This window comes from Onychostoma macrolepis, chromosome 03 (assembly GCF_012432095.1).
Source record: "Onychostoma macrolepis isolate SWU-2019 chromosome 03, ASM1243209v1, whole genome shotgun sequence".
Taxonomy (NCBI): domain Eukaryota; kingdom Metazoa; phylum Chordata; class Actinopteri; order Cypriniformes; family Cyprinidae; genus Onychostoma; species Onychostoma macrolepis.
The window spans coordinates 1,593,810-1,665,898 of record NC_081157.1 but is presented as its reverse complement, the minus strand read 5'-3'; the positions used below and the strand labels follow the sequence as shown (position 1 = coordinate 1,665,898).

At 38.6% G+C, this 72,089-nt stretch overlaps 2 protein-coding genes across 3 annotated transcripts; both read right to left on the bottom strand.

Moving 5' to 3' along the window:
- Positions 1-40,941: 40,941 nt before the first annotated feature.
- On the bottom strand, positions 40,942-43,830 carry LOC131537386 (uncharacterized). 2 transcript variants are annotated; one of them, XM_058770759.1, is made up of 4 exons: positions 43,415-43,830; positions 42,924-43,229; positions 42,128-42,529; positions 40,942-41,998 (listed from the first exon to the last, which is right to left on the bottom strand). In XM_058770759.1, exons 1-4 carry the CDS (start codon positions 43,455-43,457, stop codon positions 41,838-41,840), a joined length of 912 nt encoding a protein of 303 aa, XP_058626742.1. In that variant the 5' UTR covers positions 43,458-43,830; the 3' UTR covers positions 40,942-41,837. The 2 variants fall into 2 exon arrangements, with proteins under 2 accessions (XP_058626742.1, XP_058626741.1); XM_058770758.1 differs by lacking the exon at positions 43,415-43,830 and having other exon boundaries at positions 42,924-43,351.
- A 19,663-nt stretch (positions 43,831-63,493) lies between these two features.
- On the bottom strand, positions 63,494-65,573 carry LOC131537637 (uncharacterized). Its single transcript, XM_058771207.1, has 4 exons — positions 65,215-65,573; positions 64,880-65,137; positions 64,060-64,721; positions 63,494-63,682 (listed from the first exon to the last, which is right to left on the bottom strand). The coding sequence occupies exons 1-4, from the start codon at positions 65,343-65,345 to the stop codon at positions 63,630-63,632; spliced, it is 1,104 nt and encodes a 367-aa protein (XP_058627190.1). The 5' UTR covers positions 65,346-65,573; the 3' UTR covers positions 63,494-63,629.
- Between the last annotated feature and the right edge of the window lie 6,516 nt (positions 65,574-72,089).

Sequence of the window (72,089 nt, the reverse complement as noted above, 5' to 3'; positions counted from 1 at the left end):
TCGATTTTGTAGTCTGTGTTAACTTCAGAGCTGTGAAATATTTTCTGGGACCTGGTATAAATCAAAGCCAGCGTTTTGAATAGTTTTGTATTTAATTCTCGCATTACTTTCACTTTCCTCTTCTTCTGGGGGTTTTACTGGTTTAACAGCTGAACAGGTTCACCACCTGCTGCACTGGAGTGTGGAGAAAATCAAGTCTATATACTTTACTTTTCTAAATCGATTTTAACCTAACAACTTTCAACACTGTATTTATCATTTATACATCTGGACTATTTTTTTAAGATATGCATAGATATTGTAATTGCCTGACATCCTGGGTGTTGTATTTCTTTCCTACAGTCAATCTTTTTGGTTTAATATTTACTGTACATTTTACTCTTGCCAAATTGTAAGAAATAAATCATATTTTATTTCATAAAAATATTACGAAATATTTTACAACTGCCTATTTAAGATTTCCTCTTCCCTTAAAGTGAATGAAACACACTTCTAAACTTTGAATAAAATATATCCTGAATGGTCATTTCTGTTGCTCTTCTGAAGATTACAGATATGAAGAACAAATGTGACCCTGGACCACAAAACCAGTCTTAAGTCGCTGGGGTATATTTGCAGCAATAGCCAAAAATACATCGTATGGGTCAAAATTATAGATTTTTCTTTTATGCCAAAAATCATTAGGATATTAAGTTAATATCATATTCCATGAAGATATTTTGTACATTTACAACTGTAAATATATCAAAATGTCGTTTTTGATTAGTAATATGCATTGCTAAGAACTTCATTTGGACAACTTTAAAGGTGATTTTCTCAATATTTCGATTTTTTTGCACCCTCAGATTCCAGATTTTCAAACAGTTGTATCTCAGACAAATATTGTCCGATCATAACAAACCATACATCAATGGAAAGCTTATTTATTCATGAATCTCAGTTTCGAAAAATTGACACTTAAGACTGGTTTTGTCGTCCAGGGTCACATATATTTTTATTGTGGTATAATCAAAGTTGTTGCCGTGTTTGTTTCATGTGATTAATAACATTACAATACATTTACATTTAGTAATTTAGCAGACACTTTTATCCAAAGCAACTTACAAAGTAGAAGCAATCAAACCAACGGGAGAGCAACAATATACAAGTGCTGTGACGAGTCTCAGTTAGTCTAGCACAGTGCACATAGCAAGGTGGTTTTTTTTATTATTTTTTTTTTATAAATTAGACCATTTTATATATATATATTATAATATAATATTGGCCAAATATTTACACAGAAATGTGCATTCCTTATATGCCCCCTCTTTTCATTATATTCAGAAATGAATTAAAACATTTCTCAGAAGCCCTTCAAACTTTGATCTCCTTGTAACAATTCACTGTATTAACCTTAAATCAAATTGTATCCATGCCTCTTTTTTTTTTTTTTTTTTTTTGCAGAAAAACATGTTTGCTCACATCATTTGGAATTTTGCTTCATTTTTAGGCTAACAATTTTCATACATTGTGCACAATATAAATAAGTGTTCTAAATATCTAGTTTTAGACTCACTGGGACATGGGTTCAAATACGGCCTGGATCAAGACCCAGTCTCATACTTTCCTGTCCATGCTCCGCTTTATACTCCTTTAAATTAAAGACCGAAAAGCCAAAAAAAAATTAAGGTCCTGGTTTCATATGTTTTGCAATAATACATGCTGTTACAAAAAAAAAAAAGTTATTTATTTTTTAAACACTGCTGCCCTGACAGTCATGATGGCCCACAGGGATCCTCTCTGTGAGGTTATTTCCTGTTTGTTTTTATCATCATCTGCATGGCTGCTCATTCAGATGTAACTTCTACAGCTTTAAACATTTACATTTATGCTATACTTTTTTTTTTTTTTTAATCAGCATGTGTGTTCCCTGGGAATTGAACCCACGACCTTTTGCGCTGCTAACGCAATGCTCTACCGCTGAGACACAGGAACATTAAACAGGAGAATCTCTGTATCTGCTGTCTAGTGAACTAACCTTTCAAACTAAATAAAATGATCTCTAAAAGTTCTTAATTGTTTATTTATAATATGTCAATACATATTTGCAATACAATAGCAAAATAGAAGATTATAAACAACAAATCATTAAACAGACCATCTGGACTAGTGTAAGCAAAAGCAAGAACTTCAGACGAGGAGGATGATGGTTACATTAAATGCTGTTAACTGGTAAATACTGAGATGAAAAGATGAGTTAGGCTGCATTTACACTAGTGTTTTAAGTTTTTAATGTTTTAAAATACATAAGTTCTGCTACGATTATGCCTGGCGTCCACACTACTCTGGCGTCTTTGACCTGCGAAAACGGAGTGTTTTGAAAATGCTGAAGACCCCATTTTAGTTTGAAACCCCGTTTTTTTAGTTTCTCAAAACCAAGTGTGCAAAGTTCGGACTTGCGTGTTAATGTGTTTAGGCAATACATGCCTAATCTGATTATCGTCAATGTATATTTATAATAAAATGAAATATGATGTAAAATAACTGCCTCTTTTCGTTTTCAGTTTAATTTTTGGACGTTGTGATACTAAACTTAAAAACATCAGACAAAGGAAAATTTAATCAAAATGGAACAGGTAACGATTGCCATTGCAGTTGGTTTACTTTACCAAGAGGCTGAAGGGGAGGCCACCCAAATAAGGAGTCAAATCTGCCAAAGAAGAGCCAGGATGCGGTGGAGGATGAAAGTGCAATTTCTTTCACCTGGAATGTCAACTATTGCTGGGATGTTGAATGAGTTATCTCATTAGATGTATCTGGATGTGCCAAATACACTGACAAGTACAAGGGAGGTCTGACAGTTAGTTAAATGTTGAAATCAATTAGCCCACATTACACACATACCTTTTATTGCTCAAACATCAAGAGGTTGATACTCAGTTGGAAAGGCTTTGTACAGTTAGGTGCACAAACATCACTTTAATGCATTAACACGAAAGGACATTTCATGTCTATGACTCAGTAATCATATAGGCTACAATAACTTTTTGACTACAATGCATACAAATAAAAACAGAAACAAGTACCTCACCAAACAGATCAAATGTTAGAAGATTTTTTATTTGTTTTATTCTGGCAGACTTCAATTAATTTCAGACAACATGATTAGAATACAGCTGAGTAAATATTAAATAGTAGTGCTGTCAATCGATTAAAAAATGTAATCTCGTTAATCACAGTCATGGACTGTGATTAATCGCAAATTTAAAATACTAGGATTTACCTGTAAATGTGTTGAAAAAGAAATGCATGACAAACTAGTTTAAGGAAACAGAACCTTTCACACTTCCGCCAGGTATGAGACATAATCCTTATTATTCTTTTGTTTTTATTTCTGCCTTTAAACTGGCAATAAAACGTTTACCAAGCCACATCGCTTCAATCCCAGTATACATTTACCCAACTATTATCAAAAGTATTTCTAAATAAATACAACAAAACATTTCTTTCATTAGAACAGGTTCATCTCGAAGACGAGTTTCGTTTGGCTGACTCGATTTCCTTCTCATACATTCCCGTAGCGTCAGTGTATTTCTCTGTTGAAGCCGAGCGCCTATTGACTTCAATGGGGCTGCTTTGAACAGTTTTTTTCAGTGCTTCGAAACTAGACAGTCATTGGATAAATGCTGTGATTATGTCCCGCCCCCGGACGCTCAGCGTCTCTGGGGGTGAATGGAGGAGTGGCCTGGACTCCGGGCTTTTGCGTGATGATTGGAGGGTCTGTCGAAAGACTGCATCTCCTTTTGATTGACAGCGATTTTGTACTATGAAAAGTCGCTGACGCTGAAGCGGCTTTGCACTTATGGTTCTTATAATGTTATGTTTTAATATACATGCTGCTAACTCGGAAATTTCAAGATATGCGAGCAAAAAATGCTCCTGACACTTACACTGCAATACACACGAGCAAGAGCGCTGTTTTTGTTTCATTTGTGTTCGAATCCAAATCCGCGTTGATTTGGGAGAATCACTGATTCACTGAGCCGTTCATAAAAACAGTCATTTGATTCGCTCCTGAAGGATTCAGCCGTTTTGAAAGAATCGTTTGAATGACTCAGTGATTCAATCACGAACTGCTCGATTTTGTCCTGCTGGCCGTTTTTAAGTTTCCCGTCTAAAAGTGAGACACCCCTCGCTGCAGACTGTAGCGCGGTGACGTCAGGTATCTACGCAAAGTCACGTATGGTATGTCTATGGCCGTTTCTCAAACGGAAGGCTGCATCCTCCTGAGGTCGCATTTGTAGGCTGCATACGTCATAAAGAAGATCTTATTTTAGAATATTAACATTTATAAATTTGACCATTATTCTTAGTTAAGTGTAAATTGTTGTAATATGCTTTTGACTCACGAATGTAATGCTCAGTTAACTGAAATAAACCAGGCTTGATGACGTATGCAGCCTGCAAATGCGACCTCCGGAGGATGCAGCCTGCCGTTTGAGAAACGGCCTATGATACACATGCGCATTGCGTGTGTAATTTGCATTACGTGGTGACGGTAGTTTTCGCGTCGTGCGTGACGTAACACGTCATAAAAAAGCATGCGCATACTTAACAGAATACTCTAATAAAATGTAAAAGTATTAAGAATGCTAAGGTGGAAAAAAATGTAATACAGCACATATCCATGATTTTAACCATGTCTCATCTCAGGTAAAATGATATGGAATTACAGAGTTTATTCTGTATAACATTCTGTTGCACTTTACTTCACTGTGTATATTGTAATATTACCCTTTAACGGCGCCTTATATATTTCTTATTAGGCTAGTCAACATTACAAAAGATAACTTCAGTCGTCAGCTCTAGTGGCGCAGATGGTAAAACGTGTGGATTTCACATTTTGACGCGATCGACACAGGCTCGAATCCGCCTTTTAGCAAAGTTTTTTCTCCCTTTTCAAATTTCAAATCACATCAAAAAAGCATTTATTTTCAATAAAAATTAAGAAAATAATCAAAAAGTTGTGAGGGAGGGCTTTATTGTCCCAATAAGGTGATATCCATTTAATAATTTGAATTAAAATTATAATTTACACTCAATAAGTTATTATTGCATACTGTTTTATAATGTACTACAATACTGAGGTACAGGTAATTACCACTGTTTGCAATAAGTAGTTTAAATAGCAGAAAATCCTGCAATCACTTAGTGCAAATAGCTGCTGCCTTTCTTATTTTAATCTGTCCTCTGTCATGGTTCTTGTTTATTTATTTATTTAGTATAATTTTGGACATTTTTCTTTTGCTTTGGCAATTCTGCATGTGAAATATTTAAGCCAATAAAGTAGTTTTAAATTCAATTTACTACATACAGTATATTTTCAGTGTCTGCATCCTATTTTATGCATGGTGCCTCCAAAAACCAAACTGATAACAGTGATCTTTTTAAATTATTATTTCAAAGAACAAAACAGAAAATATAATTGTATATACAAATATAGATTAAGACTATAGACTATAAACATGACACATGAGAAAGAAAAAAAAATTGCATTACTCATTCTGAAATTCACCTCCATCACTGATAAAACAATCAACCGAGCAGTAGCCCTCAGATTCTTTGAATGAATAAAACCCATGTAGGACTCCCCTCCTGTCATTCCTGACATACCTAGGTGTGCAGTCTTTAAATACAGTATCTCACTGCACCGTAGGCACTGGGTCTGTGAATACGGCACCCGGCACTCCTGTCTGTATTGTGCAGAACATGCACTCCAGTTCACGACACCTAATTTACATAAAAGAACAAACAATATTAAATCATTTTGAGGAAAGGCAAAAGAGCCATACAAGGAAAATATATTAAATGTATTTTTAAATATTATAGGATGGTGTTAGAAAAAGAGTGTTGTTTGCTTTGTCTGTAAAGTACCTAAGAGATTTAATTTATAATCAGCATTAACCAACTAAATAAAAAATTTAAGGTTGGCTTGGCTTGAGAAAGCATAGCCTGAAACAATTTGAAAGTTTTACAGTTGAGGGCAATACAGTCTATCAGGAAAAACAAAAACCAGATAGTTGAGATGAGAGACAGACACTCGAATACTTTTTACAGTATTCACTACATGTTAAGGAGTTACTATCTGTCTAGACACATGAAGTGGGCCTCTTCTCTGAATTTCGTCTCACTGACAATGTCCCTAAAAAGTCATATGAACATGAAGGTAAATTTAAGAGGTAACACTTTACAATAAGGTGTCATTGGTTAACACTAGTTAATGTATTAATTAACATGAACTAACAATGAACAATACATTTGTTACAGTATCTATACATTTTTGATAATGTTAATGAAAAAGATGACAAATATACATATGTATGTATTTATTTATTTTTTGCAATGCATGCAATTCATTACTTTATTAATATAAGTATTTCTGCTCTATCTTAATACATCTTTAAAGGCTAATTTTAGGCGAAATAAGACTTTTAAAGACCAGAATCCCTGTCACGTCGAATACTAACACATATCATAAAGCATGTCATAAATGTTTGAAATCGCACACATTTGCAATGACACTCTCTATGATTAAGACCAAAGCATCCTTACAATTAAAAGTCAACACAAACGCACATTTTTAAGAAAACAAAAGTAAGTAAATGTACCGGAAGTGAATGATCCATTATTGAACCTGCGTATTTACGGTAAATACATAGGTAACGTGAGTGCGTGGCGTCACCGCGCTACTGCGCATGCGTTTTATAGACATACCATACGTCACTTTGCGCATGCGCGGGTAAAACATACCTGACGTCACCGCGCTACAGTCTGCAGCGAGGAGTACTTGCTAAAAGTAGGCATATTACATTATTTTCCAACATATTTCTATATTCAGAATTTAGTATTTAAAACATTAATCTCATAACATTATTTATGAAATTATAAATACGGTCTAAATGAATAAATGCCACATCTAAATGTCACTTCATGCAGCTTCTGTGCAGTGCTAAGATGAGTTTTGTTTAGATCATTTCATGGATAACAATAGCCAGTCATTCATTCACATTAAGTATTCAGAGAATAATATTGTCTGTTTTCACTTACATCTATTTATTTATTAAATTTTGATTCATTTTGTAGAATTGAATTATAAATTAAGCTGGTATAGTATCGTAAGACATTTTTATGGTATCATGACAACCCTATTATACACCACATTCCTTGTTTCAGTTTAACCTAATTCCCACATTTCCTCCGTCGAGTTTAATATCTTTTTGTTTTAGATTGTTTGTTTGTTTGTTCATTCATTCATACATACATACAGTAGGCTAGGCTAGCGTCACTGGAAAAGACGCCTAGTTGGTACGACAGTGTCACAGAGCATTTTCTTGAAAAGGAACGTAGGGCAGAATTTACGTATAAATAAATGGACAATTTTTATGATGTAGGCCGAAAATGAGCTTCCCCTCTTTGAAAGACCAGCAGTCGCCACTGATTTACATCTATATCTGCTTCAAAATTTTTGAGCATTTCATAAATTAAGTAAAATCTTATTTATATTTCCTTGTAATAAACTTCAGTTTATTTTAATTTATAGAAGTCAGTCATGGTTATTTTTTACCCTTTATGGTAAAAGGGTTGATGAATGCAGTCAAAACTACTCACTGCTGCGTGTGTGCACTTGGATGGGTTATATCAGTGTTTCGCAACCCTGTTCCTGGAGGCACACCAACAGTGCACATTTTGAATGTCTCTCTTATCTGACCAATATATTTCTGGTCCTGGAATCTCTACTAACGAGCTGATTAGTTGATTCAGCAGTGTTTGATTAGGAAAAGTTGGAAAATGTGTAGTGTTGGGAACCATTGGGTTATATGCAGAGCACAAATACATGTATGGCACACATATCATGTTCACTTTCACTACAGTTTTGTGTAAAAGCTGAGATTGGATTGAGATCCAGTGGGTCAGTGCTAATGCTAAAATGGTTCATTTGAATTGTTTTCATTCATTTAAAATAAGGATTTGTGCCTGTATTGTTTTAAAAATAACAACTGATCAACATGCCTAACTCATGAAAAGTTCCAGGGACATATAATTGTTTATTAAAATGTCATCAAAATTCACTGTACTATTGTGTTGGAATTGTCTATGTTCTGGTGTTATATTTGAGTTAACTTTGTCATTTCCCTTTAATTTTAATGGATGATATACAGAAAATAAAATCCCCCATGAGTGGTGTGAAGCACAGATGGATAAAAATAAAATTTTCTTATTTTAGACTTAATGGGACAGTTCGAGGAGAAAAATCATCATGTCAAAACTGGAGAAAAGTAATTTAGGAGAGCCAAAAGTTCTTGCCCTCAGAGCACTTGAGCAGAGTTTTCCAGGGAGCTTTGCAGGTAGGTTTCTTGAAGCATCTTGAGACGTTCTCCACAGTTCTTCTGGATTTAGTCTGTCTCAGTTTGTTATGTTTCTTCATGTTATTCCAGACAGACTGGATGATGATCAGATCAGATATCTGTGTGAAGCAAACAATAATCTCACTGGATTATTACAATTAATGTTTGGAAATGTAAACTGATATTTTCTACTGACACACTACAGCAAAAGAATGAATGAATGAGGCATTTATATAATGCTTTACACTATACACCCAGAGCGCTTTACAATCATGTGGGGGTCTCTCCTCAACCACCACCAGTGTGCAGCATCCACTTGGATGATGCGACGGCAGCCACAGGACAACGGCGCCAGAGCGCTCACCACACACCAGCTACAGGTGGAGAGGAGAGAGAGATAGAGCCAATCAAGTGGATGGGGATTATTAGGAGGCCATGATAGAGAAGGGCCAGTGGAGGGAATTTGGCCAGGACACCGGGGTTACACCCCTACTCTTTACGGGAAGTGCCATGGAATTTTTAATGACCACAGAGAGTCAGGACCTCGGTTTAACGTCTCATGCGAAGGACGGTGCTTTTTGACAGTATAGTGTCCCCATTGGGGTACTATATTGTCTACACTGAGGCGTTAGGACCCACACAGACCACAGGGTGAGCACCCCCTGCTGGTCTCACTAACACCTTTTCCAACAGCAACCTAGTTTTCCCAGGAGGTCTCCCATCCAGGTTCTAACCAAGCTCAACCCTGCTTAGCTTCTGTGGGCAACCAGTCTTGGGCTGCAGGGTGATATGGCGTGAAGCCCGCCAGAATGGGCGGAGCCATCTGGCTATATAAGCAGCCGTTTCGCCATAGGATCCTCAGATTTTTTCTCCTTCAGCGACAAAGACTTCAGAGTGACGAAGAGCTGGCCGATGACAGCATGTCATTGGCAGCTTCGGACGCAGAGGAGCTGTCGGGCTCAGTAGCTGACCCCACCTCCCTGCCTTCGTCCGCACCCAGCGCTGCCAAAGTTGGGATGGATGCCAAACTTCTCCGTGCCCTCTCGAAAGCGGTTGAAGAGCTGGGATTACCACCAGAGGAGCCCTCTCGCAGCCGTCTGGATGAGTGGTTCCTGCCGGGGTGCCTGAAGTCCACAACAAGCTCACGGCATGCCCCCTACTCCGCTCGCCTCCATACTTATGCTTCATCCACCCTCACTACGGTTGACGGCGCTGAAGAAAAGGGGTACGAGAAGATGCCTCCTCTAGACAAGTCAGTGGCTGCGCATCTCTGCCCGCCGACCGGCTATCGGCTGGAAGGCAAAGGCTGCCCATCCATCCAAGCCATGTAGGACCACTTAAGCACTCGCTGGACGCTTCAGCTGGACAGGCGGCTTCGGCGCTCCATTTTATGACGGTTCTCCAAGTCTTTCAAGCCAAACTCCTCTCTTCTATGGACGAGTCTGAACCTGATCCTGCGACTCTCAGGGAGCTGAGAAGTGCAATAGACCTGGCTCTGCGCGCCACCAAGACCACCGCTCAGGCGATAGGAAGGTCCATGGCCAGCCTGGTGGTGCTCGAGCGCAACCTGTGGCTCATGCTGATGGAAATCAAGGATGTAGACAAGGTCCCCTCCCTTGATGCCCCGATTTCCCCCAACGGCCTCTTTGGACCGGTGGTTGAAGGGTTTGCTGAACGCTTCATGGAGGCACAGAAGTCGTCCCAGGCTATGCGACACTTCCTGCCAAAGCGCTCCAGCTCCGCAGCTGCTTCTAGTCGCCCTAAGTCTACGCCAACTCAGCAGCCCCCACCCCCACCCCTCAGCCTGCCAAGACTCAGAAGACACGAAGGCATTCCCACTCAGCCAGACGCCACCCCTTTCCTAAACGCCAGGGCCCCCGACCTAAGATAGCGTTGGACCCGGCGCCTCCGGCGTCTTCCTGATCTGCAGGACAGGAAGAGGAGGGGGCCAAGTCCTGCCACGGCTGGACCACCCCCCAAACAGCCTCTCTTAAACCTCCTATCACCCCGGGTGCAGAGGGAAATGTGTTTGTTGCGAATACGGGGCCCGTACATGCGCCCAAGCAACCGCCCTCTGTTATAGTGGGAAAAATAAACCACAAACATTTTCAAAAAGAGAGCAACTTTCCTCTTCCATTTCTCATGAGTGCCCTGCTCCTGTGCAGTTGGTCACTCGAGTTTATCCAACCCCTTGACATGCGGGCCGAGGCCTGGCAGGCCATCCCCGGAGAGTCAGAGTGGGTTATGGGGATAATAAAGCGAGGTTATTCACTCCAATTCGCTCGAAGACCCCCGTGCTTCAGTGGCGTGGTCTCCACCTCGGTGCAATGCAAGAGCGTCCACGTTCTGTGCTCAGAGGTGATGAATCTGCTGGAAAAAGGAGCTATATAAAGGGTTCCTTCAGCTCAGAGCGAGTCAGGCTTCTACAGCCATTACTTCCTCATCCCCAAAAAGGATGGCGGCCTGCAGCCCATCCTTGATCTCAGACACCTGAAATCGCACCCTCATGAAAAGGTCGTTCAGGATGATCACACTGAAGCAGTGTACTGCTTCACAGGGGACTGGTTCTTTTCTCTGGACCTGAAAGACACATACTTTCACATCCAGATAGCCCCTCATCGCAGACAATTCTTGAGATTCGCCTTCGAGGGAGTGGCTTATCAGTACACGGTCCTTCCCTTTGGACTGTCTCTGGCACTTTTACGACGTGCATGGACGCGGCTCTTTCCCCTCTAAGACAGATGGGAATCTGTATTCTCAACTACCTCGACGACTGGCTCATTCTGGCCCAGTCAGATGTGGAGCTATTATCACACAGAACCCTCCTCCTCAGCCACCTGGAGTGCCTGGAACTCAGGGTCAATTTTGCCAAGATTTCGTTCCTGGGAACAGTTCTCGACTCAGCTCAGATGAGAGCCGTAGAACATGTGAAAACTCGCGGCCTCCTTCGAGATTGGTGCCACGCACCCTCTCAAAACGTTTCATGCTTCGCATGCAGCCCCTTCAGCGCTGGTTGAAACTACGGGTTCCATACATATCAGGGTGAGCCAGGCCTGTGTAACAGCCTTAGCCCCCTGGAAGAACCCTCGCTGGATGTAACAGGGAGTGGCCATGGGAATGGTTTGCAGGAGAAAGGTTGTCACGACAGATGCCTCCAACACAGGTTGGGGGGCACTGTGCGAAGGCAAACTGACTTTCGACCATTGGTTGAAAGTGGAGAAAGAGTTCCACATCAACTGCTTGGAAATGCTAGCAGTATGTCGAGCCTGCCAGTTCTTCCTGCCAGACCTAAAAGGACACCATGTGCTAATCCACTCGGACAGCATGTCTGTGGTGTTCTACATAGATCACCAAGGAGGCCTCTCCTCGAAGCGGCTCTTCATTCTGGTAGAGCACCTTCTGGAATGGGCTCAACTCAACCTGCGCTCGGTAAGAGCAGCACATATACCGGGCAAGTTGAACCTCTGTCCCCTCTGAATGGATGCTCCATCCGCAGACGGTTCAGAGGATTTGGGAGATCTTTGGAAAGGCCGAGGTAGACCTCTTCGCCTCAGAAGACAACTCTCACTGCCCAACTTATTATTCGAAGGTCAGAGATGCGTTGGCCCACGACTGGCCCAACCTCCTCCTTTATGCGTTCCCCTCCGATCGACCTGATCCCGCAGGTCATGAGGCGAATCAGGGAACAAGGACACAAGGTTCTCTTGGTGACACCCCTTTGGAAGAACCAACTCTGGTTGTCAGAGCTAACTCAGCTGCTTGTAACAGCCCCCTGGCCCATTCCCCTGAGACGGGATCTCCTCTCTCAAGCAAAAGGGACAATATGGCACCATCGGCCCGAGCTGTGGGCTCTTCGCCTTTGGCCGCTCAATGGGAGCCTGCGAGCCTCCCAGAGCGCATGTTAAACACCATTTCTGAGGCCAGCGCCCGTCTACAAGACGCCTCTACGCCCTTAAGTCATCCGTTTTCTCCACTTGGTGCCTAGACCGCGGTAAAGCCCGTCTACCTCTGACTTATCGGTGGTTCTGGCCTTCCTGCAAGAGCTGCTGGATAAGGGATGTTCCCCGTCCACACTCAAGGTGTACTTAGCAGCTATAGCGGCCTCCCATTCCCCTATAGCAGGCCAATCGGTGGGCAGGAACAACTCAGTTGTCCGCTTTTTAACTGAATACACCTAAATTCGTTTATATCTGCACAAATAATTTTACTCCAGACTGCTTTCTGAACGAGGGACAATTCAAGGCAAGTTTTGTTAAAAAGTTAAAACTCAAGGATAGATCAGTACCCATTGTTCGTGATCCAACTGCACCTCCAGAAGTAGTAAGTCTGACACTTTATATTTTTTGATTATTTGCAAATCGCCTTTGATCTTCCACAGAAGAGAGGGGCGGATGAGCAGAGCTCATTAGCATTTAAAAGGTACATGCCCCAAAATGAGACACTGTGAACAGAGCAAAGTAAAAAGGGTGTCGTTTTACATGACCACTGAGGAATTTTAACCAAAAAATGTTGCAGACCGTTTATGAAGACCTTAAAGAATCATACCAACCTGTGGAAGATCAATGTCCCCTTTGAAGCACAGCCACCACAAAATCAGACTTACTTTGAGATCATTCTGAGGTTAAATACATATTTAAAGTCATAACAAGAAATATTTTATTAGCCATGATACTGTTTTTTAAATCAAATCTGTGCATAGCTATGACAGGAAACACTGGAATCTAACAATGTCTTCGAAAAAACAGAATCTTAAAAAAAAAAAAGAAAAAAAAAGAAGCATAGCTATATATAAACCCATATAGGAAATAATAAGCATGTTCTAAACTCCTGAAACATTGGGGTTTCATATTTTAGAACAGTCACTGCAATTTATGAAAGAAATCAATTAAATCTGTATGTGGGAGTGTGTGTGAAAAAATCATATGTAACCCCATTTGTAATTCTTAACATTTTCATAAGTAACTAATTTAATTACAAATTTTTTCTCAGTAACTGTAACTGATTACAGTTACTTTTATTTTGTAATTAAATTACATAATTCCGTTGCATGTAACTAGTCATTCCCCAACACTGTGCAAATGTTATGGGAATGTGTAGAGACCACTAGGGACCGTCCTATAATAATGGTCCCCTAAATGTCCTGAATATTCTGTGAAGGTCTGCCAAATAACGTCTGCCAAGCCTTGAAAGAGCTCCACATCATGACTGTCTCGGAACGTCCTGGGAATGTTACTAGATGACGTCCTTGACTCCAGCGTGGATGTTCTGGGAACGTAAAATTTCTAGCGGGGTAGATGTTTTGAGTGGTAAGAGAACTATATAATACATTTTGAGTAACATGACAATAACAAATGATAATGTAGGAAGCCGCAGACAAATGGACGTAATCAGCATGAATGTACCAAAGCCATCATAACTTGTTCAACAGAATGAGAAACTGCTTTTATGATGTGCACGTTGAACAAGTAGTTTTGAGAATTTCATTTCTGATGTGAGAAATGAGCCAAAGCCACTGGGAAAAACTATATATAACTTTACCTGTGGCCTAAGTATAGACCTATTCTAAAGCCATTAGGTGTTAAGTAAAGCAAAAAGTGTTGCACATGTTGGAGTGAGGCGCTGGTGAATTACTGTGGCATTTTGATTGGTTGTGTTTGAAAGGAAATCAAAACACTTCCTGATAGATTTTTGTGTGTTACAGAGAATTGTGTGTTGTGTTTTGCAAAAATAAACTGTGATAGTCCATCCACATTGAGAATGTAATTGTAATAATTAATCTATGACATATCTAAAATACCAAATTTATATTGACAATAAGTTTTTTTTTTTTTTTTTTTTTTTTTTACAGATTTTTGAAAACAGTATTGTTTAGGTATTACCATCCAGTTCACCAAAAGACATTTGACAATACTAAAATCAGCTTAACTGGATCACAAATCTTCAAACAAGGTATTCAGCACTCAGTCCTCTATTTGTGTTTGATTTTCTTTGTTTTTGTTCTTCTTTTGAACCCTTCTTTTTGTGTCAGAAATGCAGATTTTCTTTGGAAAAGGACTGAAAAACAGCATCAGCGTTTTGCATTGTGTGAGAATAGTGGCCATATCTTCTGTGAAGGGTCATCGGTAAAGTGCCTTTTTGACAAAAGACTTCTATCTTCTTGTTGCACATTAATGTAGAGAGAATTTATTTGCCGCCTGATGTAAAGTGGTTCAAAAACTTTTGACTGGTAGTGTATATTCATTACAAATATTTGAGATTAACAATTTGATTAAATCATTTGAATAAAGGAAACTGTTCGAAGTATTTGATATATATTAATATATGTAAATGATCTAACACATCGACTTTTCTTTTCATTACATAAAAAAATCTTGCTACGTGTACTGTGTTAGGCTAACCGAGACTTCATAGCACTTGCATATTATTGCTCTTTTGCTCATTCTGATTGCTTCTGTTGTCCTCATTTGTAAGTCACTTTGGATACAAGCGTCTGCTAAATGACTAAATGTAAATGTATATTCATGAGAAATATTTGTAATGAACAATATTTACACTGCCCTTCAAAAGTTTGTGGGCAGTAAGATTGTTTTTAAAATAAGTTTCTTCTGCTCATTAAGGCTGCATTTATTTGATCAAAATGCAGAAAAAAACAGTAATATTGTGAAATATTTTTGCTATTTGAAATACCAGTTTTCTATTTCAATATTCTTTCAAATGTAATTGATTGCTGTGATCAAAGTTGAATTTTCAGCATCACTTGATCCTTCAGAAATCATTCTCGTTCTCTGGAACAGTCTGCCATCTTTTGACTATTTCAAGTACCTCTTCTAGTTTCTGAAAGTCTGAACTGCTGTCTTGTTGCATGAAATCCAAATCAGCAGTGTCAGTTTGATCGACAGAACAGCACCTTTTTTCATTAATGGTCACGCCAAACAGCTGTTGTGCTAAAATAAGACAGGGACAAATATTATGTTATGAGAATGTGCAGCAGCAGGTACAAGAAAAGGTTTGAATCTTGAATGGACATTGTGTATATTTCTGATGATTCTCTTGCAATGTGGTTAGACCAACCTTTTCCCATCATTCCTGTTGCTTTGTTAAATGTTTCCTCCAACTTCATGGCAACAGAGTTTGGCATTCTTCCAGCTGACTGCAAGTGTTTTATCACCTGAAAGTAAGTCTCTGTGTTGCAAAGGAGGACATCAAGTCAGTCATCCAATTGTCGATTTCTTATCCCAGAGAAGAATTGCTATTTCAGTCAATGGAAAATTTTGAATAAAAGAAAAAGAATGATAGTATTAAAGCAAATGTATAATTATGTGGGAAAAGAGACAATAGCTGGGTTTCCATCCAAAGTTGCAATTTAACTTGTGCGCAATATTTAAATAAATCGCATAAAACATTTGCAAATGAGAAAAATTACTTGCGCCTCAGAGCGAGCAAACTAAACACAATAAATGCTGTCATTGCTTTCGGAGGTGGATGCTGCTGTTTGGGAACACAGTCGTGTGAGACAATTATACAGAAATACTTTGATGACAGACTTTACTCAAGCACTTCAGTACGACCATAACAACATTTCAGATGCTGTGGAACGAGATCAGTCTGCTGCTAGTCAAGTTATCCCGTCTCATAGCGTAAAGTCACATGACTTTTTTGATGTGTTTGGAGGAATTTATTTAGCAAAATGCGTTTCCATCTCCCATTATTCACATTAGCCCTTTTTCCCACAAGTCAAAAACAAGCTCAAGTGAGCGTAAAAACGTTTTTGCAAATTAAGGGATTTTTATTCGAAATTTGCCATTTCAATCACTTGTTTCTCATGCGATACTTCAAATTGCGCATTAAAACAGGGTGATGGAAACCCAGCTAATGACTGGATGGTTATAGAGGCTGTCAGTGTGGTGTCCTTTTGCATTATATGGTTTTATTTGTTAACATCAAAGCAATTTCTATGCAATATGTTCCATGTTTATGTGTATTTATTTAGCATGTGTAGCCTTTTACTGTAGTGTATCACCTGCACACAATTTCATTTTCTTTTATGGAAAATACATTTAGTATTTGCTGACAGAAATTGCCTTTCTATCAAATTGTTAGTCTCTAAATTCCCAAGATTATAACAATTCAATTTCAATTCAATTCAAGTTTATTTGTATAGCGCTTTTTACGATACGATCGTTGCAAAGCAGCTTTACAGAAAATTAAGTTTCTACTATATATATGCATACACATACGCACACATGCACATATATATACATACATATACACATACACATACACACAGAAGAAACCCAATATATTTAAGTTATGACAGACTTAACTTGGTGTTGAAAGTTAGACAAATTATGTGTTGTCTGAGGGTTGGCATCCTCCGTGGTCCTCTGAGGTGTTGCCATCATCTCTTCTCAGGTGTTTGGTCATCTCGGATCTTTTTAAGGGTTGGATCCAGACTGACGCTTCAGTAATTCCTAGTTACCACGGGATGTTAATCCCGTGGCAGAATCAGAGAAACAGATAGAGACATAATTAGCGTAGTTGCTGTTCTATTCAAGCAAAAATGATTTGTTCAACCCAATCTAAAGAATTATAATGTACATTTGATCAGATATAAATGCAGTACAAGATAAGATGCATTATGTGAATGCTTGGCTAAAGAGATGTGTCTTTAATCTAGATTTAAACAGAGCGAGTGTGTCTGAACCCCGAACGTTATCAGGAAGGCTATTCCAGAGTTTGGGTGCCAAATGTGAAAAAGCTCTACCTCCTTTAGTGGACTTTGCTATCCTAGGTACTACCAAAAGTCCAGAATTTTGAGACCTTAGGGAGCGGGTTGGATTGTAGCGTGGTAGAAGACTAGTTAGGTACGCAGGAGATAAACCATTTAGTGCCTTATAGGCAAGTAATAATATTTTGTAATTGATCCGGAACTTAATAGGTAGTCAGTGCAGAGACTGTAAGATTGGGATAATATGATCATATTTTCTTGACCTGGTAAGGACTCGAGCCGCTGCATTTTGGACTATCTGTAGCTTGAAGATGCAGGACAATCACCTAACAGTGCATTACAATAGTCCAGTCTAGAGGTCATGAATGCATGAACTAGCTTTTCTGCATCTGAAACAGGTAGCATGTTTCGAAGCTTGGCAATGTTTCTAAGATGGAAGAATGCTGTTTTTGTAACATGGGAAATATGATTTTCAAAGGACAAGTTGCTGTCTAATATAACACCCAGATTTTTGGACGTAACAGTACATCCGTCTAGTTGCAAATTGTAATAATAAGAGGCTTAATAACCGCCAGCTTGAATGGTTTTGGGACGTGACCTAAAGATAACGATGAGTTAATAATACTGAGAAGCGGTTCTTCTGCTACAGGTAACAACTCTTTCAGTAGTTTAGTGGGTACAGGATCTAATAAACATGTTGTTGGTTTAGATGCAGTGATAAGTTTATTTAGTTCTTCCTGTCCTATAGTTATAAAGCACTGCAGTTTTTCTTTAGGAGCGGTGAATGAAACTGAAGTACTAGACGGTGTAGAACCTACATTTGTTATTGCATTGTAGGTTCTACATTTGTTATTGCATAACAACGTCCATATTTCCAGATTTAAAGGACATTAATCAAATTCAGTATTTTTTTTCTCTGAAAACAAAGCACCATTATATAAGAACATCAGACGTAGTGAAGCCGATCAGTGAGGGAGGGTGTGAAGTCAAAATGTTATCACTAATGTGACACTAGTGCATGTGTTCACACATAAGAGCTGTATATTCATAAATGCAGGTTGAAATGTTAGGAATCTGATCCGGTTTCCCTTCTTTCCCCTCTACATTCCTGTCTCTTTATTGCTTTATTAAGATTTCTCCAGTTTCTCTGAATCTTTTGATGATGTTATGCACTGTAGATGATGAGATTTGCAAAGCCTTTGCAATATGACGTTGAGGAACGTTGTTTTTAAAGTATTCCACAATTTTTTTACACTCTTTCACAGATTGGAGAGCATCTGCCCATCTTTACTTCTGAGAGACTCTGCCTCTCTAAGACATCCCTTTTATAGCTAATCATGTTACAGACCTGATGTCAATTAACTTAATTCGTTGCTAGATGTTCTCCCAGCTGAATCTTTTCAAAATTTCTTGCTTTTTCAGCTCTTTGTTGCCCCCGTGCCAACTTTTTTGAAACCTGTAGCAGGCATCAAATTTGAAATGAGCTCATTTAGTGGATAAAAGTGTAAAATTTCTCAGTTTAAAATTTTTTTGTTCTCTATGTTCTATTGTGAATAAAATATTGGCTCGTGTGATTTTAAAGTCTTTTAGTTTTCATTTTATTCAAGTTTAAAAAACGTCCCAACATTTCCAGAATTCGGGTTGTAGAATTTATACAAAAGCACATCGTAACTGACACTTAAACATATTTCCAGATGTGTTGAGTATGGCTGATCCAAAGTCTGATGATTAGCAAGAAATAGAATCAAAGCGATGATGGTTGTACAAGCTACGGCTGCCATTGTAGCACCCAGCAATAATGCTTTCATCTGAATTCCCATATCTGCAACCTGTCCAGAAACAAAACTATAGTTAATTTCATGCATGCCGAAATTAAATAGTCACATAGACGTATTAATTTGTGTCATAGTTTTGTTTACACTTTACATGCTCATTCAAGTCTACAAGTGTACACGTTCAAGAGAATCAATTATAAACTGATATTTGTCAATTAATCTAATTTAGAGACACATAAAAGTAACAGATCAGATGGAAAGCAAATGCCTTACCTTCTTCCCTCTCCTTTACTTGTCTGGATGTACTTTCTTAATGAAAACACAGTAGCTATCCGTGCCCATATATTGAAGTCAGGTATGCACAATACAAACTTTACAATACAATACAAACTTAATTTCTTTAGCATATTTAAAAAAACTACCGTTGACCAAAGTGCTTTCCAGGAAACATTAATACGACAAGAATAAAAACAAAAAAGTCACAAAAATCAATATAAAACCTTAACAAGTCTTAAAGGCCACACTGAAAATATAAGACTTCAAACTCGACTTAAAAGCATACACAGAAGGAGCAGATTTGATGTGCATAGGAAGAGGGTTCCATAAGCGTGGAGCAGCCACCAAAAAGGCCCTATCACCCTTTGATCTTAACCTTGTTTTAGGAACATGAAGCCTAGACTAGACTTCTGACTGGAAGATCGTGTTTCTTGTGTTTTGATAGGTATTAAAAGGTTGGCAATATATGTTGGTGCAATACCATGCAGTCCCTTACCAAAAAGTAGTATACTTCAAGTTTATTTTATTAAGTATACTTAAGTAAATTTCAAGTATACTTTATGTAGTAAGTATACAAATATCAGTGTACTAGTAGTATACTTGTATGTGTACTATTTTTATACTCCTTGGGACTAAATTGGCCCACTTTCTAGTATATGTTAAGTATAACAGTAATAGACTTTGAGTACACAATTAGTTTACATCGTTTTTAGCTTGTACTACAAATATACTAAAAGTGAACTTATAGGAGTACTGATAGTTTTCTAATTAAATACTTGTAGCATTTTTAGTACACTTTGAAGTATAGTCTCAGTAAACTACTAGTTTAGTAGTTTTATACTACTAAACTTTACATTTTTTTAAGTGAACTTTACGTCATACTTTAAGCACACTACTATGTCCCTATTAGGTATTAATTTGTATATATTTTGTTATATGAATATCTGAACATAAATCAAAAGAAAGAACAGAGTATCTGCTTGCAAACAGACACATTTTATTCTAGCTTCATGCATTCTTTTTTTAAACACTTGAATGTGGGTAAGTTTCATAAAAAATAAAGAAATAAACAACATTTTGAACAAAAAGCTGAAAAAAGACTGTGAATTGGATTCAGAATGACAATCAAAATGTAGATGGAGTCAATCAACACCCCGAAGCTTGACAGTCATTATTACCTCTTCGTTGGTGACATTTTATTCCATAATGTTACAAAGTTTTGATGCTGTTTTATGTCTGATGATTGTGTTATAAGCATCTGTTGTTTCAGTTTCTTCTTCACTTGTGTTTTTTGGAAATTCTGTACAGAAGATGTGTATTAGCGCCCCCTACCGTATAACAATGAAAACACAGACTGTAGGAGCACAAGTACAGCTCAAATATATTTAGATTTTTATAAGTATACTTAAATGTCATTTTAAGTATATTTCTGAGAAGTACATAAAGCCCATTTCTGAAAAGTACATAAAAAGACTAGAAGACTAAAAGTATACTTTCCTATTTTAGTTTAAAAGAAGTATACTAATAGCACAATTGAATAAAGTTCTTTTTCGTAAGGGGTGCTTTAAAAGTCATTAACGAAACTTAAATTCAATTCTAAATTTAACAGGCAACCAGTGTAACGAATAAGAACTGGTGTAATACTCTCACTTTTCTTTGTATGAGTCAGGAGTCTAGCTGCAGAGTTCTGCACTAATTGAAGGCGAGATAATTGATGCTGCGATAAACCAAGATATAATGAATTGCAGTAATCAATGCATGAAGATATAAAAGCATGGATGACAGTCTCCAGATCTTTAGAGAGATAATCCAAAATTGATAAAACCCAGCCTTAACAACACTGGTGAACTGTTTATACAGAACCAAGGCTGAGTCCATGATAATGGCCAAATTCTTTACATAGTCTGCCACACTAATCGACATAGAGGTTAATCTACCTATGATTTCCTTAGATGCAGAGGAGGGTCCAAAAACAACACACTCAGTCTTATTCTGATTTAGCTGTTAAAAGATGCACTCCAACCAAGCCTTGATCTCACCTAAAAACTGAGCAAGTGCATCCAAGGATTGTGAACCTTTCGAATCAATTGGGATATACAACTGAGTGTCATCTGCGTAGAGATGATACATAAAATTGTATTTTTGAAAAATAAAGCCTAAAGGGCACATATACAATGAGAATAAGATAGACGGCTCAGCTGAACTGAGCACGGCTGGAACCAGTTCGCAGAAAGACTTCTCTGCCTTTGTGAGCAGATTTCCGGTTTCGCTGGAGGGCCAGCCACCCACCAAGAAGCAGCGGATCAGTTCAGGGTTTCCTGAAGACCGTGTCTTCTATGATAGGTGGCGAAGCTCCTAGTACGCCCAGAGAGAGGAATATCTACTGTGTGAGTCTCCAATGCATCATTACAACTCTGACACTCATTGACACACACTCAAACCAGGCCGTTCATTTATTTAAATCTCTGTTTCAGTACACTTCACACATAGCAAGCCTTCAGTCGCAATGGTGGTGAGGCTGATTGCGAAGGAGGGGTGGAAGGCCAACTATCCAAAGCCTGAAGAGATCGAACACTTGTAGAAACCAGCTCCCAAGGTCACCATTGAGACTGATGAAATCATCATCAAGATCTCAGCAGACCTGGAAAAGCCTTGCCATTAAGGACTTTGGTCCCCAGCAAGGTCTAGGTTAGTAAATCTTTTGTTAGTGTCTCTTTTTTATTTTTTGTAAAAGCAGAAAATACAATCATTTAAATATACATTTTAGCAACTATTAGCTGCAACAAAAGCTACAATCAAATTACTGAAAAGTTTTCCTACATGCAATGCTCAGATCTTACTCAAAATGTAATGTCCTCTTGATCACAGGAGTGGTTGCAACCCACTGGTTTTCTAAAGGCGACATAGTCTGTGATTACCATGGGAAAGTTATCACAGCTGCAGAAGGTAGAGCCATGATGCAGGACATACATGAAGAGGCCAGGTACCTGTTCTTCTTTAAAGCTGGGCAGAGAGACCTGTGCATCGATGCTCAGACTTTCCCCTGAAAATGCCACCCAGACGCAGACACCCTTGGCAGAAGGATTAACCATTCTTCTAAGAGGCCCAACCTGAAGCCCCTTCACTGTGTGTTGAAGATTGATGGAGAGGAAAAGGATGTTGACCTCTTCAAGGCACTGCAGGACATCAGTGTGGAGACTAGGGTTGTCACGATACCATAAAAATGTCTTACGATACTATGCCAGCTGAAGTATCACGATACCATGCAGTATCACGATACCATGCAGTATTGTGTTAATTTAAAATTCAATTCTACAAAATAAATAAATAGATGTAAGTGAAAACAGACAATATTATTCTCTGAATACTTAATGTGAATGAATGACTGGCTATTGTTATCCATGAAATGCTCTAAACAAAACTCATCTTAGCACTGCACAGAAGCTGCATGAAGTGACATTTAGATGTGGCATTTATACATAATTGCATAAATAATGTTATGAGATTAGTGTTTTAAATACTAAATTCTGAATATAGAAATATGTTGGAAAATAATGTAATATGCCTACTTTTAGATGGGAAACTTAAAAACGGCCAGCAGGTGGCAGAAGTTCGTGATTGAATCACTGAGTCATTCAAACGATTCTTTCAAAACGGCTGAATCCTTTAGGAGCGAATCAAATGACTGTTTTTATGAATGGCTCAGTGAATCAGTGATTCGCCCAAATAAACGCGGATTTGGATTCGAACGCAAACGAAACAAAAACAGCGCTCTTGCTCGTGTCGTATTGCCGAACTGTCAGGAGCATTTTTTTGTTTGTGTCTCTTGAAATTTCCGAGTTAGCAGCATGTATATTAAAACATAACATTATAAATGAATAAACAAAATATACATAATGATTGATAAGAACCAAGTGCAAAGCCACTATGCTGATGAATGGATTTGCATTCGTGATCGCAAAGATGCTTCCAGAAACGAACTATTACACATGTTCTAAAAGTGGTCAAATTAATTAAACTGTGAGAATACTTTCTTGTAAGATATTATGATGTTGAATAAGTGATGCTTGAGCTGCTGTTTTTTTTTAAATGACATAAGATGGTCTGAATCAGACCCTTTCTTCTGATAAACTGCAGCATGAACAACGACGTGCAAGTGCGACTTCCCATTGCAAACTGAACTGAAGCATCGGGAAACACTCAGCACCATATAACGCGTAACGTTATACACAGAGCACAGCAGAAAGACATTTGGCAATCAACTTGTAATGTTTCTGCTGGCATGCATGTTCAAATGAACGTTTTAAACAGTGTTCTTGCCGTGCATACAACATATCTTACGGTACCGTATGGACGATACTACCGTTTAAAAAATGCAATGGCACCGCGGGTATTTTTAAGCTTTAGTATCGTGATACTACTGTAGTACCGGTGTATCGTGCAACCCTAGTGGAGACACAGCTGAAATTTGACTACGGTGTAAAGAGAAAGTCTTTCCGAGGAGAGGGCCAGGGCCAGGGCCTGGATTGGCTGGATGAGTAGGCCAGGTCCAAAGGTCTATTGTGTGGCTAACCCAGGCTTCCTTCATCAAGTGCACCAAGTGACATTTTTTTTCATTATTAAAGTAGTAGGCTACACTAGGGTAGATGAGTGGGCTTTTACAAACCATCTACCTGTAGCCACACTCACTTCTCTCTCTCTGTGCACTGGACACTTGAACATCCTCAAACAAGGTATTTGATAGGTGCACTCTATTCATCTCTTACTCATCTTTCTGTTTATGTATATGTCCTTCCACTAATTTATCTCTTGCAGTGAGAAGGATCGCTGCACATCTGCTGTGTGAGAAACACCAGTGCCTTCATCCTGATCGTCCTACAGAGAGACGGCTTACTTCTGAAACCAAGATAAGTTCAAGCAATCATTTGATATGCTGCATTCAGTTCTGAACTACACAGTCAGTCTGAGTCTAATCTGGGTTTGTCTTTCATTGCATCAACAGCATTCACCCTGTCTTCATCCTGCAGAGAGAGCTTGTTCCTCATCACTATTTCTCAGGATCAGTCCACACAGACTTACGCACACAAGGACCACAGCTGGCCTACAGTCGAATCACATCCTTCAACACTGCCATTTGTATTGAACTGAACTAAACTGAAAAACAGTGCTGTCTTCGTGTGGAACTGCCTGACGTATTGAACTTGAGTCACACCGATGGAACTTCAAACTGTTACTACTTGATTCTTCTGTTTTGCCTGTCTATCACTGCAAAGCTCCTTTGACTGAATTGTATTGTATAAAGTGCTAAGACTGGCATAAAATCCCTGAGGCCTTTGGAGGGGAATATGACAGAAACATTGAAGGATGGGACATTCAAAGAGGAATTTATAATGTATTTGATCCTCTTGAGTTCAAACAGCAGAGATGTTGCCATTCTTATCAACAAACCACACACAGCGCTTATTCACTTTTTCCACATTTTGTTACAGCCTTATTCCAAAATGGATTAAACTAATTATTTTCCTAAAAATTCTACAAACAATATCCCATAATGACAACATGAAATAAGTTTGTTTGAAATCTTTGCAAACTTTCTCATGACACTCAAAACTGAGCTCAATTGCATCCTGTTTCCACTGATCATCCTTGAGATGTTTCTACAACTTGATTGGAGTCCACCTGTGGTAAATTCAGTTGATTGGACATGATTTGGAAAGGCACACACCTGTCTATATAAGGTCCCACAGTTAACAGTGCATGTCAGAGCACACACCAAGCCATGAAATCCAAGGAATTGTCTGTAGACCTCAGAGACAGGATTGTATCGAGGCACAGATCTGGGGAAGAGTGAAGAAAAATTTCTGCAGCATTAAAGGTTCATAGAAGCATGTTAACCCTTAATGGAAAAAGTTTGAAACAACCAGGATTTCTTCCTAGAGCTGGCCTCCTGGCCAAACTGAGCAATTGATGGAGAAGGGCCTTGTCTAGACTCTAGACTGATGACCAAGAACCTGATGGTCACTCTAGTTGAGCTCCATGATCATACGTGGAAATAGGAGAAACCTACAGAAGGACAAATATCACTGCAACACTCCACCGATCTGTGCTTTATTGCAGTGTGGCCAAACTCAATCCTCTCCTCAGTGAAGACACATGAAAACACACTTGGAATTTTTTAAAAAAAGCACCTAAAGGACCCTCAGACTCTGATGAACCTCAATTCCAAGCATCATGTTTGAAAGAAACCAGCTCTGCTCATCACCTGCAGAGTACCATCCCAAAAGTAAAGCGTGCTGGTAGCAGCCTCATGCTGTGGGGCTGTTTTTCAGCAGCAGGGACTGAGGGACCCCGAGCTGAAGAAAAGCTCAATTCACCAAAATATTGAGAGAGCCTGAATGAAAACCCCGTCCAGAGCATTCAGAACCTCAGACTGGGCAGAAGGTTCACCTTCCAACAGGACAATGACCTTAAGCACAGCAAGAGTGGCTTATGGACAACTCTGTGAATGTCCTTGAGTGGCCCAGCCACAGCCTGGGATTGAACCCAATCAAATATTTCTGGAGAAACCTGAAAACCTGCATCTGCCCCATCCAACCCTTCAGAGTTTGAGAGGTGAAGAGTCAAGGAGGAGAATGACAGATAATGGCCAAATGATGATGAGCAAAGCTTGTTGCTTCATACCCAAAAAGATTTGAGGCTGTAATTGGTGCCAAAGGTGCTTATGTACATGTGATTCTTTTCGTTTTTTATTTTTAATAATTTTGCAACTATTTAAAACAAACTTTTTTCACTTTGTCATTATGGGGTATTGTTTGTTTGTAGAATTTTGAGGAAAATAATTTAATCCATTTTGGAAAAGGCTGTAACCTAAAATGTGGAAAAAGTGAAGCGCTGTGAATAATTTCTGATTGCACTGTATTAGTGCCGTTGTGAACAAGGCAACCTGTCGTCTTCTGCTGGGGCATCTCCAGAAGCGCACGTAAGAGGAGTGGAGCCCGGCTGTCACTCTGCCCCATTCGCCCACGCAGACCGGTCGAGAATCAAGGTGAAAAAAAAAGTTAAATATCAATCACGTTAACCTAACCATAATCACGCACTAACCCTCAAAGCAAACACTTTATGCACTTTAACTTTATTTTTATACCATTTTTGATACTCCCTCCAGAAGGTCTTTCAGGTGAAGCTCACTTTGAGGTGAAATGCACATTTGTCCACAAAATGTGGTCAATTATCTACACTCACAAACAGATTCCACAAGATACTTCTGTGCTTTCCTATCAGGACAAGAAAAAGACGAGCTGCTCTGAAGATGAACTGGACTTCATCGATGGTTGGTCAACTTAATTCTTTAGAAAAATTTGCAACTGAGCAATTTTCCAAGTTAAAAGAAGGAAACAAAAAACTCCAAGAATTATTAAACGACAGGATGATCAGCGACATGGCTGCAGTTAAGGCTGAGCTCAGTGACTTAAAGTCACGCATAGCAGGCCAAGACCAACGGATTGAGGAGTTAAGGAAGCAGCAGTGCACCTACACACTCTGAAATCCAGAAGAAGAGACCAGCTTCTTCACCAGATTTGACTCCAGAACGGAAGAAGAGCCGATTTGAAGACCTGGACAAGATCCTAGAGCCATTTTGGTTTGAAAGATCAGATGCCCACGAGAAGCTGAATGAAAGGCAGCAGGCCCTCTTCAGTTACATGATGGACCAGCTGAAAATCGAAGGTGAGAGCAATTTAAGTCTATTAATAATTTAGTAGGAAAACATTCTTTCAATAGAAGTCACGTCACATAAAATTAAAAAAAAAAACTCCTGATATTTCTGTTAGATGGGAGAAACTTGGAGCTGAATGAGGCGACGGTGCACAATAAAGGATTTTCCAGGGGCGTCTGGGAGGAGGACTGGGCTCTTGAAGGCATCAAAACAACCTTCAAGAAATTCATTAAAAAAAAAAAAAAAAAAAATTAAATCCACCATATTACAGAGATACAGAAGCAACTTTTCCAACAATGAGAAATAAATAGGCTCAGAAAAATTGTTGGTTAGTAAGTAGTGGGCCTTTTCAGTTGCCTTTATTTGTATGATTTTTTTTAAATGTTGTTTGTGTTGTAGGGTTTGATACATAAATATAATTTAATTTAGCTCAAAGGGAATCATTTATGATTTTACAGGGAATTTGAACAGAATCACTGTTTCACGGCTGATCACTGAGTCGGCAGCGATTCACTGAACGAGCCGTATAACAAATTCTGCACTGGATATTAAAATCCACAATATAGTGAAAACACTATTAATAAGCACAGTAACAAGATTGGCAGATTAAGACATTAACTTGTAAGCACAAAACACAAGATACTTCTCTTTTCAATATAAATACGAGTTTATTTATATAAACCTAAGACAAACTAATCGGTAACACTTTACAATAACAGTACATGAATTATCATGTACTAATACCTTAATTAATAATTACTTGACTATGAACTAATGAAGAGTTAAGACATGTATTAATCAAGAACTAATGAAGAACTAACTTAACTACGACATGAGTCATATGAATTACCTCATGAATAACACCACCTTAATTACATGTTAGTTCCTGCATGTTAGTTAATGTATTAATTAACACTTTGGGGTAAACTAAATCAAACATGCTCTAGAAGAAAGACTCATGAAAATGGCACACTGCAAAATTGTTTATAAATTTTCCACCTGCAGCTATGTCACAAACATCAGTGAATGACAGTGGATTTCTTGCAATATTTACGTTTAACCAACTCATCCAACGCACAATGATGCATTCATAATTAAAAACAACTTCATCTCATCGTGTTTGGAGTGATTCCACTGCTGCCCTCCTACAATAACGTATTCATTAAGCAGATGCGATTTTCCAAATTAAAATCAGTGTTAGCATAGAGATGATGGTTATGTTATGGATTGGTTTACTGTCTTTATATCATAATAATGCACTGAAATCAGACGTTTGTCTTGTGTTCTTGCTCTTCTTTTGGGCCACTATTGCTCCTTCAAAATGTTAACCTTCCTCCTACCGTTCAGTTCCTTCTCCATCCAAATGCAGCCACATGACCTCTGCTCTTCCACTTTTTTACAAACCACCAAAAAACACCAAATATCTGATTTAGATGAGCTGAATATGTATAAAACATGTGTAATTGATAACTTTTTAAAGATGTGCCCCTCCAAGACAAGTCATGACATGATACATTGACAACTCATGAATTCATGTTAAGTTATAAGTAATTAATGATGAGTTAATAATATTGTGCCCCCCCCAAGTAAAGTCATGACATTATGATACATTAACAAGTCATGAATTAATGTTAAGTTAATGATGAGTTAATAATATTGTGCCCCTCCAAGTAAAGTCATGACATTATGATACATTAACAAGGCAATCACTAAATAAGTGATTTAGACTTTTAGACCTCTTAACCTACCTCCAAACCTAAACATTTTATAAACATGCAAGAAAATAACCATTTTAGTAACAATATAGCATTAAAAGTTTTTATAATCGCTAATCCCAATCCTACATCTACACCTAAACATAGCTATTTCTGTACAGTAGAAGAAAAACATGACAGACAGATAAATGCAATTACAATCATTTATTTACAATAGTCTAACCTTGAGGTCATAAACGCATGAATTAGTATTTCTGCATTTGACGTTGAGAGCATAGGTCGCAATTTAGATATGTTTTTGAGATGGAAAAACGCAGTTTTACAGATGCTAGAAACATGGCTGTCAAATGAAAGATTGATATCTTCATTTGAGCAGAATTTATGTTGTTAATCGCTGAAAATATTATCCAGATTATTTTCCTGATCCTCTCCCTCTCAGTGAACTCGTGAAGGCGTGCGCGTGCTGCTAGCATCATTCAAATACACACCTCACCAGAAACACGGCATGTAGCGATCTGTGACGAAGGCAGGCGAGAGCCAATGAGCGTTCGATTATCCTGCCGTAAAACCTGTTGTTTGAAGCGGCAACATTTGAATTTGTAATGAGCGCGTCAGTCAGCGCGGGCTTCGCTGTTTACGGTCGCTGGACTCGCTGCTCGGGATGGAGATGAAGATCACAGAATAAAGGCTTGGATTTGGGTCTGTTCCTCGCAGTCGTATGGATTCTGAAGATCTGGATTACAGCGCACTAATAAAATTGTTTCATTTCGTAATTATGTTGCGGTTTTGGCGTTTTTTTTATAGTTCTATTGTCAGTCACAGCATGTCGGAGAATACGCCTTTTGTGGCCCATGGTAAACAAAGTAAACATTTCATGACAAGTAAAGGTTAAACCATTTAAAATGTTATTTATTTTAAGGTTTAAAGTTAAGTCTTGTTTAACTTGTAGTCCTATTATTGGAAACGAGCCGGCAGCAGAAATCACACAATAAAACGAAATGTTATCATTTCAATATTACTAACTCATCATTAACTTAACATTAATTCATGACTTGTTAATGTATCATAATGTCATGACTTTACTTGGGGGGGCACAATATTATTAACTCATCATTAATTACTTATAACTTAACATGAATTCATGAGTTGTCAATGTATCATGTCATGACTTGTCTTGAGGGCACATCTTTAAAAGTTATCAATTACACATGTTTTATACATATTCAGCTCATCTAAATCAGATATTTGGTGTTTTTGGTGGTTTGTAAAAAAGTGGAGGAGCAGAGGTCATGTGGCTGCATTTGGATGGAGAAGGAACTGAACGGTAGGAGGAAGGTTAACATTTTGAAGGGGCAATAGTGGCCCAAAAGAAGAGCAAGAACACAAGACAAACGCCTGATTTCAGTGCATTATTATGATATAAAGACAGTAAACCAATCCATAACATAACCATCATCTCTATGCTAACACTGATTTTAATTTGGAAAATCGCATCTGCTTAATGAATACGTTATTGTAGGAGGGCAGCAGTGGAATCACTCCAAACAGGATGAGATGAAGTTGTTTTTAATTATGAATGCATCATTGTGCGTTGGATGAGTTGGTTAAACGTAAATATTGCAAGAAATCCACTGTCATTCACTGATGTTTGTGACATAGCTGCAGGTGGAAAATTTATAAACAGTTTTCCAGTGTGCCATTTTCATGAATCTTTCTTCTAGAGCATGTTTGATTTAGTTTACCCCAAAGTGTTAATTAATACATTAACTAACATGCAGGAACTAACATGTAATTAAGGTGGTGTTATTCATGCCGTAATTCATATGACTCATGTCGTAGTTAAGTTAGTTCTTCATTAGTTCTTGATTAATACGTCTTAACTCTTCATTAGTTCATAGTCAAGTAATTATTAATTAAGGTATTAGTACATGATAATTCATGTACTGTTATTGTAAAGTGTTACCAACTAATCTAACATGAACACATGCATTCACACATTGCAGAAAGAGAGAAAGGATGAGTTTAGAGAATGAGAATGTGATATCCCAAGTTTATAGCAATATGTGCTATTGCATAGACCTGAACAAACCATCAATCACCTAATTAACCCTCGCATTGAGTTTCTCAATGAGGCTAAAATTTATATTAAATGCACCAGTTCAGTTAGACCTGGAGGTACTTGCTTGCGTTGCCTTTGTGTCGTCGTCGTTGCAGGAAAGGGGTTTTCCCGAGTTGGTGATTGGCTGGAAGTTCAGTAGTCTTTGAAGTGACGTCTTGGGAAGCCAATGGTTGGGCGTTGGCTGAGGATGGTCTTGGAGTCCGTTGCTGGTTGAAGTTTGAAGCGGGTGCAGTCGGAGCTGGACTTTGCGGCAAACTTAACTTTTGAACACGAGACTCAACGGAAAGAAAAGAAACTAAACTAAAAGAATAAAATGAGTAACGCGACTAGGTGGTTTTTCTTCTCATCGTGGTGTTAAGTAGCAACTAGCCTGTAGGCCAGAGCACGCTCAAAGAGCGCTAAAACAGCGTCAAAACGCGGTGGCGAGAAGAGGAAGGGAGAAGGACGAGAGAGATTTGATGCTGTCCTGAGGTTTTAAACTCTGCTTTTTGGACACATCCCATCTGGTGTCTTGACCAATTAGATAGGCTATTATCTTAGCTAGGGTTGTTCCTTCCATCATAAATCAGCATGTTATCAGTCACATGGTCTGAATTTTACACACTCTTGCAAAGTACACTTTTGGATGTAATTTCTATAACCAGAATATGATACATTTGACAAAGAATCAATTGGAAGAAATGTTTCAAGCTAGAATTGTCAAACTCATACATACCAAACACGACTAAACCTTAAGTCATTCAATAGTTATTAAAAAGACATACATAATATGTGCTTAAAACATGATAATCTAATGTGTGGGTTACATACATAATATAGTGTTATGCCTAGCAATGTCCTTTTAGGATGGTTTTATGTGCATATGAAAAAGAAAGACGCTGTGTAATTCTATGTAGGACATAGGGACATGTTCGGTGAAGACCAGAGAGAGGTTAAAAGGTCTCCTAAAGAATTTCAGTCGGGTTCTTTGTCTTGTATGTGTGGGGGAAAAGTCAGCCTAAAGAAGCTCGTGATTTCTCTTGTGGAACACATGTGATGGCCATCTCTTTGACCATTAATCTTGATTATTTGTCCCAAATTTGACGATCTCCTTCCAGCATTGTACTTATCAATAAGTGTTCTTTTGTCTTAATGTTGCAAACTGTTCTGGAAGAGGCTCGTTGGTTAGGCTTGCTCAGAGGTCGGAGATAGGAATCTTTACGACGTTGTCCTGTTTTCTTGGGCCTCTCCAGAATTTAGGCTCCTCATGTTTCGATGTTCTGATCGAATCTTAGTTTTGTCTGACTCGTTCTGATGCTACAGTGTTGATTTCAATTTTTTTTATTTTTTTTAATATACATAATATAGCATGCTGTTAACACACAGTAGCATTGCACTGTTTAGTAGTATAGCACAAAAGATATACAGTTCTGCCCACACAATCTACATATTTACATGTAAATATTTTAATACCTGTGATTTATTTTTTCATGATTGCCAAAGAAGTGATACAAGGAGTAAGTAATCTGTACTACAAGAACCTCAGAAAAACACCAGCTCCTGAGTTGACGACTGGAAACATCACAAGAAGTTTTACTAAAAACGTACTGAAAGTAATTTCTTGTGAAATTAATAAAAGCCGCAGACTACATGATGCTGGAACTGATGTTAACTCAGAAAATCATGATCTGTCTTAGCGTTTTTGCCCAGGATATGCACAACATCTTCAGGTGGGTCCGTTTGGGGTTCATCTCTAGGGATGCAGCGATTAACCGGTTTTACAATTAACCGCGCTTTAAAATGTCACGGTTAATTAATCGTAAAGGCTCCGCTACACCGAGTGTTTCTGTTGCACGGAATGGAAGTGTTGAAACGAGCAAAACGAAAACAAAGCTACACTAGCGGTGCACCAGCTTAAAATGCTGTGCTTATCAGAGACACGGAGGCTACTAGATTAACTATGACAGAGGAACCAAACAGCGATCCTTTATTTCCACCAGAGAAATGACTGAAGTCGATAGTGTGGGACCATTTTGGGTTCATCAAGAATGACCAGGGCATCATTTAAATATTGCTGTAAAAATTGCTGTTACAGAGCGAATACATAAGGGATAATGCACGGCTAGCCAACCTGTTCTCACTGTGCAATAAGTAAGGAATAATTGACGACGGGCCGTTGGATTATTAGAAAAATAATGCACACCCGAGGTGGTGATGCGGTCACGACGCGAAGCGGATGTGCATTATTTTTCTAATAATTCAACGGACCGAAGTCAATTATTCCGCTTATACTACGGTTGCCACACCTCAAGACATCGATCAGATGATATATTTCATGGCATTCGTCCGGTATTTCTACTTAAATCACTATTGTGAGTAGGATTATTTCTTCCGCATTTCATCCAACGCCTCCATTGCTAATTCCAAAACGTCATTTTAAACCTAGTAACGGAGGCTTGAGCCGTTGATAGCGGACTAATAATGCAGTTAATAACTAAGTTATGAGAGAGAGAGAGAGATAGATTACTTCTGTGCGTCTCTCAATAGTGTTCGGCAGCAATGTCTCTAGTTATAGTGAAACTTAGTTCCTTTTGTTCACGAACAGCGCCGTTGTTGTTACCTCGCTTGTGAGAAGTCATGTAGTTTTTAAGTTGTTTACTGATAAAATCGTAAGAGTAGCGCTAACAACATTATCGCGATGCATGCTAGTGTGTGTGTAAACTGTTGTGTATGTGTGGTCTGAGGGAGAGAGAGCGGGAGAGACAGAGTATGCGCTTTCCGTACATAATAAAGCATAATTTTGTGGCAAAAACATGGACATGATCTGTCGTTTTTATCATATTGTTTACTATGTTTATTTATTTGACCAGTGTCGTCGTGGGTTTTGGTTATTTTGCTGTTGTAAGACCTTTGAAATAACAGAAATCATTTGGCGAAGTGATATGGTCATGTAATGAGGTCAAGAGCTGCCTGGAACTATGTTCGCCGTGCGTTTCCCTGAAAATAATTGCACACCTTAGAACGTTCCTCAGCCAATCAGATTCAAGCATTCAACGGCCCCGTAGTATAAACGATTTTAATGCACAACATGAAGGCAAGGACCACCTGACACGAAGTTCGTTAGCTCTAACATTCTGCCCGCTTCAGAGATGAAATAGTACGGTGAGAGAGAGAGCGTGTGTGAATTAGTCTACCTGCATCTCCGCGTCACTACAAACAATGAAGATTTGAGTTTAGTTATTTAAACAGTCGTTTTACCCCCTCTTTGCTGATTAATATAATGTAGCGATCCAGTATCTAAGCTATTTTATTAATGAAAGTCGCTGGGCAGCGTTGACAAGTTTCTGTGGGCAGATCGATCTCGATCTCACAAACCAAAATAATAGACATGATTTTTTCAGGCCATATGTAAAATCAGATGAATAAAGATTATTAAAATGAATAAGTATGGATGAAAGTTGATTACAATAATAGTTTAGTTTATTCCCCTCATTAGTTACAGTGTCCTCTGTGGGATAAATAAAGTTAATATTAGTCTTATATTAATAATACTTAATATTGTGATTTATCATCCCTGTTATAGTATTATTCATAAGTCAATTTATTTTTCACCATATTTCCAAGTTCTGTACCTCAGGTCCAAAAGAAATGTAGAAAGAATGAAATGAAAACACCAAATACATTTGTTATTTTCAAAAGGGAAATACTGACATGGATGTTGACAGAGCAGAGGTCCCCTTTTTTTAATTCCAATAGGAGAGATGGCCTTTTTTTTCTTTAGTATTTTGTGCTGTATTATTGGTTACTGTGTTATTTCTGTTTCAAAAGGCAACAATAAATAACACTTTAATATCTAAAGAGTGTTTATGTGATTTTATGTTGTGAAATGAATAAATGCGTAATAAACCGTGATTATTCCTCAGACTATAATCATACCAACAGAATCTATAATCGTTGCATCCCTATTCATCTCTACACTGAGACAGGACTTGCAATTCTCATACAACATCTCAGAAAGGGAAGTCCTGTAACGCTGCATTTGGATGCTACTGGAGGGGTTGTGAGTCACATTCCAAATTAGCCAAAGAGGGTCCTGTACAACAGCATCTGTCTACCAGACAAGCCTCCCCTTCCAGTGTCTGAGATGGTAACAAATGATCACACAATACCAAACATTTTGTTTTGGTTGAATCAGACCATAACAAAGATGCGAAAACTCACTGTCCACAATGTAAACCAGGTTGAGACCGACTATAGCTGGGCACTCATCCAGAGTGTCCCGTTGTCTTTCAAAAACAAGATATACATGTTTACTTAACAGAATGCTACAACTTGGTTAAAGGAAATGAGACCACGACAAGACTTCAGGAGACCAACTAAGATTCACCTTTGTTCTGCACATGTCATCAAAGCTGTCCATGGAGCTATTGGCCGAAAAACTGCAGACAAAGGCTTGAAGGAGTTTGCCACTCACTTAATAAACTCCACAAGTCTGAAAACAGCATTAGACATTTTCAAGAGTGTGTGTAGTGGTGTTTTCTGCATCGTGTTGAAATCAAGGACAAACTGCCCGAATTCTTGCCTTCATGTCCTCATTTATTCTGGATAACACAAACAAATATATGTGAGGACTCTTGCAGCGACGCTGTGAAAAGGAGAAAATTACAGACATTAAAAAAAAAATCTTAAGTAGCGAAAAATAATCAACGAAGCATCTACGTGTACATCACATAGCGTCTTTAGATCACAATCATACAGATATATCATATGAATTCATCTGTTACATGAAATATGGCCCTTACTGAATCACCGCGTGAACCTGTGTGACATACCGCTGTGACATCTCATGCAGACTGGGAAGAAGCAAAGTGTGCCAACTCCCAAAGTCAGTATGGTGGCAGGAAAACCCAAATATGGTCATGACGAGTGGAATCACAAAATAATACTTTTTTTAATACACACCTGCTACACATGTGCCATGTCTTTTACGCAATGTCAAACACAGAATGTGTCAATCAGAGTCTAAACGAACTTCACGACCACATTCATGAAGTAAACATTCCAGAAGAAACAATGGATGAGAAGGACACCGTTGATGACTACATCCCTCCAGAGGCAAATACTAGGGATGCACCGATACTGAGCTCCTGTACTTGTACTCGTTAAAATGCCCGATACCACACAGCATGTGATAAGTGCCATATTCAGACAAAGAAACACCGACAACAGAACAACAGACCGCAGAATGGAGTTATTAGAGATTAAGGATGACTACAGTATATGTATGCAATGAATATAATATTAAACATTCAATATTAACGTCTGTATAGCTGATGTGCGCGAACTGATAAGCAAAGCACGCTGAGTGGATTGAGCACGCGGCGGAGCAGATGCGCGAGATCGTCAAGTAAATATCCCTTTCTCACAGACATCACTGGATAGTTTGTAGTTCGGTTGGATATGTCTAAAACAATGCAAAAGTTACTTAACGGTAGGGGGGGGGAGAGAGAGAGAGAGAGAGAGAGAGCACTTCTGTTGTGTGATCTGTGATGTTCACTTAGCACACGCATCACGAAAGTGAATCTAGCAGCCTGTGTGAATTCAATTAGCGGCCGCCATTTATCTTTATCCGGCCCGAGGGAAGAGTACGCACAGATCGCACATTATTTTGCACTAATTAGCTTGTCCACAAGGTGGCAACACTGGCCCAGTACGTTGTTTCACAGCCGCAAAAGAAAGGGATGAGAAAGACGCAACAACATTAATCTACCACAGAGCGCAACATCAATAAATGGTAGCGCTGACAAGCACTTGTGTGACAGGGTTATGACACATCCACAACTTTAGTTTAAAAGAGTATAAAGGCAGTGTTGTCGGTCATAACTTCTGCAGAGAAATAGCGCAGACACTGGACGAAGATGACTATCAAACAGAGTATAGTCTGGAAGGCTGTGCGTTCGGCTGTATGCTGAACCGCTTCAGCGGACAAAAACACAAAGAATTATGTCAAAATGCTGGGATTTGGCGAGTGACCTCGTAAGTGTTGCAGGAGACCCCGCAGACAGATTACTGTTACCTGTAAAACAGGAATAATGTCAGAAGAACGGGAGAGTCGCGTCTGCTCTTTCACAGCTCCTCTGCTGATCTGTTTATTTAATGCACAATCAGTAATATTCCAGTACAAACAATTGCTTTTAAAGCATTACTTTACATTCTTTTGTCTGTGTTGCTCTTATTACATCACTTAAGTGCCACCGACATCAAAATAAATCATTCTGACACTCTCGTCTCCTTTCTTCATTTTACCATTTTTAGTTAACAACTAAATACTCAGACATTTTATAAACAGCAATAATGATATTAATAACCACAAAGTGATTTTATATGAATTTACTTATCATATTAACGTGTAAACTTGAGTACAAACTACTCTTGCTTCTTATTATTCTCCAATCAGAATGTCAAAATAAGAGTCCCCCTTTTCTCTCCATGTAGATCAAAATACAATTGTTAATTTGCACATAAACACTGCATTAGGAAATAATGCGATCAATGAACTTAAAACAATACGAATAATCAGAGGAAAATAAAGCAAACATAACACAATTGTGTACATACTTTGTGTGTATCACATAAGCACGGTCTTAAATGAGTTATAAAGTCCTAAATGACCGTAAACAGTTACACATCATGTGCATCAGGTTTTAAAGTGAAATAATTTTTTAAGTTCACTTAAATTAAAAGTTAAAAAAAAAAAATTTCAGAACCTACTAAAATGTTAAAAATAATGGCTTTCAATTATACTGTAACATTGAATTGCTATAATTAATGGCTAAAATTAAGGGGGAAATGCATTTAATAGAGATGTCAGTAGCAGTATTGCATTGTTGTCAAAAATACTGGCCATTGTTAATAATAGGCTACTTAGTAAAAATATGCCATTAAACAAATATTGAAACTATACCATCTTTATATTGTTTCTACATTAATTTGAAGGTTCAGTGTGAAATTATGACAATATAAATATGCAGTTAAATCACAGTTAATTACAGAAAAATTTGTGAATAATTTGTTTTTTTGTTTTTTATCGATTCACGGACAGCACTAATGTGGTAACCTTTTATAGGTGTTGGTGTTGATAATATTAGTTAATTTTACTGCTGAATATGCATTTAAATTTAATTTCTAATTTTATAGGCCCCTCAGAAAGAGATCGGGACGGCCATCCACCCCCTTGGCCCCCTTCAAAATTTCAATTCGATAATCCAGCCCTCAAATGAAACTAATTGAATAGCCCTGCACCAGGCTGCACTTGTTCCTCTCATTCTGCACCATTACAAATACGTGCAAGCGTTGCAGGTGTTTTGCTTGCTTGAGTGTTTCTGCATTATATGAGTGGCTTTGGAATATAAATCGCAGCATGTTTCAGATTAAAAAAAATGCTGTATAAAAATTATATTTCTGAAAATATCACAGTTAGGAGATAACGAGTGGTTCCCTGCATTATTACAGCAAAATGCGTGATTACAATACTAAGCCACTGAAATGGAGCAGCTCTAATGCTATTAAATTAAAGATGATGTACCATAGAGCAAAAAATGATAAATATAATTTTTTATATTTTTTTTACTAGTGGGTGAAGGACACTATAGTTCATTTATGTAAGCGAGGATGGCAAAATAAAGTAAACTGTGACAAATTATACCCAAACATTCTTCATACAGTGGACTACCAGTAGAATTGATACAAATTTGGGACCAAAAAATGATTCATTCGAGTCTGGGAAAAATTGAAGTTGACAGCATGCCCAGGAGTCTACAAGCTGTCATTAAAGCTAAGGGTGGCCCGACAGAGTATTGATAGTTGTGTAAATATTGTCATACTAACAGCTGTCTGAAGAATTTTTGGTTGATTGTAATCAATAACGTACCTTTCTATCAAAGTTATTTAACATTATCAAGCTGAATTTGTTCTGACACAGTTTAACTGAGTTATTCTCATATTTTATTACTGTTTTCTAAACTATAGCGAATAAACTGTGACAATGTGAGAAATGTTGAAGGTGTCTGAATAAATTTTGGTTTGACTGTATCTATTTGATAAATGAAGTTTACCAACTAACATTATGCTCACTTTTGGTTTCAGTACACAATATTTTCAAAAAGTGTACAAATGCAATAAAAATATCGGTATCGGTACTCAGTATCGGCAAGTACCAAAAATAGAAGTATCGGTATCAGATGAGTACTGAAAAAAGTGGTATCGGTGCATCCCTAGCAAATACGATATTGGCCAGGTCACCATTCACAAAAGAGTTTGCCAATGTTCTCAAGACTGTCAAGACCTAGCGGAGGAAAGTGAAAAACATAAAAAGCACTGTCCAGTGATACTGGATGCACTGATGACAGACTACATGCCAATTTTCCCTCTCTGGTCAGGAATTCTGCCAGGTGACCTAAGAAGATACACTGACAGAGTCTGTCAAAGATGACAGTGACACACTGAAAACACATGATGCAAACTGTCATGCAGAAAACTGGTTTTGCATTGTAAAAGACAAAATCCTACAGAAAAAACTGCACCATCGTCCAGGTACATTCACACACACAAAATGTATGCCTCACTGCAGGGAAGATACAAAGAACATATTCTGCAACACAACCTTCCTGACAGATTTCTGCTGAACAATTTCAGTGTGGAAAAACACATTTTCCAGAAATGGGCCAAGAAAAGTGTGTGTGCCAGAAAATAAAATAAAACAAAGTACTTCCATTCCCCAGAAGTTATGCCTAGTCCTAAAGAAAATGTGAGTATTAAGGCCATTGAGAAAGTGTAGTTGCCCGCTTAGTGTATAGGTGGAAGTGGGGGTGGAGACATCAAGATATGGGCGAGTAGGGGCGTGTTGGTTTTGGTGATTTGAAATACCAACAGGGTTTCCCAGAAATGGCTTACTGCACATTTAATGTACATACTGTAGGTGAAGGCCACTGACCTCTGCTGGTAAACATGAGTGATTGGTCAACGTGACAATTATATAATATAAAAAAAATGTATAGACAAATGTAGCATGAACATTTTAGCATGGATTTAATGCTCATGTGACTTGGTACAGAAAATATTTAAAACGACAAATGCACATTGTTTTGCAAACATCACCAGCATTAAAAAATAACTACAAACATGCATATAAGAAAGAAAAGTATTGAGAGAGCCATTAGAGTGGTGACTAGATACATAAATCCATTTTCAAATTTGATGATGGTTTTTAGGATTAAGATCATACAATGTAATAAAGCAAATAATGCAACTGAAATAGTGGTTAAATGCAATGATATACTGCAGTCTTCAACATACAAACTAACTGGAGATAGTGAATGACAAAAAAACAAACAAACACTGATTTGTAAAATTACATTTAATCTTTAGACAAGATGCTATCTTTTAGTTCTGGCAGTCTTTACAAAGCTGTTCTCAAAATGAACTAGTCTGCACAGATATAAACATTAAATCAAGCTTTTGCTGTTTTACTGTTAATTACATGATCTGCTTATAAATCAAATATGCATGTTCATGACGTGTCCAATTACTAATGAGCAAAAAAATATACTGTGTTGCATCAATTCAGACTCCATGGACAATATGTTTAATGAATAATGATAACTATATACACTTAATACTTTACTTTAAAGCAAAAACAGTGTTAACATCAAAAGTGACTCACTATTAAATGTGCAGAGAGTGACTTTCAGCCATCAGATCTTGCAAAAAAGAAGGTCTATGACCAGGAAAACAGCGCTCAAATTGTGCTTGCCTTATTATACAAGTAACAAAGATTACAGCACAGCAGATGTCATCTCATTATTGAATGAAGTTTATATCACATTGGTGAAATTGTTGTTCATGCTTAACTCAGGGAAGTATGTTTTTTTTTTTTTTAAATGATCACATAGTCTAGAGTTAGCCTGAAATACACTTAGCCTATTTTTACTCCAAGTACGTTTTAGAAATCCTGATGTGTCTATGACTCTACGTATTGATTATGCATACAGTAATGCTGATAATAATCACATTTTTACAAATACTTTAATATATCTGAAATGGTGATGACATATTTTGTCATCTCTAACGAACAGTATTTTTTTACAAAAAGACCAATCAATGTTACAATCGCTCCAAAGATCAAACCTAGACTTGTAGGTTCTGTAATAAACAACAGAACTTTATAACGACAAAACCTTGGTCGCTGTCGTGAAACACTTAGCGGTTTCCCTTACCTGAGAGAAACATTTAAAGGATTATATGCAACACCCTTATGTTTTTCCCTTAGGTAAGGGTGAATCAGCCCTGAAATTTCATACTTAAGGGAGAAACTTAAGACGCTTTATGCTGCTGGGCACTGCTGCCATTGTATAAAGATTTAATATCTTAACCACCCTGAAAAATGTAAGTCATTTTTCATTACGGTCAAAGTTTTTATTTTTATTGATTCGTTTATTTTATTCATTAAGCTAAGATTTTGCAATTTCATTATTCAGCATTGTTATTTAAAACAATTTTATAATGCTGAGAAACAGAAAACAGCCAGAATATTTCAGCGTGTGTGTGTGAGGGAGAGAGAGTTATTTTATCATTTTTTTCCTCCCATTTATTACTCATTTATTGACTCCTTTTTTTACTTTCGCGGTCACAGAGAGCTGTCAGGAGCACCATACTGCTTCATTACACAGCAGACTAGCTAACGTTACCCCGAACTTTGCATGCTGTAGTTCAGACACAGGACTGGCGGAAAATGTGCATTGATACACCTTTATTATATACGTTACATAGTGTATTTTGATAGGTGAACTGTTTTTGTATTGTGAAAGGGAAAGCATCTCTAGAGAAAGACAGTCTTTTCTGCTTGCCACAATAAATCGTTATTTTTCTGCACTAAACAAGTGAATTTTGCCAAGATATTTTCAGAGATGATAGACAAGATGTTATATAATAATAACTGAATGAAAACCCAATTTTGACAAAAAAAACCAAACAAACTTGACATTCGACCTATTTTTTGAATTTCCTGAAAGAAAAAAAAGAAAAAAACAATTGATATGCCTTACATTAACTGCCCTACCTAGTAACCATATGGAATAATGTATGATTTATCATTGGTGAACTGATGGTAATATTTGTTCCCTCAGTTTCTGTTCAGTTTTCATGGATCTGAAGTGATCGACCAATATAACAACAGTCGTCAAGCCCACCACAGCAGAGAGGACCAATCGGATCAGAGCTTCAGTAAAACTACAGCAGTGGACAGCAGAGCCTGACAGAAGGAAATACAAATGCTGAATCAATAGTGTGCTCACGAACTAACCAAAAGCAAAAAGGAGGTAAAGTATTTTTACGAGATTTTCTTAATGCATTACTGTCCCTAGTACAGGCATTGATGTACCTTCACATGGTTGACAGAGCTGACTGATGTCCAGATGTTGAGTCTGGTTAGTGAATGAGTTGTTGAGCACACAGCTGTAGGTGTTGTTATCCTGATCTTCCACCTCCAGAGGTAACGAGAGACTGATGCTGAGATCAGACGCACTGATGCTGGACAATAAACTGTGTCCTCTGTACCAGGAGAGACTCACATGACTCACATTCACCGCCGAACACAGCAATGAACATCTGGACACGGATGATCCTGATGAACAGCTTGAAGAGTTACTGATCATCTCAGGTACAGGCAGACGAGCTGGAGAAGACGAGGGAAGCATGGTGAGGTGGGACTCGCCGCCATCACTCGGAGTTTGACTCTCTTTGGTTTGTGTGTTTGTGGTGATGACGGGTGTTGAAACAGGTGCTTTAAAACAAAACAAATTAAGCAGCGATCAGAGATTAATTCACAGTATGGGAAGATAATGAGAAATAAGAAAAAGAAAGGTTAAGAAGACATGCAGAAACAACTGAGCACCTTATAAATGTGTTCAACAGAGATTGGCATATTTTATGTATGATGTAAAGGACAGGTTGCGCGGAAAGGCCTTATATGGAGATAGTTTTGGCGTGTTTTATGCAAATGACTAACCTTGTTCCCGTGGCGGCTCATTTAGACTACTCCAAATTCACTAACATTCGAACAAGGTTCTTGTGCATACGCACATGTTGTGGAAGATTTTTCTAGAGAAGTTCTCTTGTGTGTACAAATATGAAATTATCCAAGCAATTAGTAGTGAATGAGACCCAATGTGACTCACCATAGACAAAAACTCTGAATATCTCCCGCAAGGAGCTGCCGGTAGACACTGTATAATATCCAGAGTCACTGAATCTGGTGTTTGTGATGGTCAGAGATCCAGTCGGACGCAGCTTCGCTCGGCCTCGGAGTCTCCCACCAGCACCATCAGATGTAAAGATGCTCTCTTTATAGGTTATGTGCGAGTTATCAGATTCAAAAGTCCACAGTATGTGATCATTTCTCTCAATGTTCGTAGCATGATAATGAAGAGTGACAGAATCTCCTTCTATCACCGAGACTATCTTTACTCCATCTGCCTTGACATCTGCAATATATTTACATAAAACGACCCGTGAGAGCCATGAGAGATTACCGGTAACTGCAACACAAATACCATATAGCATGATGGCCATGAGAGATACCAGCCATCCAAGAGATTCTTCAATAAACACATTAGGAGAGAAAAAAAAAAAAGTAATAGCTTATAATAAATATTAAAAATACACTCACCCCGAGCACATATAAAACAAGGCAACAAGCTCCACAGGAACATTTTTGAAAGGCTGACTGGTAGTTTAGTGGCTTCAGCAGAGCACAAAACATATCTGATAACCTTTTTCCTGTTATGAGAAGGTATCTACAGAAAACAACAGCATGATCAGAATCACCACATCCTCAAAAATGTGCTGATTTATTTAAATAGACTACTATCAGACTGAAGGTTCAGACTCAGATTGTCATCACACACTGCACCTGAAACCTATAACCACGTCTTGCTGTTTTTCAAAAACAATGAAAGGTGTTGTGTTAGTATTGCTGAAGTGAAATGAGCCCTTAATTGTTGCAACAGACTTATTTGACTATGTACTCCTCATGTACATTATCAAGGGCCATCTCCCTGTAGCAATTTTGTAATTTAAGAACAATAAGGGATATCTCAGACATCACTTACAAGCAGTCTTGAAATTTGTTTCTGTGAATAAAAAATGCACAATGCAACACAAAGACATTAACAACAAGACCAATAGCATGGTCACTGCCAGAAAAATATTTCAACAAAAAGTTTAAAACACATTTTATTAAAAGAGATAGATAACAATTTTCCCCAAAAGTCCATTTGTTTACACAGAGAGGTCGGGTTTAACATACAGACAGCCACCAAATGAACAGCTCTTTTCCAAAACGCTATTGTAGGGAGTGAAATTATTTCCTTTATGAAATTAACTCAGGAAATCACAGATGCCATGCAATAAAGCCGTAAAACTAATCTGGAGAAGAGATCTCCAAAGAGAACAGACAACACCACCCTAACCAAACGTATCTTCTTTGATAATTTACGACCCCCTTCTTCACCCTGCCATCTCTGCATCTCCCTCTTTCTCCCCAAAAGGGTTCACTCAAAGTTCATTAAGAATATGCAAATACCACGTCATGTATCTTGTGAACCTGTTGTTTTTCCCTTTCATGTTTGGTATCATTTTAAAGGTCTCGGTGCGATGGGTAAACTGGTCTCAATTTCACAGTAGTCATTTATATTATGGGAAATATTGGAAACTTAAGTGAATTCTGTACCTCTGTTGTGGGCGGTCTCCTTTCAAAACCTGATGAACATTGCTCTACAGGTGTGACAGCTCCTCCTGAGGTTTCTCATCCCCCATACACAGATCTAATCTGTTTTGGGGCAGAGAATAAATGTTTATGAGCCTTTTGTTCTGGTAGTATTTAAGGGAAAGTTGCAAATCAGTCGGTGTGATTTGTAGTCAGATCAGCCCGGAGTGTGGAGGGTATTTAATATTGTTCCATACTATGTATCTTCTTCTTGAATTCAGGTAAACATTTTGTTCTTAGATTCATCTTTGAACAACTGTTATGTATTTTCTTATTTTTGAATTGGCTTCTTATTGTTTTATTATGTAATTGGCGAGATACGTTTACCTGACTAATAATAAATTGTTATATTTGATTTATTCTGATCTCTTCTGAAATCATTTTTTCTAGTAGATTAATGTGTAGCAGTATTTCCGCAAATCTGCGTTCAGGACTGATCACACCAAAGCACTAATGGATGAGCCATGGGGAGCACCATGAAGGAGACTCTGGATTTCTGACTGTCGCTGGCTTAACACGGTGTAGCTCTCGTGGTTATAGGAAAAATACACTTTTTGTTATGAGTATGCAGGCACAGCTCACTTAAAGGTATTATAACCGCTCTGCACCCTCTGAGTAAGTTCAGAACTGACGAGTTTGTGTCGTGGATTCACTAAAAAATCGGCCGAAGTGTAATTCCTATGCGATACCTAGTCCCTAATGAACGAAGAATTGAAAGTATGGGATTTCCAGAGTAATCAAATATCTAAGTTAAATGTACAATCGATATCTGTGATCAGTTTAATTATAAATATTGTCTAAGTTTAATGATCACTTGAAATTGGAGTCAGATCAAGCACGGAGTTAGACTAAAATTGAAACTAGATCCTGATAAATTCAGAAGCGCAAGTAAAAGACCGAACATGCATTAAACCTTCGACCAGGCCGCTGGATTCCGTTGTTTGGATCCTTACACTATAAATCCATTTTAATAGTTTTCATGAAAATTACATTTTTTTACCTAGACCCATACATTTTGTTAATATTCAATTTATCCTGTTAAAATGGTCTGTTGGCTCAGTCTGAACATGTTCAACAATGATTGTTAAATGAAACAACAATATTGTCGATTATAAATTCAAAGTTTTTTTTTTTTTTTTCAATTGATATGGATTGCGAGAGTAGATTTGTGTGATACTTTTTATATTATAATATATCACAATACTTTTTATATTTATATTATTATATTAATTTTATTTCTAAATTATATTACTTTCATATTAATTGATTTCATTTTTATCTTTTTTTAAGATGCCACCTAAGACAACAAAAGAAAGGTTACAGGCCTATAGGGACAAAATAAAAGCTGACCCTATAAAATATGAAGAGAGATTCTCTCTCTCACACACACACATGCAAACATACATACATTCACACATTCAAGGTGCTCAAAATTCTGTTTAAATGATACAGTTTCAGGTGTTCTTTACAGCTACTCTTACAGAAGATGAGTGTTCATTTACGAGACCAATGAGAACATTTCAGTATCAAATTTTGATGCATCATCTATTGCTTATATTTTTGCCTTGTCATCAGATGTGTCATTTATTTACAGTATGCACTGTAACCGTTCATCTGTGAGACAAATCAGTTTTATACATCAAACTCAGCACTACACTAAAACAGGTGTGGTTATGTTTAATGACTTTATGAATTGAGTGTGATGAGTTTAAGACTTTTTTCTAATAAATATCTCTGCTGTTTCTCTACATTCACGTTAATTCATTGTCATTTCCACAACACCCTGTCATTTCCACCACCACACATTTTTAAAAAAATATTTTAAAAGTTCTCATCACACATTAAAAATGTATCCACAATTTATGAGATCATGCTCTACTTAATATAAAAATTCAAGTTATTTATTTTCTAATAAGCTCTTACCCAAACCAACGTTACATTTCAGAGTGTGACAGGTGCACAGTTCAGCATTAGGTCCTTAGGGCAGTTAATTTATCTTATTGACAAATGTATAATTATTTTACATTGTGGAAAATCTGGTAAAACTAGTTAGAAAAATGATCTTAGACAATTCATGAGTGGCATACAAGGTTTTTTTTATTCAACTTCACAAGGCTAAAAGTGCCCCTAGTTAAAGAAACGCCCATATATGCAATAATAATATTCATTTTGTCTCTTAGAAATGCACATTTGACATTGAGTTGACAGTAATAGTTTTGTTATCAAAATCAGTAACATCTGTGAAAAACTTTGTAACAACCTCCTTTTTATATGGTGAAATTTAATTTTACTGACTGTTTGAGTATTATTAAAGTGAACAATTGTTCTTCTATAGTAGAGTACATTGACATCATGATAACCAGAGTTAAAACCACACATATAGCACCTCAATACTGTGGTAAAAATCCAACTATATGGTTTCTAGGTAGCCTATTTGTATGAAAAGCAGTAGTCTAAATACATTTAGTATAAGTGCACAAACGCTAGCCTATAGCTTAATCACAAATATACTGTAACTATATTCCATTTGTCATGGTGCGCACAGCGGGGGGGAACGAGGAATAACAAAAAATACAGTCTCTAATGAAATCCAAACAGGGCGAGACAAGGCAGGGCAGACACACATTAACACCTGGAGTAACAAGGAGACCAAACCAAAAGGAACTGAACAGACAGGAACTAAATGCACAGGCTAATTAAACACACACAGCTGAACGAAATCATAATCAAACTTAACAAGGACAGGAAAATGACCAAATATGGAAACATGAGGGCGGGAAACAAAAGACACACGACACAAGGCGTGTGTCTTGTGTGTCCACACCATTACTCCTTTAATACATTTAATTTGATATAAATACCACACATTTCTGCCACAATACCAAGGTTCAGTTAGTGTTACTACAGTAAATCCCCGGTAAACGATGGCGATTTGTAGATTGAAAAGCCTTCTGACTGTATCGTTTCACACAGTGTTTTTCTGCTGTTGGTCAGCGCTGTTTTATCTGGATTTAAACTAGTTTATATCAGTTGACTGACATTGACTAATACTAGTTTATATTACTCATTTGTGTTCTTCGATAAATTCAAGCGCTTCACACTGGATCTCAAAGCCAGTGTTGCTAAGTCCGAGGTTTTGGGCGGGTTTTGCTGAGAAAACCTGGAAACCCTGCTCAAAGCGTTGTGGTTGCGTGATCAGTGACAGGGTTGCTGCAGGACTTTTAAGGTCAAATTTAAGACTTTTTAAGACCTGCACAAATAAAATTAATACCACATGAGCAGGGTAGGGCAATGTCTATGGTAAACTGTAAAATAAATGTAAAAAGCACGATTTACAGTTCGGATAGAAGTTTTCACAAAACAAAAGTTTTATAAAATTATACACTTCACATTTCAGCCTTTAAACCATTTTTAAGAAAATGGATGAGTCAAAAGTATTAATTATTATATTAATTTAAACAATTATCAATAAATTATTATATTAATTAAATAACATACAAACACATTTTAGTGTTTAGATTTTTATAATGAATTATCTCCTTATCGATCCACCAGTTCACATTTACAGCTCTGCGTGTTTGCAGGGTAAAAACATGAGTCGAGTTTTGCATTGGTCTGAACAAAAACAACCCAATGTTCCTGCAATACCGGAGGCTGCAGTTCTAGGACCATAGGACCCTATTTTTGGGACAGCACAATCTATTCCAACAGAGGAGACCTGATTCAAACAAACAAACAATATTTAAATATTTCAAGAGGGTTACCAACGGGTATGTTTAGGGCTAGGAGTTGGTTAGGACAATAATTAAGTGTATAAAATGAAATAACTACATAATTCCTTAAAAATAATAATATACAGAATTGAATAGCAAGTGCTATAAAATAGAATGAGCCACTAATATTCAGTCATTTAGCAGACGCTTTTATCCAAAGGGACTTATAAATGAGGACAATGGAAGCAATCAAAATCAACAAAAGAGCAACGATATGCAAGTACTATAACAAGTCTCATTTAGCCTAACGCAGTACATGTAGCAAGAGATTTTTTTAAATTATATAATAAATAAAAAGACAGCATAGAATAGAAAAAGAATAGAGCAAGCTAGTGTTAGAGGCCTTTTTTGCTTTTGTTAATTGTATAATAAATAAAAAGAAAACATAGAATACGAAAAAAGATTAGAAAAGTTAGTGTGCAAGTCTAAAAGGGACAAGTTTTTTTTTTTTTTTTTTAAAAAGAATAGAATTAGAATAGAGAGAGGTATGACGTTCTTCATTTTCTCTTACATTATTTTTGGCTCATTAAAAATTAATCTTGCTGCCGCGTTCTGGATTAATTAAAGGTTTGATAGGACTGGCTGGAAGACCTGACATAATACATACATACAAAAAATAAATAAATAAAATAAAATAATTAAAAAACAAACAAACAAAAAACTATAGGGCCCTAGAAATCCGGTTCTGAAACTACAGCCTCGGTATTGCAGCAATACCCTACTCACAACAACAGCCCTATTGAACATGCAGATTCATTCTCTGCCAGCAGGAGGCGCTTTCGAACGGTTTCCACGGTAACGGCAGAACACAAAGCAGCGCAGCACCGGACTTTGAAGCGTGCAGCGCTCATATTTTATTTATAGCCTTTTGAAGTTTAATCGTCACATTAAGCTGTATCGCGATTCTGGTTTGTACCCAAATTTAAGACCTCTTGAAATCATAATTAAGACTTTCTTGAACAATTTAAGAATTTTATGACCTTAAATTTGATACCTCTGTCAGTTTTCCTTAACTTTGAAAAATGCTAATTTCAGACAATCAGATATATCTCTGTGGTCGCATTTGAAAACAGCGATTGTTTGGTATCACTGGAAAGCTCGTTCTCTATAGTGTAATGATAGCCTGTCTATAATTGGTCATTTCCTATGTAAAGCTCACCAATAGGGAAAAAATAAAGGCTGATCTAAATCAGGAGATGAAATTTCATTGGCTGAAGAAAATTTCCCGTGACCTGATTCGCCGAAATGTATCACGTGACATGCTCCGCTAGCTGACAGAAACAAAAACATTGATGCAGTGAAGATGGGAAAAACTATCTTCTACGCATCGAAAAAAAAGATGTAAGCAGCTATCTATAGCTCGATTACATAAGGAAAGTTCATGCAAAACAGTGTTAGTTTGCGAGAATGCTAATAGTGTAATGCTAATCGAAGTGTAAGATAAATGCGATGAATGGAGATATGGATCACAGCCAAGTTACTCAGCAGTGGCTAATAATGCATGTGTCGCGTTTGAACGATTTGATTAAAGACTTGATTTGTCCAAATTGTATGTCGAATGATCTACAAATAAATATAGATCCCCAAAATCAAGGCTTTTGTAGCAGTCTGTTGCTGGAATGCAAAACATGTAAATCGCTAGAAAATGGCTACAGAAAAAGTGTGTTCTCATCCTCGCGTCTACAGGAGTCAACAAGGAGTGATGTAGCCTTTGATATAAACATAAGAATGGTTCTGTTAACACATGAGTTAGGGCTGGGACATGCTGCTCTAAAGAAGATATCCAAGATACTGGGTATCCCTACGCTACATGTGAAGACCTTTCAGAGACAGGACAGAAGAGTGACAGGTAAAGTTAGATAGTTAGACGTTTTCCAGCATTTTAACAGGTTGTTCAGGCAGTTTAGGTAGCCTACTATATTCCCACTGTACAATGAATGAATAATGTGTGTAAATCATCCTGATTTATATTGACATTTACAAAAGTGTATTACTATATTTTAGTGCTTGTATGCATTAATTTTGATTGATCGAATAGCATTTTGACAAACTACGATTTTACTTTTAGTGGCAGAGATAGAGAGAGGCTTGGAGTCACTAGGAAGGGCCAGAGATCAGGTCAGACAGGCTTACGCCTGGGAGGAGTACAACACATGGAAAGAAAAGCACGATGACTGTACAAAGAACTTCTCTAGTTCCAGTAAAGCCATGGAGCAGGAATCAGCTAAGCGCATGTGGGGGAGATCCATAAACCGGCATCAGCTGCGCTACACTCAGATGCTTTCTGATGGAGACAGTACTGCATTTAGGGAGGTTGTTGCACTGAATCCTTATCCAGGACATGAAATAACAAAACTAGAATACATCAACCATGCACACAAACGTATGGGTACATCTCTAAGAAAGCTTAGTGCACAGGGTAAATTGGGTGGGAAAGGAGCAGGCAAGCTCACAGCTGCAAAATGTAAAAGCTTGCAAAATTATTATAGAGGGGCAATACTTAATAATCAGGGCAATGTAGAACAAATGAGAACTGCTATTTGGGCTAGCCTCCTACACTCCATGTCAACAGATGAGAATCCCCTGCATAACAGATGCAAACCCTCATGGTGCTGGTACAGGAAAGCAGAGGAAAATGGTGTGACACCAGAGAGTCACAATGTGCATGCAGGCTGCTCTCTGACAAAAGGGGTTGGCAAAAAGATTATTCCATTATATCATAGGATGTCCAGTGATAGCCTACTGCAGAGAATGCAACATGGGGGCACCCAAAATGCAAATGAGTGCTTAAATTCTGTCATTTGGTCAAGGTGTCCCAAAACTGTATTTGTTGGCAAAAATAGAGTGGAGGCAGCAGCCAGTATGGCTATTTCAACATTCAATGAAGGTGCTTCTGCCATTTTATCTGTAATGGACAGATTGTGGCTTGAGACCACAGAGGTCACAGTTAGTGCAATCAAAAGTGCAGACAAGCTTCGGATAGTAAAAGCAGATTCTGTGACCTCTGCTTGTGCAAAACATAAAAGAAAGAGCTGTAACATAGACAAAAAGGCCAAAAGACACGAGCAAGAGCTTAAAGAAGGGCCAACATATGAGGCAGGCATGGCAGACTAAGTTGGGGCCTCTCCTCTCTCCTATCCTCTTTCTGCTACACTTCTCCTCGATTTGTCCTCCTCTCATTGTGTCACTGTCTATAATATAAATCACACAAAGAAGTCACACACAGTCTATATATGTATTAATTTGTGTAGTATAGCTTTGGGGAAGTGATAAATGAGTTACTCGTGTATTAACTCGTGGTCAAGATGGCGCCAGCGTGTTTGCCGGCATGCCGTCAGGCTTTGGAATTTAGATTAGATTAGATTAGATTCAACTTTATTGTCATTACACAAGTACAGGTACAGGGCAACGAAATGCAGTTTAGGTCTAACCAGAAGTGCAATAGTAGCAAGTGCAGTATATACAATGGTTGAATAAGTGCAGGACAAGGATATGTACTGAGTATATGTATAAATATATATAGAAAGATGGTTATTAATATAAACAGAATTTACAGGTGAATATGTATAGTGAATAAATATACAGAAATTACAAGTGAATATGTATAGTGAATAAATATACAGAATTTACAGGTGAATATGTATAGTGAATAAATATACAGAATTTACAGGTGAATATGTATAGTGAATAAATATACAGATGGCTATTACTATAAACAGAATTTACAGGTGATATGTACTATCAATATAATATATATACAGATGACTATTACTATAAACAAGGTGTAAAAGTGCAGTGGAAGTGATTGCGTATTACAATTAGACATACGGTGCAAAATATTAATGTAAGCATTGATAATGTAACAACAGTCGGCAGTGCAAATGAGCATAGTCCAATTTAGGTATGGTAGTGCAAGATACAAAAGTAAACAGTTGTTACTGTAATAAAATTTACATTCAGTAGTGCAAATAAGGCAGATGTGAGGTAGGAGAGAAGAGTTAATAATATATGAGGAAGTGGATCAACGGGGTTAGAGTTCAGTAAAGAGACAGCTCTGGGGAAGAAACTGTTCTTTAGTCTGCTGGTCCTGGTCCGGAGGCACCTGAAACGCCTGCCGGAGGGCAGGAGAGAAAACAGTCTGTGGGCTGGGTGAGAGGAGTCCTTAAGGATGCTGCGAGCTCGATGCAGACAGCGTTTCCTCTGGATGTGTTCGATGGCAGGTAGTGGAGTCCCTGTGATGCGCTGGGCAGTTTTCACCACCGCTGCAGTGCCTTGCGCTCCGCAACAGAGCAGCTCCCATACCATACTGTGACACAGTTGGTCAGGATGCTTTCTATTGCGCAGCGATAGAAGTTCACCAGGATAGCAGAGGAGAGCTGATTCTTCCTCAGTGTCCTCAGAAAGAAGAGGCGCTGGTGAGCCTTCTTGACCAGGCTGGAGGTGTTGGTTTTCCACAACATGTCCGCCGAGATGTGGATCCCCAGGAACTTGAAACTGGAGACACGCTCAACAGCCATTCCATTGATGTGGATGGTGTTGTGTGTGCCTCTTGACTCCTTCCTGAAGTCCACGATGAGCTCCTTCGTTTTGGTGGTGTTGAGGAGCAGGTTATTTTCAGTGCACCATGTGGCCAGGTGCTGGATCTCCTCCTATAGGCAGTCTCATCGTTGTTACTGATGAGGCCAATCACCGTGGTGTCGTCTGCAAACTTGACGATGGAATTAGATCCATACACAGGCTTGCAGTCGGAGGTGAAGAGGGAGTAGAGAAACGGGCTTAGCACACAGCCCTGTGGTACACCAGTGTTAAGTGTGATGGATGTGGAGCAGGTGAATCCTGATCGAACATTCTGGGGTCTGTTGGTCAGGAAGTCCAAAATCCAGTTACACATTGAGGTATTGATGCCCAGGTCTCCAAGTTTGGCTATTAACTTGGTTGGGATGACAGTGTTGAATGCTGAGCTGAAGTCAACAAACAGCATACGTGCATAAGTGTTCTTATTGTCCAGGTGAGTGAGCACAGAGTGCAGTGCCATGGAAACTGCGTCCTCTGTGCTCCTATTGCTACGGTAGGCAAACTGGTGTGAGTCCAATGTGGATGGTAGAGAGTCTTTTAGGTGTTCCAGGACCAGCCGCTCAAAGCACTTCATGACGATGGGTGTGAGTGCTACAGGGCGGTAGTCATTAGGGCACCTCGGACTAGAGTGTTTTGGCACTGGCACAATGGAAGTGCATTTAAAGCATGTTGGTACGGCTGCTTGGGCAAGAGACAGGTTGAAAATGTCTGTAAAACCCCAGCGAGCTGCTCCGCACATGCCCTGAGAACACGACCAGGGATGTTGTCTGGTCCAGCAGCCTTGTGCGCGCTGATCCGGCTCAGTTCCTTGCAGACATCTGTGGAGGAGAGTATGATTGGTGGGTGGTCATCTGAGGATTGAGCTTGGTGGCAGTTTCTCTGTTGTCTCTTTCAAAGCGAGCATAAAAGTAATTTAGCTCGTTCAGGAAGTTGACATCAGTGGCTGCGGGGGTGGAGTGGGTGGGTTTGTAGTCACTGATGGCCTGAATGCCCTGCCACATGCGTCGAGGGTCAGAGTTGGAAAAGTGTCCCTCTATCTTTAGCTTGTAGCAGTGCTTGGCCTTTTGATGCCCCTCTTCAGGTTTGCTCTGGATGTGCTGTAGGCTTGTGCATCTCCTGATCTGAAGGCAGTGTTGCGTGACTTCAACAGGAGTCGCACTTCCTTGTTCATCCAAGGCTTCTGATTTGGATATGTGGTGATCTGTTTCTGGGTTGTAACACTGTCAATGGTGATATTGATATGATCCAATACAGAGGAGGTGTAAGAGTCAATGTCTGTGTGAGCGCCACTGGTGGCTTGAGAAGCAAACATACTCCAGTCTGTGTGTAGAAACCTTTCCTGGAGTGTGGAATCTGCCCCGCAGGCCACACTTTGATGGTCTTCACTGATGGCTTCACACGGTTGATGAGGGGTGCATATTTGGGGTGAGGAACAAAGAAAGGTGATCTGACTGTCCCAGGTGGGGGAGGGTGTCGCAACGTAAGCTCCAGCCATGTTTGTGTAAACATGGTCTAAGGTTTTGTTTCCTCTGGTGTGACAGGAAACATGCTGGTGAAACTTGGGTAGCACTGACTTTAAGTTTGAGTGATTAAAGTCACCTGCAACAATAAAAGCCGCTTCCGGTGATCAGTCTGTTGTTTACTGATGGCTGCGTGAAGTTCTTTCATAGCAAGCTTGGCATCAGCATCCGGGGAATATAGGCTGCAGTTATAATGGTGGAAGTGAACTCCCGCGGTAGATAAAACGGTCTACATTTAACCATGAGAAACTCAAGGTTAGCTGAACAATGACTCCCAACAATAGCAGAGTTTGTGCACCAAGCTTTGTTAATGTAAATGCACAATCCATCACCTCTGGTCTTACCGGAGCCATCTAATGTTCTATCCGCCCGGAGTGTGTGGCGTCCGGTATTCCGCTGTTTAACCAGGTTTCCGTGAAGATGGTGTTAATATCTTGAGCATTACACTTTGTGACTGGTAAAACAAGGTATTGGGCCAACTGCTTCAGAGAATTATGGTACGCTATGCATGCCGGATGGCCAATTACATCCTCCACAACCTGGACCTTAAGAGAGTCTTTTGTTGAGGGCATCTCAGTGGTTGATGGCTTGTGGGAATGTAAGACATCGTGCACCGTGTCCTCCATGCTGATTGCTGGAATATCTTCTAAGCTAACGGCCGTCTTTGAAGCACCCCTTGACCATTAATAATGAGAGGTTGTATGTAAAAAATACAGAATTAGCTGTATCTTTATGTGTACCAACCATTTAGTTTAGCTTACCGAACACAGATACATGGAATGTAGTCATCATCACTGTCTTCAGAGTGGTTTTAAATGTGTATTTAATTTCAGAACAATCTCAAAGTAAGTCTGATTTTGTGGTGGCTTAAACGCTTAAAGGGTGGTTGATTGCAATTTCACTTTTTTAACGTTAGTTGGTGTGTAATGTTGCTGTTTGAGCATAAACAATATCTGCAAAGTTGCAGTGCTGAAAGTTCAATGCAAACAGAGATATCGTCTTTTAAAATTCTGGAAGTTTAATGCCTACAGAAACGGCTCGTAGGGACTACAACGAACTACTTCCCGGGTCTGATACGTCACGGACCCAGTGTAAGGAAGGGGGCAGGGCCATGCTGTGCTGCTTTAGAGAAGAGGAAGAGAAAACTAGGGGTGCACGTAAAAATCTATTCATATATGAATCAATTCTGTCTTCTAACGATTCTAATGGATTCACAAGTTTCAAAATTCGCCCTGCTCTGCATCTCTCTCTCTCTCTCTCATTCAGATCGTCAGATCAGCTCCAACAAACTGTTCCAATTATATATTTTCACATAGCAATGAGAAGCGTTATACATGGACGCGTGTGCGGTTGCCGTACTGTATTAAAGCTTTAATCAGAATAAAACCGTATATTAAAAGCTAACATAAGCAGTAGCATAATAACAGCGTATCTAAAAGTATGAGACAACAAACAAACAAACATACCATTAAGAGCCGTGCTTGCACAGGTTCTGCGCGATCCTCTTCACCTCAATCGGGCTCAAATTGATAAGCAATATAGACGACGCCATTGTTTACAATACAACCAGAGCACATGCCACTGAGCTGAGGGGCGGGACATTTAGACACACGCTCGGCGGTTTAGCCAATCACAACACACTGAGCCAGCTAACCAATCAGAGCCCATCATGTTTTCTGAGGGAGGGGCTTCATAAAAACAGGAAGTAATCGAGGTGTTTGTCAGAGAAGGGACAGAGCAGTGTGGAATAAAGGTCAATTATATGAAAAATAATGCGTTTTTAAAAAAACGAAGCATGAACACATGTTAGACTGCACCCCATAGACACAATCAAGCCTAGAAAAAAAACAGTCAACCACCTCTTTAATATATTAAATGATTATAATCCTAAATCAAGCCATGCTGGTTTTTTGAAAGTGTGACAGTAATTAGTTGTGGAGCCCTGCTGTAATTTTAACCCTGCCTGGTTTACATACTTCAAAAACATTAACAGTTGAAAACATTAAATTAAAAAAAATCTAATGTAATCAGTTACATTATTTTTTTTAAATATTTGAAATAGTTACACTACTTATTAGATTTTAAATAGGGTAACTTGTAAATCTATAACCTATTACATTTCCAAAGTACGTTTCCCAACACTGTGCGTAAAATAATACCATCAGGGTCTCGTCTACAGCTAAATGATGAAACAAACTTAAGGATGTTGTTGCCAGTTTGTGGGGGGTGTCTGTGAAAGCTGTGTGCGTGTGCGAGAGAGTTTGAAAGAAAAATGTTTTAGCTTAAAGATGTGATTTCACTACAACCTATAAGCCTTCTAACTTAGAAACAATCTAACTTACAAACAAAAAATTGCTTTTTGATGAGAAAGCCAGACATGGTATAAATTAAGAGTTTTTTATTGATTAATATGATAGAATCTAGCTGAATTTACAAGGTTATGTATTTATACAATAATCTTTCACGTACTCACTGGTTACTGTATACATATTCAAGAGAAATGCATAACCTCAGTTGTTTTAATCACTCTAAAGCTTTTAGTCTGTCATTATAATATCTTAAAATAAAAGTATTTTACTCATTCTATATTCATTTGTCTCAGGACACCGTTACACAAAAACCAACTGAGTGTGGTCGTGAATCCTACATGAAAGTTAAAAAAAGATTACTTTAATCTTGGGTTTTTTCCCCCAAACGACAACATGATGAATGCTACGCTAAGAATGTTTAGACCATGTTTATTATTAATACTCTGTTCACAAATAGATTTTAATAGCGTGCTAAACAATAATAATTAGTTTCTCAGATAGAAAATATCATTTTTTATAGTACAAAGTACATAGTTTTATTGTACAAAGCATGTTTGAGTCTGTGGCTACATAATCATATCATAGGCTACTATAAAATCATACATACTAGACTATATGACTACAAAATCATAGTTGGGTTTTTCCCAAACTATAATTCCTGACTACAATGTTTGAAATCGTGTAAAACATTTTGAATATGAGGGGCAATTCACTGTATTTAAATTTCTTACAGCGCTATGATGTTTTCATGCTCTATATAAAACAATAAAGTAATATGAGTGTACACTGTAACATGATGAATGCTACGAGTCTAAGTATGTTTAGTACATGTTTATTATTAATAGCCTACTCTGTTCAGAAATAGATTTTAATAACGTGCTAAACAATAATAATTAGTTTCTCAGATATAAGATGTCTTTCTCTTTTATATGATAGTGATATTTATGATATATATACAGATGTTCCTGATATTAACATGCTCACAAATGTTTTTTTGTTTGTATTTTATTGAATCAGATACTAGCACCAGATGTATCCTGATGTCTCTTCAAACTGTTTTCCTCTGAGAGCGCTGCACCAACATCAGATGTTCAACTACACTGATATTCTATGTCAAAACAAGCTCCTTCTCTACTGATTATGTTTTTTTCTTCTTGAATCCATGGAAAGAAGTAGAAACACTTAAATAACACACGTAAATATCAGGTATGATTTACTTGTTTCACTTGTTGAACAGAATCTGTTGCAGGAATGACTCAAAGTCTGTTCACGTCTCTGTGGTTAGATCAGTGTGCACAATAATGTGTATTTGACCTTCATTATGTATGTTTTGATTATACTGTGTTGTAAATAAAATACAAATAATTAAAAAAAACCTTTTTTTCAATCTCCTCACATTCTCTCTTACCTGCCTCACAGTCACAGTCACACTGATGGGCCATTAGGGGCCATTAGGGGAGGGCCCTTTGTCTCTCAGGTGAGACTCACTTAATATTCATGGCAATTGCCACTCCCTCGCATATAGACCCTCGACCACAAAACATGTCTTGAAAATTTTAAATCAATATATTGTTGTCTGTGAATGAGTAAGCAGAATGATTTTCACATAATTTTGAAGTAAATATTCTAGCCTATAAGACTGATTACTCAAAAGTCTTGTTCAGGACTATTTAGTGTGGGTTTTAAGGCCTTATTTCAGCTACATTTTTCCCCAAAACTTACTAACCACGCATAATATTTTTTTTCTAAAAAATGCAAACATGCACATCCATCTTGGTCACATATTATTGTAGCACAGTTTGTGCTGAATACAAAAAAAAAATTACATGTTGGTCAATAGTATGTTTTAAGTAGCTGAAATAAGCACAAATATCAGGGCATGTCAAAACATCTCAAGGGCCCCAAAATGACCTCAGACCCCAGAGGGTTAAACTATTTTAACATATTTTACACATACTTAACATCTTAACACATCTGTATCAGTAAGATATTAATGTCATCACAATCCAGTTTTGGGTGATAAGATAAGGTGATAAGCTTACTGAATATTTGATTGTTTCTTATATCAGTTATTTGATCAAATCTTAGTAAAATAAAACTATAAAGACCCAGTTGTTTTTATTGTAATAAAATAAAACATTATAGTGTGGAAATAAATATGTTACATTTAAACCCCACGGTTAATAATACCATTTCTAAAGTGAGAAATAAAATTCTGTGAGACATTTGTAGCACCTTGTTTAGTAATTACTTTTGTTGCAAACAACCTTCTGACGACTAATTTTCAGTCTAATTCAGGTCTAATTCATGAAGAAAAATCTCTGTAAGTGTCTTGCGTTAATCAGAGGATCATTTGCCTGCTTCTAATCCTCATCATGGTTTTAGGCCTGACAGATCTAAAAATCTACAAAACTTATTTGTTCAAATGAAAGTTATATCATTGTTTAATCATACTGCTTTTGTCATCTTGTAGAGATACCCAGTGTGACTCTAAAAGATTTTATTTGTAAGGTTTGTATGAGACATAAAAGTCTAAATATTTAACTGTAGGGTTGTTTGTGTTGAGTGTTTGTGTGTCTGCGTGTTTGAGTGTGTGTGTGTGAGTGTGTGTGTGTTTGTGTGTTTGTGTGTGTACGTGCGTGCCTGTTTGCATTTGCAGTGTTTGTGTTGAGGCTTGAAAAATCTAGGTGTGAATAAAAATAATAAATGTAACTAAAATGAACGGCAACACTTTATTTTATGGTCTTTTAACTAGTTGATTGTTAGCATGCATATTACTAGAATATTAGCCATTTAACAACCCGACTCCAGATCTCGGTCTTGTTAAGATTTTATTCTAAATCACTTTCAGGAAGAACTGTGAACAAAGCTTTCGGACACAGCCGCAGCGAGGTGAGGTGAGCATATTTACAAATTCTGTAAAATATTTTTACACAGTATGTATATGCAGCAAAAAAAAAAAAAAAAAACGAGGTGGTTTCTGCCTTTCTTTTATCGAGTTTTTGCTGATTTAAACACACTACAGGTGAGATTTTCTAAGTCATTCTTGTCACTAGGATCCTACTACTAGCTTGTGTGTTTTTAAAATACATTGATTGTTAAAACATTACACATTTTGAAAAGATTTTATGATCACTGTCTGTTTCTGCACATAGAAAACTTGAACATGTTATTAGTGCTGTCAAACGATCAATCGCGATTAATCACATCCAAAATAAAAGTTTTACTCACATAATATATGTGTGTGTACTGTGTATATCTATTATGTATATATAAATACAAACACATGCATGTACATATTTAAGAAAATTATTTAATGTTTATATATTATTGTTTATATATAATATAAATTATATGAATATAAATATATGCATGTAAATATTTTTAAAATATATACTGTGTGTACTTTTATATATATGTAATAAATATACACAGTACACAAACATGTAAACAAAAACTTTTATTTTGGATGTGATTAATCGCAATTAATCATTTGACAGCACTACATGTTATTCATTTCATTGCTTTATTGCTCTGAATATAGTTACTAGAGAATCAAACTACATTTATATATTATGTGCTCTAATGCAGTTATTTACCTGCAATTGTTAAAGATGGGTGTCATCAAATGACTGTGTTTATGCTTTAATTGTTCATTCTTACTGTTATTTATATCTGGAAGAATTTAGAATATATTAGAATATATTGTTTTCTATATTTCTATATAGATATTTTACAGGTTAATAAAGGGGGCAAAATGAAAAATATGGATAGAAATGTTCACAATAGAAAGACAGAAAACAGAAATGCATAGAATGTGTGAATTACAATTAAATCGATGTGCTTTTGTGTCGATGCTGTTACATATAATATAGTAAAATTATGATTTACAAAGAGGCAACACTTTGTATTTGTAAGGCTCTGGGCTGCGTTTCCCAAAATCAACGTAAGCCTGGTTTCAATAAGTCTATGATGTACTTAAGCTTACGATGCTTTTGGGAAACGCAGCCCTAGTCTCTTTGAAGATAGAATTTGGATCTGCTTCACTTACATACATGCTTAAAAGAGTAAATAAATTTAACACTACAAAAAAAAAAAAAATTATATATATATATATATACATACAGTGGGTACGGAAAGTATTCAGACCCCCTTAAATTTTTCACTCTTTGTTATATTGCAGCCATTTGCTAAAATCATTTAAGTTCATTTTTTTCCTCATTAATGTACACGCAGCACAGAAAAACACAGAATTGTTGACATTTTTGCAGATTTATTAAAAAAGAAAAACTGAAATATCACATGGTCCTAAGTATTCAGACCCTTTGCTCAGTATTTAGTAGAAGCACCCTTTTGATCTAATACAGCCATGAGTCTTTTTGGGAAAGATGCAACAAGTTTTTCACACCTGGATTTGGGATCCTCTGCCATTCCTCCTTGCAGATCCTCTCCAGTTCTGTCAGTTTGGATGGTAAACGTTGGTGGACAGCCATTTTTAGGTCTCTCCAGAGATGCTCAATTGGGTTTAAGTCAGGGCTCTGGCTGGGCCATTCAAGAACAGTCACGGAGTTGTTGTGAAGCCACTCCTTCGTTATTTTAGCTGTGTGCTTAGGGTCATTGTCTTGTTGGAAGGTAAACCTTGCCCAGTCTGAGGTCCTGAGCACTCTGGAGAAGGTTTTCGTCCAGGATATCCCTGTACTTGGCCGCATTCATCTTTCCCTCGATTGCAACCAGTCGTCCTGTCCCTGCAACTGAAAAACACCCCCACAGCATGATGCTGCCACCACCATGCTTCACTGTTGGGACTGTATTGGACAGGTGATGAACAGTGCCTGGTTTTCTCCACACATACCGCTTAGAATTAAGGCCAAAAAGTTCTATCTTGGTCTCATCAGACCAGAGAATCTTATTCAGGTGTTTTTTATCAAACTCCATGCGGGCTTTCATGTGTCTTGCACTGAGGAGAGGCTTCCGTCGGGCCACTCTGCCATAAAGCCCCGACTGGTGGAGGGCTGCAGTGATGGTTGACTCTACAACTTTCTCCCATTTCCCGACTGCATCTCTGGAGCTCAGCCACAGTGATCTTTGGGTTCTTCTTTACCTCTCTCACCAAGGCTCTTCTCCCCCGATAGCTCAGTTTGGCCGGACGGCCAGCTCTAGGAAGGGTTCTGGTCGTCCCAAACGTCTTCCATTTAAGGATTATGGAGGCCACTGTGCTCTTAGGAACCTTAAGTGCAGCAGACATTTTTTTGTAACCTTGGCCAGATCTGTGCCTTGCCACAATTCTGTCTCTGAGCTCTTCAGGCAGTTCCTTTGACCTCACCCTTACGAAAATTAACCATGGTTTTACTATAGTAAAACTGTAGTTAACCATGACTGTAGTACCCGTGGTTTTTTGGTGCGAACCGTGGTTTTTAAAAAACCATGGTTCTGATACCATGGTTTTACTACAGTTATATTGTAGTAATACTATAGTACAACTGTAGTAAACCATGACTGTATTAACCATGGTTTTTTGGTGTGAACCATGGTTCAAGTACCACAAATTAACTATGGTTGTATTACCATAGTTTAACCATGGTTTTACTAAAGTACCTCAGATTACATTTAAGCCTAGTTATTCAACAAACATCTACAAAATAAAAACAGAATGACAAGTTACTATTCTATGATACAGGCTTTATTATAGCAGTTACATCATCTGAAACAAAATATTGTTGTCACATGTCAAAATGATTCAGAACTATGAACTATAACTTTATTTAAAAATAGTGATAAAGCACTGCAGTGGTAGAGATGGTTTTCTGCTAATTTACAAAATAAAAATTACAAAATTGTTTCACTGTAATAATGCATTATCTAATTACATGTTGTACAAATAAACTTAGTGACTTCGTGTTCACACACAACCTCTTTTACAATATCTTATGTAGGGCTGCGTGCAACTAACAATATTTTTGATTATCAATTTATTTGTAGATTTTCTTTATTAATATTAGTAATCGGATGACACACACAAAAATAAATAAATAAAATATATACATTATTTTTAATTAAAATAATTTTAATCCATTATTTTAAAGAATGTCATTTCACATCCTGCCTATGAAAACAAATATAAAGAATGTCTCAATGTAGGCTCTGCTGTACATTATAAGCATTAAAGTGTTAAAATACAAACATTACATTCTAAACCTAAAAACAACAGATTGCTTGTTATTTTGAAACAGAATTTAAAACAATTTAAACAAAAAAACACAATGTTAACTTGTAAGAGGTACGAAGAACAAACACAATCATTCGTCTGAACAGAGTAACTATATTATATTATATTATATTATATTAATGGACAGTTCCAACAATAGTGCCTTTACTGTTACTGCTCTCATAAATATGATTACTTGTGTTACATGTAGGGTTTTAAACCTACACTTAATTTCTAACAAAAAAATATTTGAGCAAAATGTGTATTTTAGTCAGAATTATGAGCGGTCTGTTTGTTTTGATGTACTATTCAAATTCGTTGATGATTATTTTAATTATTGATTAGTTGTTGCAGCCAGGCCTAGTTTTATACGACCTGTAAACACAAGCCCAACACAAGCAGATGTGTGCAGTCCATAGCATTAACAACCTTGATTACAATATCAATAACGGTAAAAAAGGTTCTGTCACTGGAAAAGTTTTACACATACTACAAAATACATTCACAAGAAATGAGAAGTACTTTTAACAATGTTTAAAATGATATCAACTCACATGAGAAGATTTCAGTCATTTCAAGCCTAAAGCAAGCTGATTTATTCTACATAGAGTCACCTCATGGGGGCCGATGAAGGCCAGATGAATCCTCCACACTTTTACTTGGTGAAGGAAATGCCCCTCTTTTCAAAAACTTCTCATGCTGCATACATGGCAGTAGTGGTCAGTATGAAGTCTATCATATAGTCCAGTAGGTTACAGTCCCGGCCAAAAACAGGGCAAAAGGGACTGCTACAAGGGGGGGAAGAAAGGGAAAAGGGAGGGGGAAATAAATTTTTTAAATATCCATCACACTTCATGAACACTTTTAAGCAAAGGGTTTGATTGATTTTTGACTTTAAAATTTATAATAAAAAGTAAAAAAAACAAAAAAAAAAGATCTGACAAACACAGCACACACTCTTGCCAGGACTTGCACCTGAAATCTTCCACCCAAAGGATGGATGTGTTACTATTACACCACAAGAGTTGTCTTTCTTTTTTACAAACACTGCAAACAGTAATTAAAAACAAAATGTTCACAGCACAGCAAACACACTAAAAAACTGAAAAATAAAAAAATATATATATAAAAACCTAATTACCATAACTACTATAAAATCAAATACCTCCGTGTACATTCTCCCTCCACTGTGCAACAGAGAGGCCTGAGGCTGGACAATACCACCGGCCCTTCAGCTGAGTGTGGCCAGTAGTCTTGCTTTTTGTCAGCCCACGCTGCTTGCAGATGTAGCGATATACGTCCTTTGCTAGACGTTTCCGAGGTGGTTCCCCCCTAGTCACTCGCTCCTCATCCTCTTGGGCAGCTTTCTGCCTTCTCCATGTGCGCTGCCTGGGCTGAGTAGAGGGACAAGTTTGTGGTGGCAGGTTATCAGGCAGCTGGAATTGGGGAGGAGGCTGGAACTGGGGAGGGGGCATAAACTGGGTAGACTGAGGCACTGGTAGACCTGGTGGGTAGCTGGGAAAGGGTGGGTAGGACCCAGGGGGGAATGCAAAGTGTGGTGCTGGTGGGTATATGGGAAATGCCGAGTAAGATCCAAGAGGAGGGGTGGGCAGTGGGCACCTGTTGGAGATACGCTTATGAATAAAGGCCTCTCCCTCCTGATTTGCTGGCTCCTCAAATACCATGGCCTCATGCCCATGCTGTGCAGGAGCAGCTGGACGTGTGCGCACTTCAGGAAGTGACTCCTTGGCCAAATATAATTGTTTGGGCAGTGCAGTACCCTGCAGCAGCATGTCTCTGTCCACACGTTTCTGTCTTCTTAGTAGCCTGCAAGAGAAACATTCTTCATCTTAAATTAGCCATTTTAAAGGATTAAAGCCCATTGTCTATAATTTTTAAAAGAAGCATGTACAGGAAGGTTTTATAAGTACAACCTTGATATACTACTGTGATTGTATAAAAGTATTGCATAAGAGAAGACTCACCACGAGGAGACAGTAGTGGTGTTTATCGGGACCAGAGCCAGGCTAGTCTGTCCTAGAACCGCTCTGCTGTCCTCCAGCAGCTGTTTCAAGTGGCTGTATATCACCACAATAGATTGTGGAATTGGCAGAGTATTTCCTTGTGTGTCCTTGGGCCTGTTCCTTGCTTGCTGAAACTCTTTCAAAAGCCGTATGCAAACACATTCACAGACCCTGTGGACTTCAGGGTCCTGAGCCGCCTGCCCATGAGTCATGAACAGTCTATGGAAAAGAAGGATGATATAATCTGGACTGTATACTGTGTTAAAAACTAGTGAAGCTCCAAATAGTCAAATTACCTCTCTGCTGCCTGCTGTCCTGGAGCAGAGCCACTCCGCTTCCTGGATGCTCTCCAAGGTCCTGGCAAAGTCTTCTTCTTAACTCTCTGGCTATATTTTGATGGTACCTTGTCCATGGCATGCAGAGGCATGTACAGCTGGACTATGTCGGCCTCCTCTTGTGATGACAAGGCAGTGATCGTTCTGTTTAGGCCAACCAGGTAGGCTGCCAGGGCATCAACTGCCTCCCAACCCAAGACACCTCTGGAATCACACTGTGCACTCTGAAAATTGAGAAAAAAAACAACCACAGTTCAATAAATATATACGGTGTTGTAGTAAATATTTTGCATTGTACATGCATATATTTTAACTTTACAAATGGTTGACAATAAGTTCTTTGCACTGCACAAGATATATTTATTTAAAAAGTAAAAGATGGTACAGGATAGCAACATTACCTGGCCTGATGTGCTAGGACTTGCAGTGTCATCCTCCTCTTCCTCAGTGACCTCCTCATCAGGGGATTTGGGTCCAGTGTCACCCACCTGACCGGTCACCTGGGCCTCTGCGACAGCTACTGGAGGGTCAGAGTCCTCAGCCCTAAGGTCAGCTGCATGGCACACAGTTGTGTCAATTTCACTGTCATCTTCGGGCTCCTCTGGGGGGACTTCAGGCATGTCGTTGTGGTTTGCAGTCAACTGGTCGCCTCTATTGGACTGGGCCAATAAGTACTCCACTGCAATGCGCTCCACTGCAATGATTTTTAACATATTGTTAATGGGGAGAGGACACACACACACGCACACACACACACACACACACACAGACAAACACAGGAGAGAGAGGAATACTCCAATGCTCAGCATTGCCCTGAGAGATATCTTACCAGTGGGTTTTTTCTGGAGGGGTGAATTCTGGCATCAAAGCCCAACCAAGGACCCGTTGGCTCATGTTGTTTAAATGAGACATTAAGCAGACATCAAATGTCCTGAGGGTTGAGGCCCCCACCACAGATACAGCTTATTTTGCCCGGCTCATGTTCCACCTCGAGGCCCCCTCTAACATGTACATTTGTGTGTGCATGGCATTACATCTCCATCCTAAGAATGAAAATGCACAGATTCAGTCAGCAATTCTTTTAAACTGAGGACAAACAAATTTAATGACACAGTTATAGAACAGTAACATAGAATAAGGAGACAAGTAGCTGGTAGTAAATTGCATGAAAACAAGCCAAATCCAGGTAGTACCCAGGGTTCTACTTCTATAAAATAATATATATATATATATATATATATATATATATATTTAAATGTTGACACAATTGCAATCTTTTCAACTTAGAAATCTACAGAACATACTGCAATTTAACATTCAGAATTTACCAGGAATGAAGGCACACTGGTGGCGGTGAAAACTCTCCAGCGAGGATGACCCCCTGCCACACCTAAGCACGTTTAGGACTTTGCCACCCTTCTGGAGTGTCCCCGTCTTTGTGTACAACTCTACATGTCGAGGGTCTTGGATGCACTCCAGGTGTTTTTGTTGCATCTCCCAGACATGGTGCATGCTGTCAGGGTTAACCAGACGAAACCCTGTAGTGTCAGTTAGCTCCCACATTGATTCCAGCAACCCTGAAATCATGGCCCGGATCTCCTCAGCCCTGCGCGTCCGCCGCCTACAATGCTTCGCCAGTTCACCTGGGCTGATGCTGGCCATGAGCTATGCCTCAGTAGGAGCCTGTCCACCATGGCTGCTCTTCCACTCCCCTCTCTTGGCCGCTTTAAGTTCTTTCACATCCTCCTGATCCCACTCAAAGATACAGGAGGAAAGTTTTGAACAAAAGGTACCATAGAGAGGGTGGTGCTCTGTAGTAAGGCCACAGTTGAATCTTCTCATTAAATGGAAGATATCTAGCCTTACAATAGACTCCCATGGCCGAAAAAGATTTAGTAATGCAGGTGCACCTGTGGAGGGAGGAAAAATAAAAAAGCATGCATTTCAACATACTTTTCAGAAATTATAATTTATTACAACTACATTACATTACCGGTAATAATAATACTAATTACCATCGCCAATAGGGAAAGGGGAACTTTTTTCTACACCACTATTAACTTTTGTAAAATATATTGCAATGCACATTTGATAAATTAGTCATTTGAAAATCCCACCTGACTGACTGCAGCAATCCCGGTCAACATAGATGACCTCAGGCTCTGGCTCTGGTCTGACGACGCCCTGGCACAGCTCCTCCAGTCCTGCACCTTCAGCTGTTGTGAGAACACTGTTCAGAACCTGGCCAAGCTCATTGCCAATGTTTGTCATCCATGCAGCCGTGTCCCCAATGCCACCAGCCAGCTTTTTGGTGATCTAAATAACAAACATAAGGAAACATAAAAACATAATGACAGGCTTAATGATACATTTTCTTATTTTTGTTATGGTGCATTAAAATATATAACACACATGCACACTTTTTTGTCATTATGATGAAATTATATCTATTCAAATTACTTAACATGGCTGAAAATAAACCTCATGCTCAAACCTTCATGTACTGTACGTTCTTAGTAGAGTCCATCTTCAGGATTCGGCCATAGGTGGAGGTAATCACCCACTTCATCTCATCCAGATGGCTGAGGATGTCGTTGGAGTGGACAGTCTCAAACCACTGGGCGAGTGGAAGTGGCCTGAAGGGTGGAGGTGCAGAAAAGGCAGGTGCCGTTGCAGATTGGACCAGGGCAACCTTTCTTAAATGAAGCTCACAGTCAGAGAGGTACTGGATGGTCTGTCGTGCCCACTCCTCACTGTGGACTTCTTCTACTGCTGACTGGAGGTAGGAGGAACTGTTGCCGCTGGTCCTTGGCCTGAGGAAGGTCACACATTTCCTGTCCAGGGCTAGCTGAGTGGTCAGCACCGCTGGAAACAGGGTCCTGTGTGCCACATCCAGTTGTGAAAGGATGTCCTGGCTCCATGGGCATACTGGCAACTTGCATGCACTGCACCGTGGATAGTCCCCACCCACCAGATAGTAGCGGCAATCCATTTCAATCACCTCCCTGACCTTCGGGTAGATCCCCGAATGATGCATCTTCCTGCCACACTGTGGGCATTTAAGAGGAATGCCCCACATTCTCATTGGTGCCCACAAGAACATCCTCTGTCAGAAGTACCACCCTGGCTCAGGAGGAGATGGCTTGGGCTGCATCGGTGGATAAAACCAGTTCGCCTGGATCTTCTGCCTCAGCTGCCCTGTGGGCTCATAGAGGTACTTGGCAATCCACACCCAATCTGCTGGCTGGAGGACTCTCTTGAACTGACTGGGAAGAAAGCTCTCCCAATCAGTAACAGCCTGAGGCAGAGATGGTGTGGGCTGCAGTGAGGGAGCTGGACGTGAGTATGGAGTGGGCTGTGGAGATGTAGAGATGGAGTGGGCCACGGGGATGGAGTGGGCCGCGGAGATGGAGAAACTGGTGCTGGCAGTGGAGACGACAAGTGCTGCAGAGGTGGTGCCAGCCGTGGAGATGGTGAGGGGCACGGAGATGGTGTGAGAGTTTTTGAAGGGCTGACACGTGGAGCCAATAGGGCCCCATAATGGCTGGACTCTATGTGTTGGAGGAGTCCAACAGCACCCTGGACCCTGGCCCCACAGCTGTCACACCTCTCTTCAGCGTGGTAGTCAGACAGGTGCTCTGAGAACTTCTCTGCCTCCACAATCACACTACACAGAGAACACTTCACCCCCTGTTCTCCCTGTGATGCCCCTGCCTCCTCTGAGTTGCCAGAACTGTATTTCTGCTTTGAATACAGTTGCTCCACTTAAGCGTAAAAAGTGTAAGGTCAGTTCTAGTCCTCAACCCTGGTTAAATGCATCCACTCGCACTCTCAGACAAGAGTGTAGGAGGGCTGAGCATAGGTGGAAAAAGGATGGGCTCCAGGTCTCCTACCAAATCTTGAAAAACTGCTTAACTGTTTATCAAAATTCCGTTAAGGAGGCAAAATCCAAATATTTTTCAAACTTGATCGCAAAAAATGCCAATAGGCCCAAAGTTCTCTTCAAAACCATAAATTCTGTTCTTAGTCCAATTGTTTGCACAGTTCCTGATGTCAATCTTGAGACGTGCACCCAATTCTCTGAATTTTTTGTTCAGAAAGTACAAGATATTAGATCACACCTCTCTCCTTTTGACTTAGATCACTCTCATCTGATTCATTCATCCTGTAGTTTCACAAATTTTCAGCCAGTATCTTCATCTCAATTACTCAAAATAATTTCCCAGATGAAAATTACATTTTGTCAGTCCGATGTATTGTCTGGTGGTCTGTTTAGAGAGGTTTTAGACACAATCAGCCCCACCCTCTTAGCTATTATAAACAGCTCTTTAATAAATGGGGTATTTCCGGAAAGTTTTAAACATGCTATCGTACAGCCCCTATTGAAAGGCCCTCATCTTGACCCCACTGTGCATAATAATTATCGCCCTATCTCTAAACTCTCATTCATTTCAAAGGTTTTGGAAAAAGTTGTACTCTCACAGTTTACTTCATACCTGGATAATTTTAATATTTTAGACCCATTTCAATCTGGTTTTAGAGCACTGCATAGCACTGAGTCGGCATTGCTAAAGGTTACAAATGACATTCTGCTGACCATTGATTCTGGGTCATCTGCTATCCTGATACTTTTAGATTTAAGTGCCGCATTTGATACTGTTGACCACAATATTCTTTTGAAACGACTTGAGTATGTTGTTGGAGTTCAAGGCCTAGCTTTAGAGTGGTTCGCCTCATACTAGAGATGTTCCGATACCCTTTTTCCCTTCCCGATACCGATTCCGATACCTAGGCTCAGGGTATCGGCCGATACCGAGTACTGATCCGATACCCGGGTGTGTATCTGGTTATACAGTTGTATGTACTACTAGCCCTGTATGAATTGATACAATTATTTTAGGGTGTGCTTCACCATAGATAGATAGATAGATAGTCTGGCGGTAATTTTAACTGAATTTAGGACCAGTGGTGGTGCTTTTTGGTCATTTAGTGTTTCTGTAAAATGGGGAAAAAATATCAATAATACTGATAAGATAATAATCATACTATGAATTCAACTAAGAACAATATAAAACGCACTAAGGATTAACGAGCTGCTAGATTCATGAATATTAATCACGTTGTCTGCATTGGCTCGAACGGATTTGCTGAAATCAAAACAGGGACGATAATAGGTGAGCGCCAGCCAATGAGATTGTCGTTTGCACATTAGTTCCGCCTACTACCGGAGAACCCGGCAGTTAAGCTGAAGAATTCCAAAGGAACTCCGTTATTTTGACAGAAAAATACAACAAAGAATAACGTTTACATACCATGCAGAATTGACGCGCTACATGTTAGACTCCCTCGCTCCCTCTCCCTCTCTCTCTCTGCGTGAGGAAAAAAGCAAAGTGACGGCAAGTCGTGCGCGTCACACTAGAGCTTACGGTACGTCAAATACAGCTGCGCTGCGCTGCGCATTCATTCAGATGAACTGAAAAATAGATCGCTTGACGGAGAGAGAAACTCTGAAGCGCTCAGAGTGTTCAGCGAGTGACAATATATCTGTGCTAAACTTATACATAGCCTCCCAGTAAAATCTGATCATTTATTAGCCAGTGGCTAATATTAGACATCATTTAGTCACCCAGGGTGAAGATTTAGTCGCATATGCGAGTGATTTAACTTACTGGCAATGTGCTAGCATGTTTGTAATTTTTCTTCACTGCTCTAAATAGTGGTTGCTTGTGTGGCAACACAGCACAACTTCCTGTCTTTGCATTCTGAGCAGCGAAGAAGAATTGATTTCCGATTTGCAGCGTTAAGCAAAGCTAGCGCGCATAACTATAGGTCTTGTTTAAAAATGGTATCGGATCGGTACATGGGTTCAAGTACTCGCCGATACCGATGCCAGAATTTTTTGTGGTATCGGTGGAATTTTCGATACTAGTATCGGAATCGGAACAACCCTACCTCATACTTAAAGGGGAGGACTTTTTCTGTAAATATCGGGTCATTTACTTCACCACCTGCACCTATCCATTGTGGTGTTCCACAGGGATCCATTTTAGGCCCACTTTTGTTTTCCCTTTACATGCTCCCTTTGGGCTCAATACTCCAAAAATATAACATTAATTATCATTGTTATGCCGATGACCTTCATCTATATCTTCCGATCAAACCAGGAAATGACTTTTCATTGGATCATCAAGTCAAGACCTGGATGACAAAAACTCCTTACAATTGAATGAAAATAAACGGAAGTGCTTCTACTGGGCCCTGCTGCTACTAACAATTCCATTAAAACACAGCTTGGTTTTCTAAGTAATAACCTTCACAATCATGCAAAAATCTTGGAGTCCATTTTGATCCCTTCTCCAATTTGATAAGCATATAAATGCAGTTGTAAGGAGCAGCTTTTTCATCTCAGATCAGTGGCTAAGGTGAAAAACTTTCTTTCTCGTCATGACCTTGAAATAGTAATTCATGCACTAATTTCCTCTCGTTTGGATTACTGTAACTCTTTGTACATAGGCCTACCTCAATTTACACTGTCACGATTACAGATGGTTCAAAATGCAGCAGCCAGATTCTTAACAGGAACTAAGAAAAGGGATCATATCACCCTGTCCTTGCCTCATTGCACTGGCTCCTATAAAGTTTAGAGTCGATTTTAAGATCCTTATTTTTGCATACAAGGCATTGCGTAATTCTGCCCCGGATTATATTTGTGCTCTCATTAAGCCATATACAGCCTCTAGGTCTCTAAGATCTAGTGATCAGTTACTTTTATCTGTCCCCCGTTCACGCTGTAAAACAAAAGGTGATCGAGCTTTCTCAGTAGTGGCCCCAAAGCT

Coding starts and splice junctions, on each gene's coding strand:
- LOC131537386 (XM_058770758.1), bottom strand. CDS start 43,317: ATGGCCATCATGCTATATGGTATTTGTGTTGCAGTTACCGGTAATCTC. Junction 42,530..42,923: donor ATTCAGAGTTTTTGTCTATG/GTGAGTCACATT, acceptor TTTGTTTTAAAG/CACCTGTTTCAACACCCGTC. Junction 41,999..42,127: donor GCTCTGTCAACCATGTGAAG/GTACATCAATGC, acceptor TCCTTCTGTCAG/GCTCTGCTGTCCACTGCTGT.
- LOC131537637 (XM_058771207.1), bottom strand. CDS start 65,345: ATGCCTCTGCATGCCATGGACAAGGTACCATCAAAATATAGCCAGAGA. Junction 65,138..65,214: donor GGACAGCAGGCAGCAGAGAG/GTAATTTGACTA, acceptor TCTTTTCCATAG/ACTGTTCATGACTCATGGGC. Junction 64,722..64,879: donor ACCACTACTGTCTCCTCGTG/GTGAGTCTTCTC, acceptor TTTCTCTTGCAG/GCTACTAAGAAGACAGAAAC.